At 39.2% G+C, this 55186-nt stretch overlaps 1 protein-coding gene across 2 annotated transcripts; it reads left to right on the top strand.

Moving 5' to 3' along the window:
* The first annotated feature begins 765 nt into the window (after nucleotides 1-765).
* REELD1 (reeler domain containing 1) lies at nucleotides 766-36044 on the top strand. Of its 2 annotated transcripts, XM_074227435.1 has the most exons (7): nucleotides 766-1145; nucleotides 20344-20563; nucleotides 22862-23084; nucleotides 26398-26549; nucleotides 31010-31319; nucleotides 33649-33718; nucleotides 34578-36044. In XM_074227435.1, the coding sequence occupies exons 2-7, from the start codon at nucleotides 20356-20358 to the stop codon at nucleotides 35163-35165; spliced, it is 1551 nt and encodes a 516-aa protein (XP_074083536.1). In that variant the 5' UTR covers nucleotides 766-1145; nucleotides 20344-20355; the 3' UTR covers nucleotides 35166-36044. The 2 variants fall into 2 exon arrangements, with proteins under 2 accessions (XP_074083536.1, XP_074083535.1); XM_074227434.1 differs by lacking the exon at nucleotides 766-1145 and having other exon boundaries at nucleotides 20335-20563.
* The last annotated feature ends 19142 nt before the right edge of the window (nucleotides 36045-55186 follow it).

Raw genomic sequence — 55186 nt, 5'->3', positions numbered from 1 at the left:
GCCCTGGAGTCAGGAGTACCTGGGTTCAAATCCGGTCTCAAACACTTAATAATTACCTAGCTGTGTGGCCTTGGGCAAGCCATTTAACCCCCTTTGCCTTACAAAAAAAAAAGACTAAACTAAATATAAAAAAATTGTAAAGTTTTAAGAAAGAAGTGATGAATTTACAGTACAGAATAAGACATACAGACTTGGATTTGACTAATACAGGAATGATTTTTGCTTAACTGCATATTTATTATGAAAGAAAATAGACATTTTGTTCATTAAAATTTTAAGTTAAATTTAAGTTAAAATTTTAGGTTAAATTTTTAAAATTTGCATTATTTAGCAATATTTAGAAGTTCTTAAATAATTCAAATATGTGGACATCTGCTAGGAATGTTTAGCCCAGGGAAAAGATGAACATGATAACTACCTTCAAATACTTGAAGTCCTGACATGTGGAAAAAAAAAAAGATTTATTCTTGTAACCCTAGAGTATAGAATTAGAATGAATGAGATTAAGTTACTGGGAAGCAAATTTTGACTGTTAGGAAGAGCTTTCCAACAATTAATGCTGGCCAAAATTGCAAGAGACTAACTCACAGTATCAAGTTCCCTATCACTGATAGTATTCAAACCAGAGCCTGTATGACCATCTGTCAACAGATTTTTGTCTAGGGAATTCTTGTGTTGAGTGGGAGGCTGAAGTATAACTTTAAGATCCTATGTTTTTCTGGGGGTGGAGCCAAGATGGCGACAAGAGAGAACCCTCTCTTAGAAGCTCTTTCATAACACTTATAAACTAAGGACTCTAACTAAACTTTCTAGAGACAGAACCCACAGAGGGACCCAGGGAGGCAGTTCTCCTACTCAAGGTAACCTGGAAAAGAGCAGAAAGGCTCTGCTCCAGAGGGTTGGAGGGGTGGCCCGCCAGAGCCAAAGAACTTCAGCTTCCCGGAGGCAGCCCCAGGGCGCTGGGAGCCACGGCTCACAGCAGCGGGGGAGTCTCCTGAGTTGCACCCCGAGGAGCACCGGCACAAAGTGGGGGAACAGCCTGGGGACCTCTGCCAGAGCAAGCACGTGGAGCCCAGCCCTCAGGGCACACAGCGAGCAACTTGGCCACTGCAGCCCAGATCCAGGAACAGAAGCAGGGGGAACTGGTAAGCAGGAGCCCCCAGGGCATGAGTCCATTGAGCTGAGGGAGGGGAGTGAAGAGAGAGAGACTTGTAGAGCTCTGTCCTCTGCCCCTGGAACAGGATTCTGGGGTTCTGACCACATTCAGATCCTGATCACAGTCTAGACCCCCCATAGAACAGCAGGGCCCCCCCACCTCAGCCCTGTGGCAGAGGGGGGCTCATATGGTCATTCACAGACCAGGAGGGAGGACAGAGCCTCACACACAGAGATCCTTGTGGGAGTGTCCCAAAAGCTCAGGAAGCACCCCCAAAACAGGTTAAGGCTGGGAAAATGAGCAAACAGAGAAACAAGAGGAAGACCATTGAGAAATATTTGGCATATGAGCCCAAGAAGGATCAAAACACTCAGTCTGAAGATGAGGGAGCACAAGCTCCTGCATCTAAAGACTCCAAGAAAAACAGGAATTGGGATCAGGCTATGACAGAGCTCAAAAAAGACTTTGAAAATCAAATGAGGGAGTTAGAAGAAAAACTGGGAAAAGAAATGAGAGAGATGCAGGAAAAACATGAAAAATGAAGTCAGCAGCTTAGTCAAGGAAATCCAAAAAAATGCTGAAGAAAATAGCATGCTAAAAACCAGCTTAGGTCAAATGGATAAAACAGTTTAAAAAGTTATTGAAGAGAAGAATGCTTTAAAAAGCAAAATTGGCCAGATGGAAAAAGAGATAAGAAAACTCTCTGAGGAAAACAAATCCTTCAGACAAAGAATAGAACTCAGGGAGATTGATGAATTTATGAGAAACCAGGATTCATTACTTCAAAAACCAAAAAAATGAAAAATTAGAAGAAAATGTGAAACATCTCATTGAAAAAACAACTGATGTGGAAAACAGACTTAGAAAAGATAATTTAAAAATTATTGAAATACCTGAAAGTCATGATCAGAAAAAGAGCCTTGACATCATTTTCAAAGAATTACTACAGGAAAATTGCCCTGATATCCTAGAAGCAAAGGGCAAAATAGAAATGGAGAGAATCCACCGATTCCCCCCACCCCACCCCAAGAAAGGGATTCCAAAAAACCAACCCCTAGGAATATTATAGCCAAATTCCAGAACTCCCAAGTCAAAGAGAAAATATTACAAGCAGCCAGAAGGACACAGTTCAAATATCATGGAGCTGCAGTCAGGATCACACAGGACTTAGCAGCAAATACATTAAAAGCCCATAGGGCTTGGAATATAATATACCAGAAGGCAAAAGAGCTTAGAATGCAACCAAGAATTAACTACCCAGCAAGGCTGATTGTCCTCTTCCATGGAAAAAGATGTACTGTCAATGAACCAGGGGAATTTCAAATGTTCCTGTAGGAATGGCCAGAGCTGAACAGAAGGTTTGATCTTCAGATACAGGACTCAGGTGAAACATAGAGATTGGAGGAGAAGGGGAAAATATAAGGGACTTAATGATGATGAACTGCATGTATTCCTGCATAGAAAAATGACACTGATGACACTCATGAACCTTCTCAGTTAATAGAGCAAGTAGGAGGAGCTTTTATAGATGAAGCACAGGAGAAATCTGAATTCGAAGATAAAATATGGTGTAAAAATGGAGTCAATAGAAAAAAGGGAAATGGAATGGGAGAAAGTAAAAGGAGAGGAGGAAAAGGCCAAGATATCTCATATAATAAGTTTTTTCTTTATTACAATGAGCTATTGCAATGATATGGAAAGGGGGAAGGCAAGGGGGAATGAGGGAATCTTTGCTCTCAGCAGAGATGGCTAGGAGAGGAAACAGCATATATACTCAATGGGGTATATACATCTGGAATAAGAAGGAGGAGGGGCACAGCGGGAAGGGGGGATGTGAATAAAGGAGGAGAGGATGGACCATGGGGAAGAGTGGTCAGATATAACACATTTTCCTTTTTACTTCTTGCAAGGGGCTGGGATTGGAAGGCCTGTCCAGGACCATAGGGCCAGGTGGATGCTGGGCCTAAGGGGTGGTAGGGGGGCTCGGGGCCTCTTGGCCCCAGGACCAGGGATCTGTCTACTGCGCCACTTAGATACCCTACAGCAGAGTCAGAGTGAAAGGAGAGAGAAAATATAGTTCATGGTAGTGGAGAAATACGAAAGGAGGGCATTGTGATCAGCAATGGCAATAGTGGAAAAATATGGAAGTAACTTTTGTGATGGATTTACCATAAAGAATGTGATCCACCTATGACAGAATTGTTGGTGTTGGAACACAGACTCAAGCACATTTTTATTAGTAGTATTTGGGCGGGGGTTACATTGCAAATGGGGCTGGGTGGCCTACCTGGAGCCGCATAGCAGGGTGATAGTTGGGTGTCTGAGGCCAGATTTAGACCTGGGTGCTCCTTCATGGGCCAATGCTCTGTCCACCACCTAGCCACCCCTACTATTATTACTATTTTATTTTATTTTGGGTCTTTTTTTTTTATTTTTTTGGTTTTTGCAGGGCAATGGGGTTGGGGTGGCTTGCATGTCATATGGCTGGGTGATTGTTGAGTGTATGGGGCCAGATGTGGGCTCGGGTGCTCCTGGCTCTGGGCTGTGGCTCCGTACATTGCGCCACCTGGCCATACCTACAATTATTACTATTATTTTTTTAATTTTAATTCTTTTTTCTCCCCTTTATTGCACAAATGAGTCTATATTTTGTGGGGGGAGGGAGTATTCTGTTTACTCTTAACAAGAATATTTTATTAATGTATAAAAATATTATTTTTACAAAAAAGAGAATAAAATATTAAATAAATAAATAAACAAATAAATAAAAAAGATCCTATGTTCTATAAACTCTTTGAATTTATGATAAAATACTATAGTTTAGGAGGCCTTTTACTTTCAGACATCTAGAAACTTTTTTTTGAAAAATGTTATTCTAGGGGCGGCTAGGTGGTGCAGTGGATTGAGCACTGGCCCTGGAGTCAGGAGTACCTGGGTTCAAATTCAGCCTCAGACACATAATAATTACCTAACTGTGTAGCCTTGCGCAAGCCTCTTAACCCAATTGCCTTGCCAAAAAAAACCGACAAAAGAAAAATGAAAAATATTATTCTATAGTGGGAAAGTCACATTATAAGATTTTGGAAATTGTCTATTTTATTTTAAAAAATCCAAGTATTTATTACTAGAATCCAGATGGAGAGGAAACTAAATACAATTTCCAAAAAGTTGGGTTATGGGGATAAGGAGAGTAAACTATATAATCATATGTGATTAAACTTGTCTCAAAGAGACAAATTCTGATTTCCTCACAACTTTAAGTTGCATAACTCTGAAATGTGATATATGTGCATTTTTGAGAAATTATATCTCTGAAAGCACTGTTGAATGTCATGCTTAAACTTCCTTTAAATATTGAGTTTTTTGTGTTTAACTAAAAACATTTTGAACAGAAATTCCTTCAACATGTATAAAAAGTGACTATACTTTAAAAAGGCTTTATAAGATAGGATAGGAATAATTTTTCTGCTCTCCAGTGAAATAAAGAAATGATTCAGTGTGGAATCTGGTTGAAAGACTTTGGTGAGGTGACAAGGTAATAACCTTGTAATGGAACTTTTGATATGCTCTTAAAATGTTTTAGGTATGTGAATTTATTTTCTTTCATTAGTAAATTTTCTGGTATGTGAAGGAAAAGCATAAATTCTGTAATGAGAATTAGGAAATATGACATCTGCTTCCATCTTACTGCCAGACAATGCTATAAATGTATGCAAATGACATCTCAAAGGTTCTTCAAACATCTCTCCCTCTGTATATACCTATCTGTCTGTCTGTCTATGTGTATATGTATCTATCTATCTTTCTATCTATGTATCCATCCATTCATCCATCCATCCATCCATCCATCCATCCATCCATCCATCCATCCATCCATCCATCCATCCTTCCATCCATCCATCCATCCATCTATCCATCTATCTATCCATCTATCTAGCTATCTATCTATCTTTTTAATCTATCTCCACATATATCCATCATATGCTCTCAAGGTCTGCCACCAAGATTCATGATGTTCAGTAATGTTGCTAGAGACCTTGTTCTCATAATTAAGTGTTACTGACTTGCTTTCTCCTGAGCCCTAGACCCCGTGGGTACTGACTTTTATTGCTTTTTAATGACAGATTCTTGAATGAAGCCTGTCGTTTTAGGTATACTTTTAGAAAAAGTTCAAGCTATGATAGTGGACGATAGCCAAACTGTAGTGAGTCCAGGGAAATGTGGCCATAACTATAGAATTGAGAGATCATAAAACAGAGTAAAAATATGTCCTGAAGGGGGGAATTATCCATAGAAATGATTAACAAGAGTAATTTAGAAATATGGCCACTGTGGACCCCTTCAGATCAAAGTTAGGATGTTGGATTTGGAATATTTATTGAAATAGGTGCAGTGGATAGAGCACCGGCCCTGGAGTCAGGAGGACCTGAGTTCAAATCCAGCCTCAGACACTTAATTACTTCGCTGTGTGGCCTTGGGCAAGCCACTTAACCCCATTGCCTTGTAAAACCCTAAAAAAAATAGCAGTTGGGGATTGCTGTGAAGAGTATGAGGAGAATGTTCTGAGAAGTCACTTTAATAAACTAAATAGCACACCAAACTGGAAAATGTAAGAAAGCATTGCTGATTTCACTAATAACTTGTTCCATGACACTGTATAAGTCATAGTCTCTGTATTTCATTTTCTTTTTTTTTCCCTCTAATGGAAATATTATTACTACTTCCTTACTATTAAAACCAATAAGCATACATATGACAAAAGTGAAACTCATTGCTAAGGCTTGAACAGTTCTAAAATTAAATGAGATAATGTGAAAGAATTTGAAAAAATGAAGTTCCATATAAATGTAAGGTGATTATTATAGGATTCTGATGTTAGAGGTCATGTGTCCTGCTATTTAAGTTGTGTGACCTTGAGCAATTTCCTCATCTGTAAAATGACAGGGCCAGACTAGATGCTCTCTAAAGACCTCTCATTTTCTAATGACTAGAATACTGAAAGTCTATTCAATATTTTTGTTTTTTGTTTTTTGCAAGGCAATGGAGCTAAGTGAATTGCTCAAGGTAACACAGCTAGGTAATTATTAACTGTCTGAGGTTGGATTTGAACTCAGATTCTCCTGGCTCCAGGGCTGGTGCTCTATCCATTGTACCACCATCCACAAGGTCATTCAATATTGAAGACATTCAATGCCTTCTTTTTTATATTCCATATATTATAATAATAAATAATATTTGGCCTTGAGTCAGAAAGATTCATCTTCCTGAGTTCAAATTTGACCTTAGAGATTTAGAGGCTGTGTGACCCTAGACAAATCACTTTGCCTTGTTTATCTCAGTTCCTCATCTTTAAAATGAGCTGGAGAAAATTTCTTTGCCAAGAAATCCCCAGATGGGGTCACAAAGAGTCAAATCTAACTGAAATGATTTAACAACAACAAAACTAATATTTACATATTACTTTAAGGTTGGCAAAAGTACTTTAAAACATATCTCACTTGAAGAAAGAGATATAGTGGGAGATAAGGTGGGAACTGTAGGCTCAGTTCAGATTGTGGTAGGTTTTAATACCATCCTAAGGAGTCTGGTATGCAACACAGAGCTGCTTTCTATATCTGTTTCTCATATTAGCTTAATTCAACAAGTTTTTATTAAGCATGTAACATATATTTATGTATATGATTGTGCTTGGTACTAAGAAGGACAGAAAAAATGCTAAGTCTCTAAGACATGATTTTTATATATTTTTTTAGAGTTCTGCAAGGCAAATGAAGTTAAGTGGCTTGCCCAAGGTCTCACAGCTAGGTAATTATTACATATCTGAGGCCGGATTTGAACTCAGGTACTCCTGACTCCAGGACTCCTGACTCTATCCACTGTGCCACCTAACCACCTCATGATTCTTATTCTTTAAGAATGTCCAGTCTTGGGGCAGCTAGGTGGTGCAGTGGATAGAGCACCAGCCCTGGAGTCAGGAGAATCTGAGTTCAAATCCAGCCTCAGACACGTAATAATTACCTAGCTGTGTGGCCTTGGGCAAGCCACTTAACCCCATTGCCTTGAAAAATCTTAAAAAAAAAAAAAGAGAGAGACAATATCCAGTCTATTTGAGGAGATAAGCCTACATGAAATAATATGAGGTGGTATAACACTAAAATAAATGGTAAAGGCAACACATGTTATAATATATGGTAATAAGAGCAATTTTTTATAAGATGTTTCATATTAGTAATATATTAGGGACATCAGAGTAACTTCTAAAGATACTACATGTGATAACTAATTGAGGGGATTAAATTTCATTCATTCATTTAATTCAACATTGATTTGTAGGTTAAATAAGAGATGATCCCACTCTCAAGAATATGGGGTCGGGGGGGGGGAGCTATCACATGAACACAGCAATAATACAAAATTTTTCATAAGTGCTCTGTGAGCTCAGGGGAAGAGATGAGTGGTGGAAAGCATCACCTACTGGGAGACCAGAAGTTTTGTAGAGGAAATAATTTGAAGGATAAGTTAGAATTCAATGACGTTAAAAGGCTAAGTCTGAATATTTTAGTGATTTTTTTAAAGATAAGTTTTTCATTATTTCCTCTAAGGGTATATTTTATAAATTTAAAAACTTATCTTGATAAAGGATAATCTTATCCTTTTCCTCAAAACTATACCTCTTTGTGATTTCCCAGAGTTAGTTCATGTATAACTATTTCTCTAGTTACCTAGGCTCTAAATTTGAGTAATTTTTCTCTTCTTCCTTTTCCTTGTCTGCTTTATCAAGTGAATCACCAAGTCCTACTGGTCTGTTCTCCACTATATTCCTCAAATCAGTCTATTACTTTCCATTTTCACTATAACTGCCATTGTTTGGGCCTTTGTCATACTTTCTTGGATGAACTTTTACAGTAGTTTTCTAACTTGACCGTTTTGGCTCCAGATTCCTCCACATAACACTGTTAGATCAATATTCCTATAAAATCACTTTGGGAAGCTAGGTGATTCAATAAATAGAGCAATGGGCCTTACTTAAATCAGGAGGTACAAATCTGACCTCAGATACTTCCCAACTATGTGACCCTGGGCAAATCACTTAATCTGGTTAAGCCTCAGTTTCCTCATGCATAAAATGAGCTGGAAAAGGAAAAGGCAAATCACTCCAGAACCTTTGCCAAGGAAACCCCAAATGGGATCACAAAGAGTTGGAAACAAGTGAGTAACAACAAAATCATCTATACCCACCCAACGTCTGATATATTTGCTTTCATATCCTCCATTATGATCACAAGGCCTATTACTAGAAACTTTCCAATTTTTCTCCATACCAAGGGATGCCAGCAGAACATATGGGTCCTCTATCTGTAAGAGTGTGGTAGAAATCCCTCTCCATTTTAACCTAGTCAAGAATATAATTCAATCGATCAATCATTGACATTAGGTTAAGTGCTAAAAAGTCTTTGAAATGGAATAAATTTTGTGTATAGATAGGCTGAGTAAACTTGGCTATGCTCAGAGATCATCTACAAATTGAGAAGCTATAGAATTCTAGAAATTGGAGTAAATGAGGTATTCTAAGCTGACCTCCCGAGAAGAAACTGTTGGGTTGGAGGAGGGGGAGGGAAGGAAGGAGAGGCTCTGGCCTTGGCCAAATCTTTTCCCTTCATCTCCTGTCCTAACTGAAGAGGTCCTTTGAAACTTTGAGGATATTGGACTTCCCATCATTGTGATCAGCTGATAGCAGTGTCTGTGTTGGGAGCCAGTGCAGTGACTTTAGAAGGAACCCAAAAAGAAACTACACCATGTCTTAGGGGATTTTCTTGAACACCTCATGAATAAGAGAAAAGACTTTCCAGCAATCTGAAGTTGTGATTTACCACTTACATGTGCTTTCTGAATTGAACTCATTTTAACTTGGGTTATGTGGAAGTTTATCACTCTACCACCTTAGTAAATAACTCTTTTTAAAAGTTATTTTAATAATACTGACTAAATTATTTTCTACTGATAATAGGGAGGAGATGAGGATAATGGCTATAATTGATGACATTAGTGATTACCTTTGACTCATAAAGGTTACTCTAGTACCTTGAGGGGGAGACGGAGCCAAGCTCTGGGGACCTAACTCATTATTGGGAGTGGGACTGTAGAAGAATCCTTAGAGTTTATATGGATTGCTATTGTTATTCAGTCATTTCAATCATATCCAGTTCTTTGTGATTCCATTTGGAGTTCTCCTGGCAAAGATCTCACAGATCCTACTCCATCTCATTGTACAATTGAGGAAACTGAGGCAAAGAGGGTGAAGTGATTTATCCAAGGTAAGAGTAAGTATCTGAGGCTAGATCTGAACTCAGAAAGATGAGTCTTCCTGCTCTAGAGCCAAAACTCCATCCACTTAGTTACCATTATAGGAGCTCATGTAGCCATTAACCTTCATTTTTACCAGATGAACAGACACATATACCAATGTTATTTAATGACATTCTTTACTTTAGTCCTTATTTAGAGATCCCTATTGCTTCTCTTCCTTGTCATCTCTTCATCTTGGAAGCTCATTTACGCATGGACTTGGCACACTGAATACCTTCTTACCCTTGCTGTCTTTTGCTCTAATTTGCTTGGTTCCTCCCAGAACCACCCTCTTAAAGAGGTCATACTATTCACTGCGCCACCTATAATTTTTCCGTGTTGGAAGAGAACCTTCAAGTCCTTCAAGGACTCATTTTGCTCCTAAACAATTAGCACAATAAAATCTTGTATTCTCTACATCTCAGTCACTTGTATGATGCTAAAGATGTAGTCTAATAAAGAGTGTATTTTATTCTCATTAGAAATTTATACAGAAGGAGCAGGCCCATTTGCCCTGTACCCCTCCAAAAATAATAAAAATGAAAAATGTGCTTCAGTCTTTGTTCCAACACCAACAACTCTGTTGCAGGTGCATCACATTCTTTATGAGAAGTCCATCACAAAAGTTACTTCCATATTTTTCCACCATTGCCATTGCTGATCACAACTCCCTCCTTTCTTATTTCTCCACTACCATGTACTATATTTTCTCTCTCCTTTCACTCTGACTCTGCTGTAGGGTAACTGAGTGGTGCAGCAGACACATCCCTGGCCCTGGGGCCAAGAGGCCCCAAACCCCCTACCACCCCTTAGGCCCAGCATCCACCTGGCCCTATGGTCCCAGACAGTCCTTCCAATCCCAGCCCCTTGCAAGAAGTAAAAAAAGAAAATGTGTTATATCTGACCACTCTCCCCCCATGGTCCATCCTCTCCTCTATCACTCACATCACCCCCTTCCCCCTGTCCCCCCCTCTCCTTCTTACTCCAGATGTCTATACCCCATTGAGTATATATATGCTGTTTCCTCTCCTAGCCATCTCTGATGAGAGCAAAGATTCCCTCATTCCCCCTTGCCTTCCCCCCTTCCATATCATTGCAATAGCTCATTGTAATAAAGAAAAATCTTATTATATGAAATATCTTGGCCTATTCCCCCTCTCCTTTTTCTTTCTCCCTTTACATTTCCCTTTTTTCTATTGACTCCATTTTTATACCATATTTTATCTTCAAATTCAGCTTTCTCCTGTGTTTCAACTATAAAAGCTCCCTCTACCTGCTCTAGTAACTGAGAAGGTTCATATGAGTATTATCAGTGTCATTTTTCTATGCAGGAATACATGAAGTTCATCATCATAAAGTCCCTCATATTTTCCCCTACTCCTCCAATCTCTATGCTTCACCTGAGTCCTATATCTGAAGATCAAACCTTCTGTTCAGCTCTGGCCATTCCAATAGGAACATTTGAATTCCCCCAGTTCATTGAAAGTCCATCTTTTTCCCTGGAAGAGGACATTCAGTTTGTCTGGGTAGTTGATTCTCAGTTGCTCTTTTGCCTTCCGGTATATTATATTCCAAGCCCTATGAGCTTTTAATGTAGTTGCTGCTAATTCCTGTGTGATCCTGACTGCAGCCCCACGATATTTGAATTGTGTCCTTCTGGCTGCTTGTAATATTTTCTCTTTGACTTGGGAGTTCTGGAACTTGGCTATAATATTCCTAGGGGTTGATTTTTGGGATCTCTTTCTTGGGGGATCAGTGGATTCTCTATCCATTTCTATTTTGCCTTCTGCTTCTAGGATATCAGGGCAATTTTCCAGTCAAGACTCTTTTCCTGATCATGACTTTCAGGTATTCCAATAATTTTTAAATTATCTTTCCTAAATCTATTTTCCATATCAGTTGTTTTTTCAATGAGATGTTTCATATATTTTCTTATAATTTTTCATTTTTTTGGTTTTGAAGTATTGAGTCCTGATTTCTGGTAAATTCATCAATCTCCCTGAGTTCTGTTCTTTGTTTGAAGGATTTATTTTCCTCAGAGAGTTTTCTTATCTCTTTTTCCATCTGGCCAATTTTGCTTTTTAAAGCATTCTTCTCCTCAATAACTTTTTGAACTGTTTTATCCATTTGACCTAAGCTGGTTTTTAGCATGCTATTTTCTTCAGCATTTTTTTGGATTTCCTTGACTAAGCTGCTGACTTCATTTTCATGTTTTTCCTGCATCTCTCTTATTTCTTTTCCCAGTTTTTCTTCTAACTCCCTCATTTGATTTTCAAAGTCTTTTTTGAGCTCTATCATAGCCTGAGCCCAATTTCTGTTTTTCTTGGAGTCTTTAGATGCAGGAGCTTGCGCTTCTTCATCTTCAGACTGAGTGTTTTGATCCTTCTTGGGCTCATGTCCAAAATATATCTCAATGGTGTTCCTCTTTTTTCTCTGCTTGCTCATCCCAGCCTTAGCCTGTTTTGGGGGTGCTTCCTGAGCTTTGGGGACACTCCCACAAGGGTTTCATTTCGTGAGGCTCTGTCCTCCCTCCTGGTCTGTGAATGGCCATATGCGCCCCCCTCCCACGGGGCTGAGGTGGGGGAGGCCCTGCTATTCTATTGGGGGGGGGGGCTTAGATTGCGATCAGGATCTGAACATGGTCAGAGCCCCAGAGTCCTGTTCCGGGGCAGAGGACAGAGCTTGGCAATCTATCTCTCTCTTCACTCCCCTCCCTAGGTTCAATAGGCTCATGCCCTGGGGCTCCTGCTTACCCACCCAGGCTGCTTCTCTGTTTCCTGGATCTGGGCAGAGGTGGCCAATCTGTGCTTGCTGTGTGCCCTGAGGGCTGGGCTTCACGTGCTCGCTCTGGCAGAGGTTCCCCCCCAGCTGTTCCCCCAATTTATGCCCAGTGTTCCCCAGGGCATAGGTCAGGAAAGTCCCCCGCTGCTGTGAGTTGTGGCTCTCAGCACCCTGGGGATGCCTCAGGGAGGCTGAATTTCTTTCCCTCTGGTGGGCCACCCCTCTGGCGGGGAAGCAGAGCCTTTCTGCTCTTTTCCAGGTTACCTTGAGTAGGAGAACTGCCTCACTGGGTCCCTTTGTGGGTTCTGTCTCTCAAAAATTTAGAGTCCTTAGTTTCGAAGATTTATGAGAGAGAGCCTAAGACACGGTCTGTTCTTGTCGCCATCTTGGCTCTGCCCCCTAGACCCCAAATTTTCTGAAAAAGGGTGTGTCTTATACATGGGGAAACACAGTAAAAATTACCTAGCTGTGTGACCTTGGTCAAGTCATCTAACACCGTTGCCTTGCAAAAAAATAAAAGAAATTTATATAGAAGGGAAGGTAGGCTTATGCAAGAATCATATGAAACTATATTTATCAAGTACTTTACAAATATTAAAAACATATAACGCTACATACTATTATTATTTTCACAATCAACCTCTGAAACTTTTCTACATGATAGTATTAACAACAACCATATTTTAATGGCACCACTCTACAGTTTATAAGCACTTTCACAGACATAATCTCATGTAATCTTCACAAGAACTCTGTGAAATAAATAGGTCAGAACAAGATTCTTACTGGTTTGTGTGCCTTTAATGGTTCATGGTAAAGTCTATGACCCCCTCTCAGAATCATGTTTTTATATGCATAAAATAAAATATGATAGATTACCAAAATTATGTTGAAATACAGTTATAAAAATAATAAGTGGCTAGATCCCCTGAAATCTATTCATGGATCTCTTGGGAGGCTAGGGACTCTAAATTAAAAACTCCTGAGCTAGGAATTTTTGCCTTCATTTTTATGGATAAAGAAACTGAAGTTCATTTGCCCAAGGATATACAGTCAACAAATGACAGTCAAGTTATACTGCGATCCTTTGGAAAAAAATAGCTTACAAATTAAAACAACCCCTGATTACCACCTCTTATCTATCAGATTGACCAATATGACTAAAAAGGAATATGATCAATATTGGAAGGGATGTGGGAAAACTGGGTCACTAATACAGTGTTGGTAGAGTTGTGGACTGATTCAACCTTTCTCAAGAGCAATTTGGAATTACACCTAAATGACAATAAAACTGTGCATATCCTTTGACCCAGCCATACCTCTACTAGATCAGTATCTCAAAAAGACTATCAAAAAAGGGTAAAAAAACCCATATGTACAAAAATATTCATAGCTTCTCTTTTTGTGGTGGCAAAGAATTGGAAATTGAGGGGATGCCCATCAACTGGGGAATGGCTGAACAAGTTGTGGTATATGAATGTGATGAAACATTATTGTTCTATAAGAAATCATGAAGGAAGGGATGTCAGAAAAGCCTGGAAAGACTTGTGGAGGGAAAAGAGTAAAACCAGAAAAACATCAACCATGATGGACTTGCTCATTTCAGCAGCACAATCATTAGACATTTCTAAGAAGATATGTGATGAAAAATATGATCCATATCTAGAGAAGGAACTACTATCTTCAATTTTTAAAAGTTGTATTATGTATTAGGTCAGTTTTTTCTCTTTTTTAAATCCTGTTTGGATTTTATTCTTCTTTCACAACATGTGTATCCATAAAAGTTTTGTCCATAAAAAAAAAACAGCTTTGTTCATAAAAGTTCAATCTTGGTAAGGCTCAGTCATCCATTGACAAATCTTTTTGCCATCAAATCTCAGACTCAGGATTGATTCAGGTACTGGATATCCAGGCTTTGAGACTCTCTTTCCTTGTCTCTGAGCCCCTGATTTTAACATTAACCAGGGTGGAGTTGGGATTTTTCATCCCCTATCACAGGACTACTTTGAGCATGGCTCAGTTCCCACTCCAACAGTGAAGGTTTCTTCAGTCTACTACAGTGACAGCTGAAATGTCTTTGTTTCCAATACCCTTGCCTTGGCATGGAGAGTCAACATATGAAGTTTTATTCAATCAAGGAGCCAAGGACCTGGTCAAAATCCATTTGTTGCTATTCTTTAGTGTTTCTGTGTGTGTGTGTGTGTGTGTGTGTGTGTGTGTGTGTGTGTGTGTGTGTGTTGGAAATAAGAATGTTGATGAAGGTTTGAAGATTAGGGGGTGTGTGTATGTGAGTGTGTGTGTGTGAAAAACTAATATAATTAAAACTGGATTTGGCCTGAGCTCCTGAAGACACTGGTAACAGCTGTTGCCTTTCTCATTAGTGGAGAAAGTGAGGGAGAAGGTGGGGGTAAAAAACAACTTTGTAAAGGTTGTTTCTTTGGAAAACTGAAGAATAAAATTGAATTAAGCCTGAAGGAACACATCTTCCAAAAGTAAGTGAATGTTTCTATCAAATTAGTTCATCTAGAATAGGTATTGAATCTGAAGCAGAAAGCTCTGAGTCAAGGATGGACAGCAATGTTCTGGGTGTGGCTATGTGTTTGGCATGCACTTTTTCCTTGATCTATAATCATATAGGTTCCTTCTGACTTGGGGGAGGTATGACTTTTGCCAGGAACTTCAGGAATGGGCTTCCATGTCTTCCCTCTGAAGGAGAATAAATAGAGTCATGAGCTGACTGATTAGGAGAGCCAAATTCTTCTTACTGCTCCATCTTCTGCCACATCTTAAAGAGCCTGAGAGATGACAGTAATTAACCATATCAGTTCATCCCTTTTGGAAACCAAGTTCCCATGAGAAAAGTACTGTAGGTCACAGTATTGGAAGGAAGTTTCCCAGAAAAGAACTTTGAAACACTTCTCTTAACTGGCTCCCCCCGCCCCCAATAATCTTTCCACATTAAAGAAAAGGGATGAGGGTGAGGTTGGAGAAAACTCTGGGGGTAGATTCTTTTCTTAATGTCTAATTTTTATTGCTAAATTTGTCATCCTATTTCAGATGGAATTTCTTGCTTTAGCTATGATTCCAGATAGGAGGGTTATTGCCTTGAGGGGCTTTTTCAAAGTTAATGGTCAATTTTTAACATGTCTGCAATTATTCTGCATATTTGTATGGGGAACTTTTTGTCTGATTTATTTGACATTTTCAATCACATTTTTTTGCCCATATCCATTTTCCAGTCTGTATGCATTTTAAAAATATTAATCAGCTTCTTGTCCTCTGAAGTTATAGAAGTTTGAAGGTATTTTTTAAAGATCTGTGATTTCATGAATATGAGGAACCTGGTGCAGAAAATCTCCATTGATGCAGATCCAAATTTCCAAAGATTTGTCCCGAGTCACTGAGAGTTTCCCTGACTTGCCCAAGGTAACACAGCTCACTTTTGTCCAAGGCAGGACTTGAGCCCAGGTCTTCCTGACTTCATGGAAGATCCTTTATCCATGCTATTTTCTAAAGGTAACATAGCTGGTAGAATTCCCTGCAAGTTATCCAACTTTATTTTTTTTTTAATTTTCAAGGGAAGGTTAGATGACACAATGGATAGAGCACCAGACCTGGAGTCAGGAATACGTAATTTCAAATCTGACCTCATAAACTTACTAGTTGTGTGATCTTATTGCCTCCCAAAAAATCATTTTGGTTTCTTTCCTTATCAAAAATTTTGTTAGAATAAGAAGGAAATAGTTTTTTATGTGTTTATTTTTTGCTCACCCTCTGCTGAGGGTGTTTATTTATATAAATAAATAAACATGTTTCAAAATTGGAGTTTAATCTGAATAAAAGAGAATTAACTATGTCTTATAATATTGAGGTTTCAAATTTTTAATTAATGATTAACATCTAGCTCAAATGTCCACCTGCAAACTACCTATGTGTAAATATCAGATGGTCCATAAAAGCAAAATACAATCCCTAAAAGGGAATACCTTTGATATAGTCTGTTTCAACAATTTTTACTATATCAAAATATATACACACTTTTTCTTAACTGTTTAATATTAAAATGATGTAGCCTTATCTCAAAAGTACTGCTTATTAAACTTCAACAAAAAAAGATAGGATAAAAATACAAATGATGAATATGAACTCAGTCCAAACATTACAGAATCATAGAATCTTAGAGTTAAAAGAGACCTCAGAGTTCATTTAGTTCAACTCACACAAAACCAAGAATCCCCTTGACAAGATATCCAATAAAGTCACCCAGACTTGGCTCAAGGATATCTAGCAAGTCCACTATCCACTATCTGCCATGGCAACAGAGTCCACTTCTAGATCATTTTAATTGTCAGAAACTTTTACCCAACTTTGAACTGATATCTTTTCAATTTATATCAATTGTTCCTGTTTCTGTTCTCTGGCACTAAGCAGAACACATCTAATCCCTCATCCATGTAACAACCCTTCAGATTCCTAAAGTTGGCTATTATGCATATCTAACCTGAACAAGCTAGGTAGAACCAGTCTTTTAAAAAACAATTGAACAAAGGCTTCTTTACGGTGAGCCTCCTAGTTACTCCAAGTGATATTTACATGGTACCCACAGAGGTCCCCTCATCAGCCTGATCATCCCCCTCTGGATGGTCTATGTTTTAGTAATGTTCTTTCTATGGCTCAGATCTGAACATGGTGTGGTCTGAAATTAGTCTGAATAGAGGGACATACGGAAGAACCATGATCAATCTTGGCTTTATTTGGACTGCCATGATATACTCCTGTCTCATTTTGAGCTTATGGTTCCCTACAACTTCCAAATCTATCTCAAATTCTCTAGCTTTCCCATTTTATACTAGTGACATTGCTTTTGCCAGCCCAAGTCTGAGATTTGGCATTTATCCCCTATTAATTTTCATCTTATTAAATTTGGTCTAATATTTTTGGTCTTTCCAAATTAGGGTCATTCTATTCAATCCACTAAGGACTTAATATGTGTCAGGCACTATTCAAGTTTCTATGAATATAAAAGCAAAGAACAAAATCTCTATTCACAAGGAATTTATAAATCTAAAGAGCAATGTGTGTATGTGTGTGTAGTTACATTAAAATAATAAATGCAAAATAGATGAGAATGGAAAACACTAGCATTTGGGATGGGCTTAAGGAAATATATATAATAAAATGTATATTATTATATTATATATTATAATATAATATATATATATATAATACATATAAGATGATTCTTAAACTACATTTTTTTTAGTTTTTTTTTTTTTTGCAAGGCAAATGGGGTTAAGTGGTTTGCCACACAGCTAGGTAATTATTAAGTGTCTAGACCGGATTCGAACTCAGGTACTCCTGACTCCAGGGCCTGTGCTTTATCCACTATGCCACCTAGCCTCCCCCTAAACTGCATCTTTAAAAAAAAAAAAAGGAGATCTTATTGAGCCAAATGTGAGAATGGAGAATTTCAGTTATGGGGAACAGCTCACTGCAAAAGTTTGGATAAACTGAGTGCTATATGTGAAGAACCACACAAAACCCAATTTGTCTGAATCACAAAGAATAAGACTAAGAATATTGGAAAATGGGACTGGAAAAAATGAGTTGAGATCAGTTATAAAGGTCTTTCTAAGCCAAAGATAAGAACTTATATTTTGTCCTAGAGATCACAGGATCCCATGAAGTTTGTGGAGTAGAGGAGAGTAATAGTCAAATATACCCTTAAGGAAAACCACTTTGGCAGGTAACAAAACTGAGAGATGGGAAGAACAGTTGTGACTTCTATAGAAATAGGGACATTCAGAAAGGGTAGAGAAGTTGAAGAGAGAGATAAGTTCTACTATGATTATATTGAGTTTCAGATAATTCTGGGAATTCCCATTTGAAATATCCAATAGGCTGTTGGTAATGAGAGACTTGGGAGAAATTTGGGCTAGATACAAAGATTTTGGCGTTATCTGCATGGAGATGATAATTAAACCCATGGAAACTGTTGAGGTTATTAAAAGAGATAACATAAGCAAAGAAGGAAAGAGGACTCAGGTTAGAACCTTGGGCATCACCCCACAATTAGAAGAGTATTAGAGGCAGTTGTTGAAAGCATGCTAGAAAGCACAATGTGTTGGATTTGAAGTCAGAAGAATTCAAGTCACTCAATGTCAGTTTCCTAATGTAAAAAAATGGGTTGATAAAATCACCTATTTTTTCTTTTTTCTTTTTTTTTAGGTTTTTTTTTCAAGGCAAATGGGGTTAAGTGGCTTGCCCAAGGCCACACAGCTAGGTAATTACTAAGTGTCTGAGGTGTTTGAACTCAGGTACTCCTGACTCCAGGGCCAGTGCTCTATCCACTGTGCCACCTAGCTGCCCCCCTAAAATCATCTATTTCATTGGGTTGTTGTGAGGAACCAACATGTGTAAAGTACTTTGCAAACCTTAAAATTCTTAAATAAAAGCCAGCTATTGTTATCATTAGTATTATTGTTGTATGATGAATGTTGAACCAGTTAAAGAGACTAAGAAAGAGATATCAGACCAGCAGAACAAACAGGAGAGGATTGTCGTGAAAACTAAGAGAAGATAGAGTATTCAGTGGAAGAGGATGGGCAGCAATGTGAAATGCCACAGATAGGTCTAGATAATGCAGACTGAGAAAAGATCACCCTTTCCCAATAGCCATTATTCCCAGTCTTGTGTCATCCGTAAATTTGATAAGCATTCATTCTATCTGTGCCTTAACCTTAGTCAGCAATAAGTTCCAGCACTCCACAGCACAATTCCTTGGGATGCTCCACTAGAGACCTCTCTTTCTGTTGAGATTGACTCATTAATCACTACAGATCATGCAACTAGTTTTTGGAAGGTTGTTTTTAATAAAGCTAGTTATATCAATTGTTCCTTAAAGTAGAATGATTATGGGCATAATCACAGTGAATAATTTTTTGTATATTTTGTTGTATCTTTACTAGCATTTTATTTAAAATTTTGGTATTAATATTCATTACTGATGTTCTATAATTCTATTTTTGTTGTTGTTTTACCCTTCCCTATTTTAGGTCTCTATTTACCTCATTGCATTTAATTAGTTCTGAGTTCACCTAACTATACTACCCTCCATCTTATTTTCATCTTGTCCATTATCTTGAGAGATGGTGATGGAGGTATTTAAGCATTGCCTAGAATGCTAGATAGTTAGCCTCAGATAGCAAGGGAGAGAATGGGTGAAAAGAACCAAGGGAGGAAATGGCTAGGACTGTTTACTAAGTCTTTCATAGGGAGTGAGTTTAAAAACTTCAGGGAAGGAGAGAACATAGATATAAAAAATCAAGAAAGAATCCAACCAGCAGTTTTACCAGTAAATCAGTATCAATATTGGTAAATATGAATGTGAATTATGAATATATTAAGAAGAAAAATATGAAAAAGTTAATAACTACACACTGTTTTACTCAAGAACTATTGAAAACTGGCTTCTTTTTAGCTGACCTTTCCCTAGTCAGGCAGATAGATTCATATTTTACTAATGCATGGACATATATTTTTTTTAATCTGTAGTTTCATTTAGTGATATTGGTAAATATCTGGTTCCTTATGTGTCTGATGGGAAAGTTTTCTGAACTAGTTTAGTACTAAGAAATAAATCTTGGTTTAGTATTAAGAAACAAATAATTTACAACATTAGCACCTTAATGACTTTAGAGGGTCCATTTTTGCATATAAAATTTGTAATAATTTCTACATTTATATTAACATTTTTTTTTAGGTTTTTGAAAGGCAAATGGGGTTAAGTGGCTTGCCCAAGACCACACAGCTAGGTAATTATTAAGTGTCTGAGACCGGATTTGAACCCAGGTACTCCTGACTCCAAGGCCGGTGTTTTATCCACTGTGCCACCTAGCCGCCCCTATGTTAACATTTTAAGGCTAGTTATTAAACACACAAAAATCTGTTGATACAATGTTCAAAAGTATCTCTTGAACATTGGTCATTATTCTTGTGTTGACTGTTTTTTTATTGCATAGTATCTCAAGTAGAGTCATGAGTTATTTTTCATGTTACAGGTAAAGGACAAAATGAAAATCCAGATAGCCATCATAGGATGGGCATGTGCCACCTTCTGTCTGGTTTCGTGCACTGATGCCTTTTCTCATGGTGCAAGCTTTGTGGCTTGTGTGGATATGAAACCCAGACATATCAGAGCCCAACTTCAGAATCCTAGGAACAATTACATTACCATCTATACCAATATGTCCTCTTACTCCCCTGGTGACAAAGTACCAGGTAAGTGTGCTAGAGAACAGGAGACCCTCCAAAGGATTTCAGTTCATAGAATTCATGACCTGGTATATGTGTCTACCTGTAAAAGTTTTCTGGTCTGCATCTTGAATTAAGAAATAGTGTTTTAGCAACAAATCTTTAAACAAGAACATTTGCATGTATAAAATATATATGTGTATTTTATGTTTGTATACTTATATAATATTTAATGTCTCTGCCATTTTCTTTTATAAACAGAAAGTAGGACAATTCCTATGTAGCATTTCTGTCAATGAGTTATGATGCCATTATAATGTGACTTCATTATTGTTAATGTATTTAAAATGTAGAGGGTTTTCCTTATTCCTATTTCAACCTAAGAGATGGTTTGAGGTATTATGAAGAGTTAAAAGGGGATGATCACATTATTTGCTGTTCCTGTAGGACGTGGACTAAGAAGAGATCCCTGGGGGTGTTGTTGTTGTTCCACATATGACGATAAAGACCATATTCAAGGGATGGCCAGTCATGGCTAGCACCACGCCCTTATTCTTATTCAAATTTTAAAAATGTATGGCATGGCTTAAGTTTTATTTTCATGAATTTTTCTTCCTAAATGTTTGCAGATAAGACAGCTTGATTTTTAATTTGTAGTCAAGTCAATAAGCATTTCTTAAGTATTTACTTTGTGCTAAGTGCTAGGAATACAAAAGACTCAAAGGAAAAAAAATCCACTCAATATCTACTCTCAAGGGGAAAAATATGCAAACTATAGACAGGATAAATAGGAGATAATCTACAGAGAAAAAGCATTAGCATTAAGGCCAATCAGAAATGCTTGTCTCAGAAATGCAATTATTTATAATATGTTCATTAATTTCATAATATGTTAAAGTTAATGTTTTGCTCTTACATATGATGTACTGCATGTGTGGAAATCAACACATTTTTCTCATATGAGAATATATCAATCTGGAAATAATAATAAAAACTATCTTAATAATAAAATTCTATCTTCTGATCCTGCAGCATGTCTACATCTCTCTTTACTTCTTAGGCTGTGTGCTCCCATGCTCGCCTAGGTGGGTCACCACGGGCCCCCATGCCACATGGCCAAGGCTGTTTCTCTGCCTCTGTCTGTCTCTGTCTCTGTCTCTGTCTGTCTGTCTCTGTCTCTGTCTGTCTGCCTCTCTCTCTCTCTCTCTCTCTCTCTCTCTCTCTCTCTCTCTCTCCCTCAAACTTTACCTAGCCTATTCTTAACATGCTTACTGTTTTTCTAGGAGTTTTACCTTGTATATTTGTAATAATTTGCTATAATAAAATCCTGAGCAGTTTTAACATCCCAGAGAGAGCTCCATTCTTTTACCTTTTTCAGTGGCCTTAAATCTTCTGTCTTCTATCCTCTAAATCTTTAATAATTAGCTACAATTGTACATGTACAACTTTTACCAAGTTGTTCACTGCCATGGGGAGGGGGATACAAAAATGTAGAACTCATAAATTTGCAAATGGATGAATGTTGAAAACTACTTTTACATGTAATTAGAAAAAAATTAAAATTTTTAAAAAGAAGAAGAAATAAAAATTACAGAAAGTCTGAAAAAAAAGAAACTAAGGCAGAAAAATATTTAACAACTTGTGTAGGGTCATATAGATAGTTAAATGTCTAAGGTAGGATTTGAACTCAAGTTTCCAGACTCCAAATCCACACAACTGCTCTGCCATTCTGGGAATGGGTGAATCCTCAACAAGTCTGGAGAAACCATGGAACATTAATACTTGGATGGGTCTATGCTTCACTGAGGGAGGCACTCTCTCCAACACAAATCACATCCCACCATAATGTCTCATCCAGTGGAACTCATATCTGTGTCTTCCCAAGTCCTCTATGCCAAAGTCTACCCAACAGACTGGGAATCTTCACATTTGTTCTTACTTCATTAACAAACTGGTCATTCATCTCTGATGATATCCTTCTTGTTATTTCTCCAGTGCCACCCAGATATTCAAAACCAAAATAATCGCAACATAATTTGAAAATATAGAACCTGAGAATTGAAAGTAACCTTGGAGGTTCTCTGGTCCAGCCTGAATAGGAATTCCCCCCTCCCACCTCCCCACAATACCCCTTAAAAGTGATAATCTTTGAGAAGACCTCCTGTGATGGAGAGCTCCATATTGACTGAATACAAATTTAGTTTTCTGCGACTTAAGTCAAAGAGGGGGTGGGGGCAGGGAGGCTGAGAGAGACAATCATGTGCTAGTACTTCTATAAATCCCCCAAGCTGGCATGGGTGAATGACACCTCCTTCCATGTTGCAGTAACCGTGAGGAGTCGTGGGGACTTCATGGGATTCCTGCTCCAGGCTCGCAAAGTTTCTAATGACCAAATTGTCGGCACCTTCGTTCTCATCCCTTCTGGTTCCAGACTGATGTCTTGTTTTGAAGAGGCCAATACGGTCACCCACTCAGACAAATCTCCAAAGAGAAATCTGTCTTTTGTGTGGAAGGCACCAGAACAACCCATTGGAGATATCAAGTTCTTGTAAGTTGGGGAAAAGAAAGGGATTTTTGTACTGGTTCTTCCCATTGTCTCTGCCAATGAGGATTCATCTTGCCCTGTGGGATGGCCACCTTGGCCATTTGAACTTTGGTTTAGAGTGATGGTCATCTCTGTCCATTCTCCAGATTAAGAGATCCAAAGGCAATCACAGAGAAAGGCTGCAGATGGCTCTGGACTATCCTATCCCTAGAGGTTACTTCTCTTCTCCTCCTCATAATACCCCAAGATACACTGGGATCACCAAACGTTCCCTCTTTTCATGGCAACATCCACCACCAGGAGAACCTAACATCCTTAAGGGAAAAGATTATTTTAGTATTTATTTTTTAAATTTATCCTCAGCATCTATCACAGTACCTGAAGGCACCATAGTAGGGATTAATGAATGTTGAATTGATTTCAAATGAGTAATTTCTATTATCTTGCTTCAACTCTTTGGTTCTGGATTTTCTTTGGAGGTGGGGGCATGTCCGTATGAACTGGTTCATTTTGGATTGGGCAGTCAGGTGGCATAGTGGATAGAGTTCTGGGAATGGCGTCAGGAGGATCTAAGTTCATATCCGACCTCAGACATTTAGTAGATGTGTGACCCTGGGCAAATCACTTTAACCATATTTGCCTCAGTTATAAAATGATCTGGAGAAGGAAATAGCAAACTGCTCCAGTATCTTTGCCAAGAAAACTCCAAATGGGTTTTGCCATTGCCATTGAAGAGTTGAACAGGATGAACAGCAGCAGAACTTTGAATTAATTTCCTTTGTATGAGGTTTTTACTTTTCAAAGTCTTTTAACAGTAATCATCCCATTTTATTGTGACAACTATTTGGGTTAGGTCTGATGGACATTATTAATAATAACAATAGCATTTATATAGAACTTCAAGGATTACAAAGGATTTGCACATATCACATTGATCCTTACAATAACCCTGGAAATTGACTCTATTGGAATCATTATAAAAAGAGGAAACTGAGGCAGATGGAAGTTAAATGATTTGCCCAGGTTCATATGGCTATTGAGTGTCTGAGGTCAAATTCAAATTCAGACCTTGCTGATTCCAAGTCCAACACTCCAGCCAGTGAGGAAGCTGAGACACAGAATAGCTGATACTCGTCTTCAAGGAAATACTTAAATAGAAGCAAAGCTGCCTAGGCCTCTTTACCTGGGTTTTTTCACCCATCTGTATTTCTCCAATAAGACTGATTCTATTTGATAATACAAGCAATTGTGTTATATCAAAAATGAGGTTCCTAATTTCAACATTGACTTATTGTGTCTCCTCATGCACTTTTATTCATCCAATGCTTATGACACATTATCTCTATCTCAACAGTGAAAACAGTGATCCAATTCAACTTTAATTAAATGCCTACTGTGTGCAGGCATGGTTTTTAACTCTAAGTAGATAAAATGTTTGGATTGGATAAGATCCCTACTTTACTATACACCAATAATCTTTATCTCAAAGGGAGAGTATGTTGACAAATGAGTTCATAGGATTTCAAGATGGAAGAGACCTTAGAAATCATGTGAAAGTAGTTCTCAAAGTTTTTGGTCTCAAGACTGCTGTATAATTTTTAAAATGATTGAGGACACCAAAGAGCTTTTGCTTGTGTAAGTTGCATCTATTGACATTTGCCATGTTAGAAATTAAATCTGATAAATGTAAAAATATTAGTTCATTTAAGAGAGCAATAATATACTCAATTATGTTACTATAAGTAACATATTTTATGGCAAAATACTTAAATTTGGGGGAAGCTAGGTGGCGCAGTGGATAGAGCACCCGCCCTGGAGTCAGGAGTACCTGAGTTCAAATTCGACCTTAGACACTTAATAATTACCTAGCTGTGTGGCCTTGGGAAAGCCACTTAATCCCATTTGCCTTGCAAAATCCTAAAAAAAACCCCAAAAACTTAAGTTTTTTAAGCAAAATAAATTGTGAGGGGGTGGCTAGGTTGCACAGTGGATAGAGCACTGGCCCTGTAGTCGGAGGACCTGAGTTCAAATTCGACCTCAGACATTTAATAATTACCTAGCTGTGTGGACTTGAGCAATCCACTTAACCCTATTGCCTTGGGAAAAAAAAAAAACCTAAAAAATAAATTGAGAGAGAATTGATAGTGCTTTACATATTTTTACTATCTCTTTAATGTCTGGCTTAATAGAATAGATCTGCTCTTCTATTTAATCTATTGTGATATATTGTTTTGGTTGAAGTATATAAAGGAAATCTAGTCTCACATAGATATGTAGCTGGAAAAGGGAGAAGCATTTTAATAAGCAAATAATGTCAATATTATTATGAAAATAGTTTTAACCTCACTGAACCTCTGAGGGGTCCTCAGGGACCCCCAGAAGAACTTGGATCACACATCGAGAATTTCTGATCTAATTCAACTCTCATTTTATAAGAGAGGAAACAGTCATAGAAAGATTAAGCAGTCTGCCAAAGGTCACACAGGTAACGAGTAGCAGAGTGAAAATTTGATTCCATGCCTTGCTACTTCAGATCTGGGACTCCAGGCTGCATGTGATCACAGAATGAGGAACTAGATTATGAAAAGTATTTGATAATGGTTAATCATAAAATTGCCCTAACTGATAAATTGATTGCATTTTCATTACATATTAATTATAAATGCAAATAATTCTAGAATAGTTTAATAGCAACATAGAAATGATTAGTAATACAATTGAAAATGAAACTTTTTATTTGGTTCTAATCATCCATAAGGCTATAAAACTATGTAGTAGAAAGAGCAATAAACTGGGAAATTAGACAACCTAGGGTCAAATCCTGTAGCATCTGGTAAATAATTAACATCTCTGTTCCTCAGTTTCCACATCTCAAAAATTAGGGTGTGTGACTGAATGACTTTTAAGGATTCTATCAGCTCTAAATCTAATGCACTACTCATTCCCAGTGAAATTTTTGAATGAAAGAACCAAAGAGGAGAGTCAAGTAGGATTATCAGAATTTGTCAAACAGATTTAGAGTTGTCAGAGACCTTTGGAGTGATGGAAGACAATGCCCTTGTCCTATCAATGACAGGGGGTAACCAAATCCTCCGATTTCAGAGCAAGTGTGTTTTTCATTATAGTGCACTGAACTTTTCTGTTTTAGGACGGCTCACTTCAAGGAAATCAAAATACTATCCTCTGAGTTCTTGTAGTTTATTTAATCTTCTAATTTTCTTTCCTGACCTATTTATTGTTCCCCTGCCCTTCCTATTAGGATGGTCTCTAGCTTTATTCACAGGAATTACAGAGTGATTTCCTCTTCCCCAAACAGTTTATCAGTAGTCCAGTCGTACTTCATTTACTGGGAAAGGATTGAATCAACCGTCGTGTCTCAGCAGACACAAAACAGAACACTTTCTGATGGCAATATGGAGCCAGCTGCAAGCCTGCAGAAGCCAAACAGCCTAGAAGTCACAACCACAGGTACAGTTAATCCCCTATATTTATTTATTCATTGTCATCCTTGTCTTTCATGTTATTTATTTTCACTTAAAAGTTACTGCCTCCAATATCCTACCTTGGCAGAGTGAGTATTGGACAGGGAGAGGCTGAGTCCACAAGCCACAGGCTTAGGAAAGTTATAGCCTGCAAACTGAGAAGGGAACAAAGAGAGATCCCTGACTGACCTGTGCCAGGCAAACATGATTTGTTGGCTTCTGCCAAACAAATTCCCAGTCAGGCTCCAGGTTGGAGGGTCAGAGAAGCCTTGTGAAAAAGCTTCAACATCTGAACCATATAGAGAAGACATGGTTAGTTCCCTTAGCATCCTGAAGCTGCTCAGAGTAAAAATAAAGGGAAAATGGGAAAAATGGAAAGAAAGATTCTTCCCCCTTATCCAGTGAATAATTTTCCTGTTTTTTCCATAGGCAATTAACCATTGACTATGAGTTAAAAAAAAGAAACTGTACTAGATGTCAGAATTCAATAAAAAAAAACAAATAATCTGGAGAATTGTATATTCCACTATGGACGTGAGTACTGAAAGAGTTACAACCCCTTCAGAAGTCAGGTAGCTCATAGAGTAGTTCTTAGGTTGAAGCACAGCCATGCGGTATCCAAGCTCACTGGGTGACTGTTCTAGAGCCTCTGGGGGGAAAAATAGAGGAAATATTATGATTAAAAATAGTTGTTATCAGGACAGAAGTTTATAAAATAGTGACAACCTCATAAAGACAAACAACTTCATAGTCTTAAGAACTCTCATCAACATAATGACCAATTATCCTTCCAAAGGACTTAAGATAGGTTATATAACCTACCTCCTGACCCAGAGGTGATGGACTCAGGGTGAAGATTGAGACATACTTTGGGACATGGCCAATGTGAGATTTTTTTTTTGCTTGATTATGCATATTTGGTCTAAGAGTTTTGTTTTTCTTTTTCTTCTCCATCTCCCTCCCCCCCCCCCCAGGTAGAAGGGAAAGAAAATAGATTTTTTGACAATTTGCTAGGTTTTATTAATTGAAAAAATGTTTATTTTTAAAGGCAAAATAAAAAGTACTGGATCTTAGATTTAGAGTTGAAAAGATCTTGTGGGTATGTGTATATCGACAAATGGACACACACACACACACACACACACACATTCTAGTGATTAGGATAATCTAGTTGGACTCAATAACCTAATCTAATCCCCTCATTTTGCAGATGAGCAAAACGAGGCTCAGTTTCAGGGAATTTCCCCAAATGAGAGTTGGTAAGTAGTGAGCCAGCACTAGATCCTAGCTCTTCTGACTCTGGAACTACACTTTCTTCACTATGCTAGTCTGTCTTCCACATGGCATTGTCCCTCTTGTCCCCTCAAATTTTCCAATTCAAAACCAATTGCTGTAAAGGATTTCACCAAACAGATCTTTGATATGATTGCATGGGGAAAACAATGTCCCTTGAGCCATATCTTCATAAATTCATAGATTTAGAACAAGAAAGAAGGAACCTTAGAAGTCATCTAATCTAATCCCCTCCATCTACAAATGAGAAACTTGAGATGCAGAGTAGTTAACACAGGTGATAAGTAACAAAGCCAGGGCTTGGACCCAGAACCTCTGCTTCCAAGTCCAGCTCTCTGTTGAAGAAGAGACTGCACAGCACATTATCAACACTTAATATTACTAATTATAATTATTTACACAGATAAATTTATGTCTTAAAATCATAATTGCATCTCATCAACTAGCCCCAGGCTATTGAACCACAATAATTCATTCAAAACTATTAACTTTTTTCTTTTTATGAAACTACCCCAGTAAAACTAAAACATTCAGTAACCAAATTCTTCATTATTTGCACTATTCTATACCCATATTTCCCTTCTTCTCTGAAGGAGAATTCTTATATCTTTTCTTTGGGATCCAACTTGGTCATTATAATTTTCCAACACTCAGTCTGAATTTTTTCCTTCATTTTTTCCAACTTTATAATTGTAATCATTATGCAAATTTCCTCCTTCCCTTCCATTTCACTTTGAATCAGTTTATCACTTCCCATTTTTCTCTATAGTCTTCAATATTCTATTCCATTCACATTTTACAAATTGCCCAGACTACTGTAAGGGACTGTTGTATGTGAGAGTACTGTAAACTTTCATCACCTGGCATTCTTGAGCATGGGAGCATTGTTTTACTGGTTGATTGGAGAGTGCCACGGGAATTGGGAGTGTACCAGAGACTGGGGAGGATATTTAAGCACTTGTATTTGATTTAATAAATGGAGATCTTAGAGAACTTGGAGAACTTTCCAGTCTTGTCTCCTGCCCCTTCAACATTCACCTGGGTAAGGATAAGCTAGCCGGCAGGAACCTAATACTTCCTGAGCAGCTAGTCTAACAGAAACTTAACAGACTATTATAGTTTTTTGCTACTACAAAAAGTTAAATGATTAATATTTTGAAAATTCAGTAATGTATTTGTGGAAGCCAGGTCCTCATTCATTGCCCAACTTAGTCTATCTGGTCAATTCAGTCAGCCAAAACAGAACAAACAGTCTTAGTTGGTCAGATAGTTTGTTAGGCAGAGTAGGTCATATTTAATTAACTAGAGTCCAGACTAGCCTTTTCCACTGGTCAGCATTTCAATAGTATTCTATATGTCTATGTTGCTTCTTTTGGCAACTTTTATTCCAGCGACCTCCTCTCCTCCATTATCATAGTTGGTTTTGTTTTTTTAAATTAAAACATATTGAGATAAAGACAAATTTCAGCCAATCACATGCTACATAACACAAACTCATAGTTCTTTTTTCTATTTTCTTATTTTTCTTGATGCTCTACCCACTCTTGTTGGGCAACAAACAAGTACCCGGTTGGAATTTGTGTCCAACTCCCTAATCCTGCTCTGGCTGGTCTAATTGCCAGCAATATGACAACAGAAGCCTAAGCTTCAGCGGGGATCCTTGGGTCCTTGAATGCTGCTATTTTCAAATTGGAGTCAATGCAGTTTCCAGGCCTGATACAGCCAGAGAGAGCCAAGCAACCACTTTGATTTCCATATGTTCTGATTTGCAATCATGACGAGTAACAAAATCTGAGTGGTGCCAGTCATTTGGCCTCTAAAGAAACTTAGGAAACTGATTACTTCATTGCTCACATTGGGCCTTCTGTTAATGGACAGATGGGTTTTTGATGTTGATAAATTGGAATAGCCTACCCTTAATGGCTTTTCCTTTAGGCCTCTTAGGAAGACCTAATATCTATAACTGGCTTTAGTAATAACAACAAAAATAGTAGTAACAAATCACATTTCTATGGTGCTTTAAGATTTGCAAATTCTTTTCCTCTCAGCAGATGTCTGTCTGGACACTGCTCTGGTTTATGCTAGGTGGGGGTGAAGAAATCAGATAACTTGGTTTTGAATCTTTTCTCTCCTATTTGCTAGTTATGTAACCAAGAAAGTTTGTTCCACTCTTGGAGCTTCATTTTCCTTCTCTGTTAAGAAAGTATGAAGATCATAGTAACTTTTATTGGTTACACTTGATAACTATATCACAATATTGTTATGAGGATCAAGTGAAAAATTATATTTAAAAAAGCAAATTACAAAACACTAAATTAATGCCAGCTCTAATTGTGGCTCTAAAAACATCAAGTAGAAAACTGGAGCATTTAAAACATGAAGGAGGGGTGTATTTTCACCTGAGATAAACAGATAGATAGATAGACAGAGATAGAAAGACAGAGATAGAGATAGAAAGATAGAGAGACAGATAGAGATGATTGAACAGATTGGTTTTTTGGTGAAGAATGAACCAGCTAATCATTTCAAGTTCTCTTGTCATTTCCTGTTTTGGGGGCAGATTAACAAAGCTTTTATTTTATTTTTTGCAATTTCATTCAAAAGAGTTTTTAACAATGATACCTTTTGCAAGTTCCACATTTTTCTGCCACCCTCCCTTCCCTTCCCCTTCCCCATGGCAGCAAACAATCCGCTATAAGTGGCACATGTGGCATGTCTGGCTGGGTGCAGCTAAGCTTGGATTTTAGATCTACTGAGTCAGGAGGACCTGAGTTCAAATTCAGCTCAGATATTTGACACTTACTAATTGTATGACCCTGGGCAAGTCACTTAACCCCCTTTGCCTTAAAAAAAGCAACAACAACCAAAAAAAAAAACCATCTGAAAAATACAGTGATAAAGTTCTGGGACTGGAGTCAGGAAGACTCACTTTCAAATATGGCTCTAGACACCTACCAACTGTGACTATTTCTCATCTGCAAAATGATCTGGAGAAGGAAATGGCAAACCACCCCAGTATCTTGCCAAAAGGGGTCACAAGGAGTCCCACAACTGAAAAACAACTGAACAACGGTTCAAAATCCAGGGCTTTGTTTTGTAATGTGCTTGCTGTTCAAAGACAATGGCCTTGCTCTCATCTGCTGTGTTCTGCAGGCTCTATTTCCTCAGGTTCTAGGCCAGAGTCTGCTGTTCTTGGCCCAACTGGAACCTCAGGCACAGACCCCATGGAGCCTGACCTTGGAGGCCTGACCTCAGAAGTTCCTGGAAGTGACTTGAATCTTTTGAAACCCTCTCCGTTGTTAGCAGAGACCAATAGCAACGACCACAGCAGGCAACCGAACTGGGATCGCCCTCCCAGAGGCAGTGACCAAACCTTAGAACCATCACTTGATGTCCAAGGGCTGGAGAGAGCATTAAGCTTGGGCCACTTCCCGTTGGAGGATCCTGACTCCAGGCACAACAGGTATGGGACTAGTAGCCAGGAGGACATCACAGCAGGTACTGGGGCATTGGGTAATAGAGCTGAGGAAATCCCAGGAGTGCAGCAGGAAAGCCTCCAGGCTGTTCCTTCATTCGGGTAAAATAGGTTATCATAGGATTTGAAACTGGACAGGACCCTAGAAATGATCTAATTCAAGCCCCTCATTTTAGAGATAAAAAGAAGCTGAGACCCAGACTGTTTACAGGGTTTGTTCAATGCCACTAAAGAATTAAGGAAAAGGCAAAATTCAAATCTAGAACTTTTTCCTCCACATTTACTCTCCTGTTCAAGAGTGCTATCTAAGGTTCTAATTTGGGCATTCTTTTATTTCCTCTTTTTTTGTTACTATTTCATTTTTCTTTAATTACATGTTAAAACAATTTTTAAACACTTAAAAAAATTTTTGAGTTCTAAATTCCATTTCTTCTCCCTTCCCTTCCCTATAGCTCAAATGTTCTAAATGAGGGTCTGTGAACTTGGATGGGAAACAAAAATGACATCTTTATTTTCCCTCACTTCTAACTGAAATTTTGCATTCCCTTCAATGATTTAAAAACACTTCTTAGGATTTTTAGGCTACACTCAACTACCATTCAGGTGCAGGACACATACAAATACATAAGATTAAAATACTCTGATTGAGATGATATAGTCTTTGCAAGAAAGGTACCTTTGGAATCAGAAAGTTTAAGTTCAAATTCAGGTCCATTTATTTACCACCTGTGCATTTAAAAAGTTCAAGGGATAGCTTCTTGATGATTTAATCATTTTATTAATAATGCCAACATGTTTTTTAATAAAAGGATGGCTATTTGGCCAACTCTCTTGATCAAAGTTTCCTGGCAGGGGTAGGCTCACAATATATGTGCCCAAAGAAGAGTAGGTGTTCCTGAGGGCGGTAATCAACTCTGGTTAGCAATTAATAAGAAAATGAACAGTATAATGAGAGGCTGGGCTACATTACAATGAGAGTCTTGGGGCACCTGACTTGGATTACTCAAATCTTGGTCAAAGAGACTTATCGACTTCCATATCACCTGACAAAAATCAACATTTTCCCAGACCAGCCTGAGCAAACACAATGAGCAGGAATGCACTCATTAGTCTAAACTTAGAATTTCTTTTACTGTCTTTGATTACATCTTAGGCATCCTGGCTGGGTAAGTCTTTGAGAGAAATTTCCCACACTAGTTGACTTCTGGATGAGGAAGTAGAAAACGGGAAAAAACCTTCAATCTAATTCAATAATTAGTTATAAATACAAAAGAGAAATACTTATTTCTCTCATACCTATGTAACCCTTGGTCAGGTTTCTCTGCACTTTGTTTTCCTCATCTCTAAAATGAGAGAGTTGGATTAAATCACCTCTAAAGTCTCTGTCTTCAATCTTTAAATGTATGCTGGTATGATCAGATTAACTAATCAAACCCCTTCATTATTTAAATGAAGAAATATGCTAAGTGGCTTAGTAACTACTGTGGAGAACTGCATACTGACTCAGACTGAATTTATTTCCTAGATAGAGATGTGGTATTTAGCTGATTTCAATAAATATAGGTTTCATTTGGTTCCTAAAAAATTATTTCAGGATCTCCCACTGAAAAATCTCTTTCTTCCCATGGACTTCTGCAACTTATCTTCTTTTTTTTTAATTAACATAAAATATTTATTGATTATGTATATGTGTGCACATAATGAACAGTGTTAGAAAGTATCATTCTGTTCAACTCCCACAATCACTTCATTTAGCACATCCTTTTTTTATAATTAAAGATTTTATTTATTTTGAGTTTTACAATTTTTCTCCCAATCTTACTTCCCCCCCCACAGAAAGCAATTTGTCAGTCTTTACATTGTTTCCATGAGAGAGAAATCATCCTTAAGGAAGAAACATAAAGTATAAGAGATAACAAGATCAGACAATAAGATATCAGGTTTTTTTCCCTAAATTAAAGGGAATAGTCCTTGAACTTTGTTCAAACTCCACGGTTATTTATCTGAATACAGATGATGTTCTCCATTGCAGACAGCCCAATAACTGTCTCTGATTGTGCAACTTATCTTAGAGAGTTTCTTGGGAAGTTAAGTGACATGTCCAAGGTCACACAGCCAATTTGTATCTGGGGCAAGTCTTGACAATTCTTTAATCACTGGGTCATGATCCTGTTCTCTCTCTGCTGCTTTACTCTTCCAAAATAGTGTTATAAAGGCCAATCCTAAAGAATTTGATTTTAAAAGGGCACCAGACCCTGGTAGGAAGGGTAGACGGATTATTCTAGAAGCCTCTCAACCCTCTTCTTCTCCTGTTTAGGATACAAGGCAGCTCCGGCTCAGATTCAGGTACTGCAATGCCCTGCTTTCATTGTGATGGAGGTGCACAGGTAAGGAGGACCTTCTTGTATTTTTGGCCACAGAGTCAGGGATTCTAGGCTGGGGGGATGGTGATGAAGAAAGGGGGAAGGGTAATCATCAGACTTAAACCAAAGTCAGAGAAAGAAGGGGACAATGAACCCATAAGGTTTTTCTCCCAATCAATACCAGCCTCTCCATTACATGGAGTGTCTCTGAAGTTATCGGCAATTGTGGAAATTGATGGGTTTAGTGATTTGTTTTCCCACTTAGCCTCAGTTAGTAATTTCTCCACTCAGCCACTCTTCATAACACTGGCCTCAAAAAACCACATACAGTCCCCGAGGTTAGATCAATGGACAATATAAAATATACATGCCCACTGATTTACTATTCCTTTGAAGTCTTTGAAGTAGCATAAAATAAAACATGATATAATATTCTCACTCAAATTTATCAGAAACTACAGTAAGATTAAATGGTCCCTTTTGCATGGGGTCCTGGCATGGAAAGACATGCTAAAAGCTTTCAAACGGCTTTGGGCAGAGCATATTTGTTTGGAAGGCTCTTAAAGAACCCCGACTTTCGACCTCATTCTGACCCCCGAAGCCTCAGTGGGGCCACCATTAGCCACACCACTGCCATCAATAACAACTGCGCATCTGTCGACCCAAGCACTTTGCTCGGAGCTACCGAGCGGGGGACTGGGGTTTTCAGAGGCCGTCCTTCAGTGGGGAGCGCTCAGAACATTTAGAACTTGAGATGGGAGAGTTTGACAGCGGCATAATGGGGGTTTCTTGAAAATGTCAGAGAGGTTCCAGGCCTGGGATCATGAGTCTACTGACCCTGTTTGCTTCCTTCTTTCTATTTCTTTCTGGTTTGCTTTTAAAGGAGAGGCCTGAGGCACCCAACCTGACTCTGGTCAGCCCCCCCTCTTCCCTGGGAGCACCTTTCCCTGGTCATCTCTCCTATTCCCGGCTCGTCATGGGGGACACCAAAGACGAGGCTCAGAGCAGTGGTGGGCCTGCCAGTGCCGCTTCTGTTATCACAAGGACGTTGGCTCTAGGGCTCTCTGGGTTTCAGTCTGAGTCCCTGAATCCCAGAGAAGAAGGTGATGGAGGGGAAGGCACTGGACTCCCCCTGATGGTCCACCTAGAGCTCCCGACTCTAGGTGCTGGGCTAAAGAAAGATGGGCCCCCTCCAAGGACTGGGCTTGTGCCCACCCAACTGGGTATCCTCCTCTGCCTTTCAGTCACACTTGGGATGGCCTTGGCCGCTGCTCTGCATCGCCTCCATAAGTGGTACTGCCGCCAGAGAACCGAGGTGTCTTTTGGTGAACCCACCAGGGACATCATTGCAATGACGGACAGTGGAGAAAGAATGCACTTCAGAAAGATTCGGGAGAACAGCGTCATGTTGGTTCAAGCCGAATACAACTGGATCCCCCCCAGTGGTGGAGCCAAGAGAACTGCAGTCTGAAACCCAAGCCCCCAGCACCTTCTCTGGCTCTGCTGTGGCCTAGTCAGAGCCCTGCTCCTCGGAATGACCCTGATCTGCTTGGGGGGAACCAAGGCAATGACACCTAGCTAGGGTTCACCAGGATGTGGAATTAGCTTCATCAACAGGGCAGACTTGTTTTCTTAACATCTGTAATTTAGTTCTTTCCCCTCCTCTTTTTGCAATTAGATGGTTTTGTTTGAAGAATTAAACTTAGCACAATGAATATTGTATAACCTGCTCATTAGCCAGACTCCTGTGGCCACCGGTTTCCTCTGTTGCCTCAAGGACCAGCAGCCATAGAGACGCTGTCCCTCCTCCTTGTAGCATCCTATTATTCTTAGAAAAAGAAACAAAAAAAGGTTTCTGGGGCTATTTGTCTCTTTCAGGAAAAAGAGCTCTGACCTCTGAACTGTGGCCTTGCTTTGGTAAGCCCCCTTTCCTGCCACTCCACCCACCCCACTGCAAACACCCAAAGGGAAGTTTTCTTTTTAAAATAGTTGGAGTTCTGATTTAGCTGGATGGGTGAAAACAAGGGCAGATCATCTTCTGTCTGCCACCCCAGAGGCATGACAGCCAGGGACACATCAAAACAACACAACTCACATGGCCAAACATGGTCCTCTTTGGGCATGGATAAGGTCTTCAACCAGAGGCAATGAGAGCTCCCCATCCCTGGGACTGGTCCTTTAAGAGAGGCAGGTTCAGTCAATTAACCAGGACTTTCAAGAAGCCCATGTTGTGCCAAGCCTTGTTGCTGTCTGCCTCTTACCCCTCCTGTAGAATCTTAAGTTTTTCTCTGCATTCTTTGTATTTTTGATACTCAGTCATAGCAAAGTAAGAGCTTAATAAATACTAGTTTGACCAAGTGAATACAGTCAACCACTGTTTTTTGTTTTGTTTTTTTGTTTCACAGAAGTAAAACAGCCCCTGCCCTCAAGATGCTTGTTAGGAGAGATAATAAATGTATTTATAAATGTATATAAAATAGATATGATCGATTTACCTTGTTTTTTCACAAATTTTTAAAAATATTAATTTATTTTCCCAATGACAGATCTTTTTTGTAAGGTTTTGATTCCACATTTTTTTCCTCCCTTCCCTCCTCCCTCCTCCTGACATGGAGCAATTTAATATATCACTTTGATTTAACAAAGGTAAAGCCAATTGTATGTACCTACACCACTTGGAAAGGTGAGGAAGAAGAAACATCTCCTTTGTTATAGAAACTTTATGGAGATGCAGAAAGGGACTCTATCAATAATATCTACCTGTGTGGAAACATATCTTCCATAATATGCTCAAGATGGAAACAGTAATACCACCACTACCATGAAATATTTATTAAGAATTGTGGTGCATCACCCTGGAGTCAGGAGGACCTGAGTTTAAATCCAGAGTCAAACACTTCCCCCCCCCCTTATTAGCTGCATGACCCTGGGCAAGTCACTTAACCTCGATTGCCTCACCACCACCCCCAAAACAAAGCACCTCCTTCCCCACAGAAAAACCCTATTATATTCACCACCCTGGAAGATGGAATATAAAGTTTAGATAAATTATGATTCTTACCCTCAAGGAAATAATAATTCAGTAGGGGAGAAGATATCTGCTGGTCATAAAATTAGGAAATTCTATCATAGTTACATGAAGAGGGACAGAGCAAAGAGAAGTATAAGTTCTATAGTGGTAAATCTGAATCAAACAGGAATAATCAGGGAATTTTTTGGGAAGAGCTAGAATTTGAACTGGTTTTAGAACAAGAGTTCTTAGTTTGAGTTTTATGAACTTGTTTATTTTAATATTTGTTGCTATTTCAACCTAATTGGCTTCCTTTTACATTTGATATATAAATATCTCAATCTATCTAGTTATCTATATATTTATACAGTCTGAGAAGTTGATAGGGCATGCATACACACACACACACACACACACACACACAAGCCCTGCTTTGAAGGAGAAGTAGAAATTCAGTAATTTAAAGATGCACAGAAGAAATTATACCAGTCTGAGAGCTAACTATGAATTAAGGTACTAGAAGGAAATGCATATTAGGGGTCCAACAATTGTCCAAAATGACTAGGGTGTAGTTTATGGAGAGGGGGATAATATGATATAAATTTGGAAAGGTAGACTGCTGGCAGGTGTGGAGGGTTTCGATTGCCAGACACAGGATTCTGAAAGGGTGGCTTGCCTGAATCCTGTAGAGGCACTAGTCACTGAGGCAAGTTCAGTGTCCATGTGGAAAAAAATAATCAGTGTCCAAGCTTGGAAAGCATAAGCTGGATCAGGAGAGAAGAGAGGTACAGGAAGAAAAGTAACTCATTATGTTCCAAGGAGCAAACAGGTGGTACAGAGTGTCTGCCCTGGAGTTAGGAACCCCTGAGTTCAAATATGACCTCTCATGTTTGCTAGCTGGAGGACCTTGGATAAGTCACCTAACCCTGATTGCCTCCCATCCAGGACCATCTGCATTGTCCTGATTCATATCTGACCACTGGACCCATTTGGCTCTGGAGGAGAAAGTGAGGCTGATGATTTAGCCCAGTACCTCCTCACTCAAATCCAGTTCATGTGCTTGTCATGGCATCATCCCTGAAATCATGGTATTCTTAGAGGATGAAACACAAACAATAACAAGGATTTGCTCATAGAGTGACTCTATTCCCACAGTCTTCTCCCTGAACATTGTGTTCCCCTTCTCTTCCCTTTTGAAGCATGGATTCCTTCCATCAGCTGCCTCTTCATCTATGATACTCAATGATTATATTTCTTGCAGCTGGTCTTGGAGTCTTTTGCTAAGACATTCAGTGTCACCTCCTCTGTTGCACCAGTGGCTGGAATCCACAGATCCTGTAACTAGGGACCATTAATATGTTCTGGGTTCTCCAAGCCTAGTTTCCCAGAAGAAACGACTGGACACATGGTTTCTGAGAAGGGTATGAGTAGGAAGTGTTAGCTTAATCTGTGAGCACTTAAAAAAATAAAAAGCAATTAAAACTCCTAAAAAGACTAAGACTAGGATGGAACAGCTTAAAAATAACTTTTGCTTTATTTTGTTTAGCAATAATCTCTTAATATATCCAAACTTTTTTCTGGCAAAACAAAGGAACTTGAGGATAATCTGTTTAATGAGGAAAATGGGTATAAAAACGTAATTCAGAGAGGATAGTCTTCTCTGCAAATGCTTTTACATCTTCCATATTTTTGCAACATCTATTAAGAAGCCTATAGATCCATCAGAAGAAAAAAAATCCTCCTCTTTCCACATGAGTGTTTTTTCTAATATTTCCAATAGCATTTCCCCTCCTGTTATGATTTTCATAGTTGAACTGGCTATTAAGGCTGTCTGGCTTAATTTGCCATTGTTATGGTAGCTCTTTAAAAAAAACCCTAATTAACCAAGAAAATAGGTCAACAAGCCAGTAAATATTTAAATAAGTGTCACATTTTATTTGAAAAGTTCCCTTGGAAGACCTGACACTTTATGAATAAATGAGTATTTTGCCCTCCTTCACTATCAGCCTGGCAGTGCTTAAGATGGTGATTCTGAGCCTTTGGGGAGAGGGCACCCTGCTGCTATTTTACAGGTTTGGTTTCATTACACTCTGCTCCACCCCATCCTAAAAATCCTGTGTGAAATGGAATTATTGTTTTAAATAAGAAATATGAATTAATTTTGATTTGTCTGGTGGAATTTTAGAATTTCTTGATACTTTTATAAGTAATAGGAAATAGACCAGGATCTTGAAAAATAAGGATTGAGAACCTTTGACTTAAAATGTCAGTATTAGCACATTCAGCATGAGAGAGACATGATGAAATAATTAATTCATAGTCAAGTAGAGAAAATGAAATAAAAACTTTATTTTAAGAGTCTGTGTCAAATGGACAATACTGGGTAGAGTTGCAGGGATTTTAATAAGTACTGTGCAGCAGGGATTGTATTAGGCTAGAATCAAGAAATTCAGGTTAGAAGCATAGCATTTACAGAGATGGAGAAGACCTGAAGATCATGCAGTCTATGAATGAAGCAAGAATCCCCCTTTTTAAGGTAACAGATACAGTACTTGAAGGACCCAGTGGTCCTATCTCCTCATTTTTGGGAGAAATGCTACCCTAAGAGATTGTCAGTTGGTCAAGGTGACATTAGTAGTAGCAAAGAAAAGATGTGAAATCCAAGACCAATGCTCTACTGCCTCTAACATCTTAAGAAATAGAAATAACTTCCATTGGTATGATGCCTTATTCTTTATAAAGCATCTTCAGCTGGGCTATTTTGTTAGATTTCATTTAATCCTCACAACTGGGAAGGAAGGAACTAAGCAGACTCCTCAGAGGCAGCAAGGTGTTGTTGATAGAATGTTGGGACTGGAGTCAGGAAGACCTGAGTGAAAAATCTGACCTCAGACATTTGCTAGCTGGGTGACCCTGGGCAAGTCACTTCACCTTGTTTGCCTCAGTTTCCTCATCTGAAAAATGAGAAGGAATTAGCAAACAAATATCTTTGTCAAGAAAACCTCAATGTGGGGTCATGAAGGGTTGGACAACAACTGAAAATGAGTGTACAACAGCAACAGCAAAACTAGGTTGATCATGGTGTACTTGAACAATTTGATGAATCCTTCGTCTACTTAATGTGACTGTAGAATATGAGCATTTATTGGGAGACATTAAACTGCCTCTCAGCAGCTTATTCAGAAAACTCTGGGTCTATACTGATATGGGACTCAAGTGGACAAGATTGTAGGAGAAGCTGCCCTTTTCCACCGTGTATAAAAGTAAATGGTCCTGGAGGACAGCTAGAACCCCTATAGCTGGAAAATGTCTTCACCATGGGAATTTAAAATTGACTGCCTTAAAGAGGGAGCAAGGGATGCATAATCTTGCATGTGTCTTGAGAGGCAAGATCTTGAGAATATACTTTCTCATCACAAGAGATACAAGATATTAGCACCCAGGAAGACTGGGAGATTTCTATGGTAAGGGCATATGTGTATTTCCAATTGTCCTGAGAACAGGATACTATCCTTGGCAATTTCCTCATAAATGATCTCAAGTTAGACTTCCTATGACTGAGAAGAGAAAGTGTTTTTTTTTTGAGAAGGAAAAGAGTAGCTTTCTCAATAGCTTGCTTCTTGGTGAAGGTGAAGAGACTCAACAAAACTACAGAAGCTAAAAGTTTAAAGACATATCAAGGGGACAGGAAACCAGCTCCAACTGTTGCCATGACTATATGAGTTATTCTGATAGTGAGATCTTATAACAAGGGGATTGTATGTTTAGTTCCCAAAAGATGTTTATTTTTCCAAGGGGAGCCTAAACCATGATACTATTAATCTTAGTGGGGAGGGGATGATGTCAAAGGATGGCCCTGATAATGACTTTAAGATTATTTCCTTTAACTGGGAAGGGTATGGGCTATTGTAGTGCTTTATGGATTTCTTATCTTTTCATGGGTTTTTCTGTGAGATGAAATAAAGGTGGCCCTATATGCAAGATGAATTTGGCGCCTTGAATGTTTGCATGAGATATGCGTGGGGAGAGGACTGGGGACTTGGTTACCTAACTTTTGGGAAACCTAGATATGATGTCATTTAATATGATATTTTCTTTCTAATTCCAAGGGAAAGCAATGAGTCAAAGAAAATACTTTGGGGGGGGGGTCAACCTCTAGGAATAAACTTGGTAAGTTTAGAAACAATCTATCTATCTATCTATCTATCTATCTATCTATCTATCTATCTATCTATCTATCCTTGAGAGCTTTGCTTTGCCAGTTTTGGAAACTGGAGGTATTTCTCTTAATTAGTCTAGCAAATAACTAGTTCATACCTATAAAAAAATATCCAATAGGCTAAGAAAAAAGAGTGGTAGCAATTTTATCATGGTTTCTTATAACCCAGTATGTCTAAATGAAATCTAGTGAATATATGGGATTTTACTTGGTTATATACTTTTAGTTTTTAAAATGAGAATTTCCTAACAAATATTATTAATTATTAATACCAATGAGCCAGGGCACTAATTGATGAAGAACTCTTTTTTAAATGGTACCTCTTGGGATCTAGGTACTTTTAAAAAAATGCTGAATCAAACCTTTAAAGCTAAAATAACATTAACACTTGGATAAATGCATAGGAGTGAAATACCATCAAAACCATCTTCATTACATGGACAGTGATTTTGTTTCTGGGTGAGGAATATGTCAAAGGTCACCAGCGCCTTTCAGTATTTCTCCAACCCAGCCCTGATGATCTGAAAGAAACATGAGAAGGGAAGGGTGTTGTAAGGTTCAAACAAGATAATGGATGCAAAGTACTTAAAAACTTTAAAACTCTATATAAGTGCTAGTTATTATTATTAGCAGTATGAGCAGTACGACAATGAACTCATTCTTGAGCTTTCTACTTTATTTCTACTGAGCTCAAGCAATATTTAGGGCAACATAGAGCTGATGATGAGTGTTTAACAACTAGGCTCTGGGGGGGAAATGTATGTTTGTCTTTTGTTTCCTTTTTTTTAAATAGTATTTTTTTCAGTTACATGTAAAGACAATGTTTAACATTCTTTTTTTATTTTGTTTTCTTTTTGCGAGGCAGTGGAGTTAAGTGACTTGCCCAAGGTCACTCAGTTAGGTAACTATTAAGTGTCCAAGGACAGTTGTAAACTCAGGTCCTCCTGACTCCATGGCCAATACTCTATCCACTGCACCACCCAGTTGCCCCCATCTTTTTACCGTTTTAAAATACAAATTTATTTATTTTCCCAATTATATGCAAAGATAGTTTTCAACTTTCAACAATCATTTTTGTAAGGTTTTGAGTTTCACATTTTTCTCCTTCCTCCCATTCCTATCCTCACCCCCAACAGAGTACAATTTAATATAAATTATAGATGTATAATTATTAATATTCATTTTTTTCTAAAATGTTGAGTTCCAAATTCTCCTTCCCTCAGAGGGTAAGCAATTTGACATAGGTTACATACCTGCAATCACAAAAAACTGGGGTGGCTAAGCACCCAGTGGATAGAGCACCAGCCCTGGAATCAGGAGTACCTGACTTCAAATCCGGCCTCAGACACTTAATAATTACCTAGCTGTGTGGCCTTGGGCAAGCCACTTAACCCCATTGCCTTGCAAAAAAATCCAACTTAAAAACTATTTCCATACAATGTATTTTTTTGTTTGGTTGGTTTTTTGCAAGGCAATGGAGTTAAGTGGCTTGCCCAAGGCCACACAGCTAGGTAATTATTAAGTGTCTGAGGCCGGATTTGAACCCAGGTACTCCTGACTCCAGGGCCTGTGCTTTATCCACTGCCCCACCTAGCTGCCCCCATACAATGTATTTTAAATGTAATCTGCATTAACAATTTCTTAAGCTGCACAAAGAACAAAACAATGAATCAAGCCCAGATCTGTAGCAATTTATGTGGTATAAATGCTCACTGTGAAGTTTAACAAAGGGCTGAGTTAGAACTGGTTCAAGAACACTCCAAAGGAGACTGTGGGGAGAATTAAGAAAGCCTTCCCCAGGCACCCTAACTCTTTTCCAGTTTTGCACCAGGGATATGATAGGAATAAGAAGTGTGCCGAGCCTGTTGTAACTCCATTGTCAGAGCATTGTCAGAATTTCAGTAGAAGCGTTTACATCACAGAGATTGCTATAAACTAGGGCAAATTTCGTTGGATTTTTAAATTGTCTAGACTTTAAAAATTGCTAATGATATGTGTGTACATGCATTTATTTTTCTCCAGAGAACTTGGTTGTTAAACATTTACCTGCACATTCCTGTTTTCCTCTATATTGTTTGAGATCAGCAGGAGTTGAGAAGAAGGCTTAGGGAATTGTCATCACTATACTGGAGGCCTAGTGACTGGAGACTAACAGTAATCATAAATACCATTAAATAATCATAAAACTGGATTTTATATAGTGATTTAAAGTGTACAAAGTGTTTTTCATTCATTGTTATTTTAGCCTTAAAATTCTCTGGATAGGAATCAGTATGATGAGACTAAAAAAGAATTTTTCCAACAAAAATTTAGAGAAGAGTTAGATTGATTGAATCAAAGAAAATGGGAGCGGGGAGGTTGGTGAAGTCAGTTAAAAAACAAAGATACACATAAGAGGAACTGGATGTCTTCATCACATCCTTATCCCCAGTTTGCTACACTAGAGAATTTCTCCCTTGGATGAGATGATGAGATCTGCAACAGTGCACACACACACACACACACACACACACACACACACACACACTATACATATATATTATCTTATGTGTATTTTCTTTGATTTCTGATTTGCTGTTGACTAGGAGAGATAGTTTTTTTTGCTAAAATAAAACAAAACAAAAAATAAAGACGCCTAAGGTCTAGCTGGTTGACTCTAGTTATATCACGAAAGTTACATCACAAAAAAGCTCATGATGTCCCTAGGGCTGTCAGAGTAGAGTTAATCTACCCCTCTAAGACGAGACCTGTGCCTTAGTTAAAGACCAGCAGATGATAGCAAAGAGCAGCAGTGGCAGCAAGAAAAAAAAGTGATGTGTAGGAATAAAGAGAGAGAGAGAGCAGAATAGCACCAGCTTGGTGGAGAAAGCAGCTTGCCCAATATATTGGCAAGAGAGGCTGGCAGCTCCATTGCACTGTGAAGGCATAAATTGCTATGGACATGTGGATGCCAGGGTCATATGTGTTTCATATGCCTGGCTAAGAACATCCCCTGGTCAGACATATTCCCTCTGTGTGTCTCCGTTCCAGCTAGTGGAGTAATAACCTGTGGGAAGGTATACTCCTATACATATTGAACAAAACTTGTTAGTCTTCTTACGTTGTTTATCTAACTCTTTTTTGCTGTGCTCTGGTTGGTCAGTTAAAAGCAACAACATATGAAGGTAGAAGATAAGCTAAGATCTTGAATGAATGCTGATCAAGCCTACAGTCACCTGAACTTGGGGGAGCGTACCAGAGGTATCATTTTGGAGGGGGTTCTGGTTTGAAGAACTAAGCCTAAATGTTTCTCCTAACACTTCCTCTTCAGCTTAATCATGAGCCCATTAGAGACTAAGCTAACTTACTCAGAGATAATTTTCTCTAGGAAAAGAGGATTAATGGGATAAAGTATTGAGAACTTCCCTTCTCTGTGTCCTTGAATAGAGCCACCCTCCATGCCATCTCTACCTATTGGCATCCTTGTCTCCCTTCAACAGTCAACTTGAAGGCCAACCATTGTATGGTTTCCTTTGATCTCCCCAGTGAATGGTTTCCTTCCTCCTCAAATGGCCGCACCTGTGTAGTAAATGTGGCATCACCTCAGTAGACATGGTTTCCTTTTTTAGTGATGATAATGTTTGCCCTCCAATCTCAAAGAGGACCATGAAAGCAGAGAGGTGATGTCATGGCAAGCAAGTGAATTGAACTTTTATATTGACAGTGCTTAGTGCAGCACCTTGAATAGACTCATGTTTAATAAATTGCTTGTTGAATTGGGCTACATTGGAGAGATGATCCAAGCTCATGCCTTCTGTATCCTGGGAACCAGAAAGGTGATCTGATTTTCCTACACACAGAAAATTAGTGGTAGAGTCCCCTTTCCTTCTACACCACATTGTTTCCTAACTGAACAGAAGTCACTGCCTTGCTTCTTCCCGTGGATCAGTCTAGCCCCAGGAGATAGTGTCCTTCTTCTTTCCTGTAATCCACCTTCCTCTGACTCTTGGATTTTCCCCCCTTGCTTCAAATGGTACCTCAGGACCTTTCTTTTCCCTTCAGTCAATGATGGACGATCTCTACAAAGTATGTTGTTGCTTTGTGGATTAAAGAGGCTGCCTGAAAATACATTCCATTGGATATTTAAGTATGTATTTCCTTGATTTATGCTCAGACTAGACAGTGCTGTCTGCCAGGATAGAAACTGATGGGGGTATCCATTTTGACTAATGATTAATTATGATAGCTGAAAGAGATGCCCACCTATCCACTGAGAGGAAGGGGCAGGGAAGAGTGTTGGCTCTGTTACCACCAGAGGTCACAGATGCGTCTGCTATATTTTCAGATTGTATTATCCATTACAGGCAGCACTTTCTCATTTAGAAGTGTAATTTGTTGTCCAGAGAGAGGGAGAGCGAGGGAAAGGGAAGGGGGTGGTGAAAGAGAGAAGAGGGAGGGGGAAAGAGAAAGAAGGGGAGAGGAAAAGAGAGAAAAGAAGAGGAGAGGAAGAGGGTGAGAAAGAAAGAGATAGAGAGACAGTGAAGAAAAAGACACACACACACCACAGAGAGAGAGAGAGAGAGAGAGAGAGAGAGAGAGAGAGAGAGAGAGTGCTGATATTTCACTTGCAAACCAAAGATTAGAATCATCATACATTGGAATGTGATGTCCTGCCTCAAGGACGCTGAGCAGCTAATACTGAGAGACCTGGAGAAGGCAATAGCTTCCTGATCTTTATTATGCAAATGTGCAGCTCCTGGTGCCACTATGTTTAACCTTATCATAGAAAATTTCACTGATCATTTCCAGCTCCAAATGGAGCCCAAACATCAAGACTATTAAGGGATTGTTATCCTCATCATAATCATCATCATCATTATCATCATTCTTATTATTATTTTGGCTCCATGGAGCCTTAGATTGAGCTTCAGTCAACATTTGCCCAGGTTCTTGGAGGCTAGAATTCAATGACTCTAGCTATTTAAAATTCTTTTTTCTCACCAGATGTTTCTAGGATGTTTTTAGGAGTGTTCTCCAAATGGCCGCTGTGAATGGTAAGAGGGCTATAAACTCTGATCTCCTCACCCCATAGAGGCATATGCCAATATGTTTTCCTTTTCTTTCCTCTCAGGCCCGACTAGGAATGGAGGAGGAATTTTCAAGTATGTGTGTGGAGGGAAAGGGGAGGAAGCTGATGAAAGAAATAACCTGGACCACATCAAAGGGTCGCATGGAATAACCCATGATTATAGGAACATTTATTTAGATCTGGAAACCATTTTAGAGATTATCTAATATAATACTTTATTTTATTTTTCTAATCACATGTAAAGATAATTTTCAATATTCATCTTTTTATAAGATTTTGAGTTCCACATTTTCTCTCTCCCTCCCTTCCTTTCCCTCCTCCCCACAACATAGAGTAATCAGATATAGGTTATACATGCACAATCATGTTTAACATATTGCCATATTAGTCAGTTTGTGAAAAAAAAAGAATCATAACTTAAAGGGAAAAATTATGAGAAAGAAAAAATAAAACAAGTTTTGAAGAGTAAAAATAGTATACTTTGGTCTGTATTCAGACTCCTTGATCATTGATCACTTTGCTTGCTGAACTGCTGAAAGGAACTATATCCATTAGAGTTGACCATCGCCTGATGCTGCCGTTAATGTGACCAATGTTCTTCTGGTTCTACTCACTTCATATAGCATCAGTCCATGCAAGTCTTTCCAGTCTTTTCTGAAATCTGCTGACTCATGATTTTTTTTACTCCTTCACATTCATATGCCACAATTTGTTCAGTCATTTCCCAATTTCCTCAATTTCCAATTCTTTGTGCTAGTAAAGATGAGGAAACTGAGGCTTGAAGAGATTTCATAAAGGGCAGGACTGACCATGTCATTCCTCTACTCAGTAAATTCTCATGGCTTCTGTTCCCGCTGGGGTCAAATATAAATTCCATCATGGTCTCCATCTACCTTTCTCGGTTATGCATTACTCCTTAATCTGTTTTCTATGCTTTGGTGGGACTGGTCTTTTTGTTGTTCCTCGTTTGCACAAGGCTCTCTCAGGAACCTAGATTACAATTCATTCACACTTCAAGAGTTTACAAGCTTCCTTCTCTACGAAGCCTTCCTGATCCTGTGGTTTCCCCACTGCATTTCCTTATATTTATTTTGTAGAAATCTCTCATACATATTTAGACTCATACATATTTCTGGAAGGGACCTCAGGCTATTGAGAATGACTCTTTCACTTGACAGGCCAGGAAACTGAGGCAGGTGGAAGTGGGGGGACTTTGCCAAGGTAGGTGGTTCTAGAACCAGACTTTTCTCAGGGACCACCATGTCTCTCTCTCCCATTGAGAGAGCTCCTTTGTCTTTGTGTCTCAGGATTCAGCATCTTGTCTGGTTTAGAATGGTGGTTTAATTAATTCTTGTCAATTGGTTAAGCAACTTTGCCAAAATCCAAAGGCTAACAAACAGTTGTGCTGGGTTTTAACTCCATCAGCCATGCCTAGTATACTTCCCATTGCACCCTTCTACTCCTTCAGAAACCAAGTGCTTCATGAGGGTAGCATGGATCCATTCTAAGGTCTGCACTCCTAAATTTCTTCAAATGACCCCTTCTGCATAGTATAGGGGAGAGGGGGAGGGATTAGATTTAGAATTAGAGGATCTGAGTTCAAATTCACCATTTGTGAGTTTCTACCTGGTGGCTAGGAGATATCAGGATACTTAGGTGGCTCAGTGTATAGAGCACTGGGCCTGGAGTCAGCACAATCTGAGTTCAAATCCAAACTAAGACATGTACTGGTTGTATGGCCTTGGACAAATCACTTAACCTGTTTGCCTAACCTTGGACATGTCACTTAACCTCTATTTGCCTTAATCCCCTAGAGAAGGAAGTGAAAAATCACATTACTGCCTTTGCCAAAGAAAACCCCATAGTCTATGTAGACTATGGGGTCATGAACAGTCAAACACTCCTGAACAACAACCTGTGTGACCTTGCACACCTCATTTTGTCATCTTTAAAATGAAAGAATTAGAGTTGATCATCTCTAATGTTGTTTCCAGCTCCAAATCTATAGTTCTATGATCTTCAGGGTACAAAAATAATGATCTTTGTTTTAGCCCCTGCTTGCCTAGGGTCTGACAAGTTTTTGAAGGTCAGTTGATTTGAGGTGGAAGGTGAAAGCTTGATACGAAAAGGCCTGGCTTCTCCATGAGCCAAAGTCAGGCCGCCTCATCCAGTGGATGTGGGATGACCAGGTGACATCTGTGATGAGGCTTGAAAATCTGGGTTGTGAAGTGAGTTCTAATGTACCAATTTCCCTTGTTCCTAAGGGAGAGAGAGTCTCCTCGTTAGAACCCAGATGCCTCTTACCAGCCATCTCCAGGGCTACCACGTGCAGGAGAAGAGTTGACTCAAACCACTCCACGGAGAAGTAACAACAATTCAGAGCACCTCCTTGAAATACTTGCCTCAGTTGTGTTCTGCCCCAATCACACGGCTCTCCAAGGAGGAGAGAGAAGCCGCATCATTTCTGCCTTCACACAACTCAGAGAAGGCTGTTATCTTTCCTAAACAGCAACAAGGGAGTAAGTAAGTGCCAATCTGGTCTCCTTTCCTTCCTTCCTGTCCCAACTCACCCTCCCCCGAGCATATCCCACTTAGCAATGTGTTTTCCATACAGGACCAGAGGCTTGCCCCTTTCTCCTTTCTTCATTCTCCACCCCCCCCCCAACTTGGCTTCCTTCAAGCTATCTCAGACCCCTCTTCAGTAGGAGGTCTTTTCCAGAGTCCTCTCCCTCTCCGCCTCCCCACCTCCTGTCAGCTTTCCTCTGAAATCACCTTCCCCAGACAGATCTTGGATGTGCCTCAATATCTACACGTTGCCTCTCCCATGAGAATCTGGTTTCCTTGAGGGCAGGGGCTGTATCTTTTGGCTTTTTTAAAAAATCTCTCCAGATGCTTAGGCCAGTCCTGCACAAGTCAATCCTCAATAAATAGCTGTTGACTGACTCACTGACCCTTGAGCCACTGGGTCTTGCAGGTGAAACAAACCCAGATTCCAGGACACTGCCCTGTCCCTGTTTCACTTTGGCCAAGGAAATCTTTGCATCCAACTTCACTGGGCCAGTGAAGCGAGACTCTGGCAATGAACTGGCAGCATCACTGCGATAGGAGGAGAATAAGGGGAGGATGCGAGAAGCGGGGGGAACACACTCCTGGGAGGGAGGGAGCCTAGGTCCAAATAGAACAGGAGGAGTGGGTTTTTCTTTTTGGTTACTATTCAATTGTCTCATATCTTATTTAATATAAGACAACTTGATAGATTCGGTCCTTAAAGGAGTTTACCTAAATCATTCCCGAAAGAGGAAAATTCTTTTTGAAGTCCTCCAAAGAAATATAGATATGAGATAGAGAGAGAGAAACAGAGAGAGAGAGAGAGAGAGAGAGAGAGAGAGAGAGAGAGAGAGAGAGAGAATCCTAAAATTTAAAGTGGAAGGGACCTTAGAAATCCTCTTGTCCAACCCCTTCATTTTACTGTGAAGGGCATTGAAGCTCAGAAAGGTAAAATAACTCACCTCTGCTTAATTGGTAGTAATTGGCAAATTCAGAATTTGAATCTAGGTCTTTTCTTTTGATTCCAGGGGCCTCTCTCTCCCACTGCTTCTGTTACCTTCAGGGTTAGTTCAAGTTTCTTCCCTAGGATTCTCCTTCCAGGGTCTCTAGCTTGGCCTCAGTTCCTTTGGGCCTCTGCCCTGTGACCTTTGATGCTAAATCCAGTGGAAGGAATAGCACCGGTGTCCCGGCTGACTTTAGGACCTGGCTCACAGCCCTCTTGATGTATGGGGCCCAAGGGGGGCTCCGGAGGCCCTGCCCCATTTAACAGTTATAGAAAAGATCAGGGCTCTGGGCCAGGGCAGTGATGTCCCAATGGGAAAGCTGACCTTGGCCACGGAGAACCAGGAAGAAGCACAAATGACTCATTGTCCCTACATCCTCTAAGGTAAAAACAAAACAAAACTGAGTTGGGGAGCGTGATGTAATTCTGTCTGAATGTTTCCAGAACTGTGGCTTCCTCTCCAGTCCAAAGCAAGGATACTGAAGACAGGGATACAGTGTTACCTAGGAGTTCTTTTCTTCTTTCTTTCCTTTAAATAGTTATTTTAGAAAATTCTAAGTCAATGTTTTACTGATGATCTATTTTTTTTTTTAATGTAGCCATTTCCCTATGTCTCCCACCAATCCCCACAGAATCTTTCTGAAGAACAAAGAACAAAAACCAATCGGCACAATGGTGGTGTCTGGTGATGAAGGCCTCATTCCCACCATAGTCTTCCACCTCTTAGCCAAGAGGATGGAGGCAGGCCTTACCCACAATTCACTGAAGTAGTAAGGATTAGAATTCTAACAGTTTTTACTCAGGTTTTGGAGCTTTGGAGGCCTTTTCAAAGAGAGGAGTAGAGAGATTAGCTTCTGACAAAAGAAGTGGGGACTCCAAAGAATAGTTTTTTGAATTAAAGAGAGATAGTGTGATTTTGGAAATCAAGCAGAAAACTATTTACATTAGTCTTTTAATTCACTCTATGCTGCTGTCTTTGGATTTCCACTAGAGGGCAGGCTTGGAAAATATATTTCTATTTTGTTGCTATATCTGGTAAATATGATCGTTTTTGGTTTTGGTTTTTCTTTTTGAAGGCGGGGGGTATTGCCGGACACTCTTAGTTCTGGAGCACTCCCCCTTGACCTTGACTTGAACATGAGCAACAAAAGATAACTTAGAGAAAGCAACAAGGCAGCTGGTCTTTTGTCTATTGAGGATGCAGACCCCAGACCCCTGGCCCAACCCTCCTCCCCAAGCACAGTCCAATCTGCACTGCTTTATTTGGTAAATTCCAAAGAGGAAGAGCAAGATGCCTTAGAGTCACAAAAAAAGCCATTATTATGTCTTTCTCACCTATATTTCCTCTCATTATCTCCCACACCTGCTTGAACCTATAGATATACTTCTATAGAGCTGTTAAAGATGAGAAACCTTCTGCAAAGAAACAGCGAGAAGGATAATGGGGTGGGTGGTCTGGGCAGACAGCTCTGGGAATCATGGCATTTAGAGTGATGAGGAATCCTGGAGATCCTCCTGTCTAAGCTCCTCGGTTTTTCCCCCTTCCTTATTTTTTTTTCTATTTTTTTCCCAATTACATGCAAAAGATAATTTTCAACTTCCACCTTTTTGGAAGTTTTTGAGTTCCACAATTTTTCTACCACTCTCCCTTTCCTCCCTTCTCTCCATGGCAATGAACAAATATAGATCATTGTTAGCATATTTCCATAATAGTCATGTTGTGAAAGAAGAATTGGAACTAAGGGGAAAAAGCCATGAGCAAGAAAAAAAAATGTAAGAAGTTTTAAAAAGTGAACTTAGTATGCTTTGTTCTGCATCAAAACTCCAAGTTATTCCTCTGAATGTGGACAGCATTATCTGTAACAGGTCTCTCAGGATTTTCCTTGATCTCTGAATTGTTGGTAGTCAATCAACTCACAATGTCCAAGCTCCACATTTTATAGATGAGGATCTGAGGCCCACTGACACTTGGTCAGGGTCACACAGGTGGTAAGCAGCAGTTAGAGTTAGGAGTTGGATCTAGTTTTTGTTATTGTTCTGCCAAGTCTGATTCTTTTTAAAAAATTTTATTCATTTAAGGCAATGGGGTTAAGTGACTTGCCCAAGGTCACACAGCTAGGTAATTATTAAGTGTCTGAGGCTGGATTTGAGCTCAGGTACTCCTGACTCCATGGCTAGTGCTCCATCTACTGTGCCATCCAACTTCCCCAAGTCTGATTCTTTTCTTGGCAAAGATTCTGGAATGATCACCTTTTCCAGTTCATTTTACAGATGAAGAAACTGAGACAAACAAGGTGAAGTAAGTTGAAAATGTTGCCACTAGATTTGAACACATGAGGATGTCTTCTTGACTCTATGGACCATGGCACCACCTAGCTGTCAGATCTATCTCCCCTGGCTCTAAACTCAATGTCCTTTTCTATATAAAGGATGCTCTCTACTTGGAATCAATTCAAGTAAGAAAGCGAATGTCTTTATCATAGATTAAGTTAGTCAATTAAAAAAGTAATTTATTATTCTCCTATTAGGTGTTGGGCTCTGGGTTAGACCTTGGAGAGACAAAGACAGTTTTAAAAAAAATCCTTGTTCTACTGGGAAGGATAACCTGAAAAAAAGCTATGTACATATTATGCACTGGAAATATTGGAGCTAATGAACAGGGCAAGGTACTAGAATTAAGGAGGTTTGGGAAAGGTTTCCTGAGATTTTTGCTGGGGCTTGAAGGAAGGAAGCCAAAGAAGCCAGGAGGCAGAGATGAGGAGGGACAGACAGCTCTAGGAGACAGTCATTGAAGACGCAATGTCCTATACAAGGAAGAGAGAGTGGGTTGGCTGGTGTGAGGTTAAGAAGACTGGAAAGGTGGTGGAGGGGATGGATTATAAAAGACTGTGAATACCAAATGGGATTTCATATTTGAAACTGGAGGTGACAGGGTACCTCTGGTTGCTTTGCACCCTAGGAAGATCACTTTACAGCTGAATGGCAGATGGACAGGAGTGGCGAGATTTGTGGCATGTCCACCAACCAACAGGCTACTGCAATAGTCCAAGTGTAAGGGTTTAAGAAGAGGAAGAGAATCTGCATCAGAGTGATGCTAGTGTCAGTGGAGAGAAGGGAGTGTTCTGGAGAAAGGTAATAAAGGTAAAGGGCAGTTAGGAGGCTTAGTTTGTAAAGTGAAGGAAGACTTGTTCATAAGGTCAACTCTAGCTTCAGATCCTTGCTAGGTGGGTGACTCTGGGCAAGTCACTTAACCCTCTTTGCCCCAGTTTCCTCATCTGTAAAATGAACTGAAGAAGGAAATGACAACTCTGCCAAGAATACACCAAATGAAGTCATGAGGAGCTGGATATGACTGAAAATCAACTGAGTAACACCAATAAAATAAAGGTAAAACTGAAAGACCTCAGCAACAAATTGAATATAGGAGGTGAGAATGACACCTAAACTTCTAGCCAGAAGGATTGGGAAGATGTGCCCTAGACAGTAATGAGGAAATTTGGAAGAAATTGAGGAGGCTTTTTTTGGTGGGGGGAGGTAATTATTTTGTATGGACTATGTCAGTGTAATGTAATTTACTGTAATGCAAATTTGTATTTATTATGGAGATTTTGTGTTCTATTTATTTAACAAGTTAAAAAATTATATATCTTAACAGAAATTAACTAAAACAAACAGTAAAACAGAAGAGCTTTGTATATGAAACTTTTTTGTATTTATTTGATATATATATATATATATATATATATATATATTTGGCATTTATTTATCTATGTTCATATTATTTCACCCAATAAAAGAGAAGATCCTTGAGGGTAAGGATTTTTGCCTTTCTTTACCCAGTGCCTCACACCTAAAAGCTTTATAAATATTTGTTGAGTGAATAAATGAACAATACAGAGGAGCAGCCTCTTGTAATGATCTCCCTCTCCCCCAGTGACATCTATCAGGGAGCTTCCCTTACTGTGAAACTTACTGTGTCCAGGTCTTTCCATCTAGGAGGGTAAAAACAACCAATGCTTCCTGGAAATTTAACTTTACACATTGGGAAGGGGCTGTGGAGGCGCCAGAGTGTTAGTGGCTACCCTGGAACGGCCCCGGGCAGGGCTGCAGCTGCTCGGAACCTGCCCAGGCTTTCCCACATCCCTGACCCCACAGAGAGTCACTCAGCAGATTAGTGAGCTAGAGAGCCCTGTCCTCTGGACCATGGGCTGCACCATTGCCTGTCTGGGGGGAAGATGCTATTAATCCAAGAATTTGATCTAAGCATGGAGGCAGTTTTGTCTCACTATCTGTGAGGTTGGGGAGAGCAGAAGAGGGAATGGACAGGAGGGTTGGGGTGGCCCTAAAGTACGAGTCCATGAAATTTGTCTTTTTAATATTTTGCTAACTGTATTTCAACATAATTAATTTCCTTCATAATTTTATGTATAAAAAACATTATTCCCAGGTAACACAATTGATTCTGTCTCAGTCAACTGGTATTTATTAAACACCATGTCCAGGCATTGTATTAATTGCTATAACAAGTCAGGCTGCCTTGCTCCCCACCCCAGGGTTCTTTGGGGCCCCAAAGGGATTGGAGAATATCTTTTTTCTACCAATGGCCTCCAGTCTTTGAGGCCAGTGACTAATATCTCAGTTTCATTTAACTCCTTAACATCCATAGGGAGAACAAGCATTTCCTCAAATATTTTGAAGCATAATTCATCCCCCATCACCTCTGGAAGTAGATTCCCAATCTCTATCTAGAGGTTCGGCTCTCAGTTTAACCCAATTCCTATGCAGAATTAGTCCTACCAGGCAGTGCCAGCTTCTTCTGGGCTAGTGTCCTTGGACCTTGCCTCCTCAGTGCATCTGTTCTGGTTTGGCTGCTACAATGCCCAAGCTGGCGTCCTGTATTTCTGGCTCCCCTTGTCTTGAGCCATGATTAGATAAGATTGCTATTATTCAGTTGTTTCAGTCATTCTGACTGTTTGGAGTTTTCTTAGCAAAGATTCTGAAGTTGCTTGCCATTTCCTTGTCCAGCTCATTTTGCAGATGAGGAAACTGAGGCACACAGGGTTAAGTGACTTGCCCAAGGTCACACAGTGTCTGAGGCTAAATTTGAACTCAAGTCTTTCCTCCAGGCTTGGGTTCTATCCACTGTGCTACTAAGCTGCCCCTTTTGTCCTTTCCACTAGAACAAGCAAAAAGACCAAAAAAAATAAGGCTTGAGGAGGGGGGTGGAAGAAGGTATTCTCAGATTCCCCTCATTTATTATATAGTATGAAGGAATCACATTGTAAACACAGCAAAAGCTAAGCTAAGCTCCAAACTTAAAAGATACGGACAAATTCTGGTTATACAACTAATAGAAAAAAAAAAACCATTTCACAACTATATGGTATGACCCAGCCCCTAGCTATTCCACATGGATGACACCATCTTAGCAAAATGATTCTCTGTGCCCTAGAGAAAAGGTTGGATTTATCAGGCTACCAAAAGGGACTGTGCCCCCCCCCCCAAAAAAAATAAGATTTCCTATCCTAGAAGGATAAAGATAAGAAGTGAGGAGAGGGAAGACTATATCTCAGATCACTCTGAATATAGTTTTTCCTCTGTTAGAAAAGCATCACTGTTCTTATCATTTATCTATGATTTGCTAA

This window comes from Macrotis lagotis, chromosome 3, assembly GCF_037893015.1.
Source record: "Macrotis lagotis isolate mMagLag1 chromosome 3, bilby.v1.9.chrom.fasta, whole genome shotgun sequence".
Taxonomy (NCBI): domain Eukaryota; kingdom Metazoa; phylum Chordata; class Mammalia; order Peramelemorphia; family Peramelidae; genus Macrotis; species Macrotis lagotis.
Note: the sequence above shows the minus strand (reverse complement) of the source record. Positions and strands in the feature narration are given on the sequence as shown.

Bases quoted from the DNA above. Each gene is read 5' to 3' on its own strand.
- REELD1 (XM_074227434.1), top strand. From the start codon at position 20,335: ATGTTACAGGTAAAGGACAAAATGAAAATCCAGATAGCCATCATAGGA. The intron at 31,320-33,648 runs GTATGGGACTAG...TCTCCTGTTTAG, and splicing joins CCTGACTCCAGGCACAACAG to GATACAAGGCAGCTCCGGCT. The intron at 33,719-34,577 runs GTAAGGAGGACC...TTGCTTTTAAAG, and splicing joins ATTGTGATGGAGGTGCACAG to GAGAGGCCTGAGGCACCCAA.